The sequence below is a fragment of the Puma concolor genome, chromosome D4 (assembly GCF_028749965.1).
Source record: "Puma concolor isolate L17-30 chromosome D4, mPumCon1.1.hap2, whole genome shotgun sequence".
Lineage (NCBI taxonomy): Eukaryota > Metazoa > Chordata > Mammalia > Carnivora > Felidae > Puma > Puma concolor.
Window position 1 is genome coordinate 76214871 of NC_141679.1, and position 72089 is coordinate 76286959.

Here is a 72089-nt window from a genome sequence, read left to right on the forward strand (position 1 = left end):
TAAGTTTGAATAATGTTGAATAATTAACCCTAATTTGAAGTTCTAGATACTGAGACTGAGAGAGTTGAAACAACTTGCTTAGCAGGTGCTACTGCTATTAGGCATAGGACTTAAGACTTGGTTGTGCATATTGGATGCTTCCAAAGCCAATGCTCTTTACCTAAAGTGCTGTCCAGTCCTTGTTTTTTGAAATGTACATATTCAATCAAATTTAATTCTCATTGAAACTCTGTTGCCAGCACACCTACCATTTGACAGCATGGGGCTTCAAGTGCAGATCTTTTTACTCTAACACACTTCCCTGTTCCTCTCCAGACCTCCCAACCTGCCTACCTGCCAGCCTGTCCTGTCCGCATTTACCAAGAAAATGTACATTGAGTAATGTTTCCACCTATGACCCAGACATGAAGAGGAGTAAGTCCATTAAAGAGAGGGTTCTTGGGAGGAAGAATATGCAGAGACAGAAGAACACTTAGTGGGTTTTCAAACTAAAATGACTCTGAGAAGCGCTACATCTCAGAAAGTGGTTTCAATCCTGGCTGCACAATATCACCCATGGAGATTTTTTGATACAATGGATAACTTTATTCCGAACAAACCAAATCCCTTCTGTGCATAGGAGGGGAAACATGCATGTAATTTATTTTTTTCCAAACATCTTCAGGTGATTGTAAGGTGCATATTGTATATTTTTAGAGACGGAAGTAGAAAGGTTTGAGACATATTCAATGTTAGGATTAGGTGAAGATTTGGGAAATGATTTCTTGTGAAAGGTGAGGAAGAAAAAGTCAAGAATAATGCCCCCAGATTTTTGTCTTGGTTTTGCCATTTACTCAGATAAGGGAACATGAATAGTAGAGCAGGTTTGGGTAGAAATTTGTTTCATTTTTTGTGGTTGTTTTTTTCAATGTTTTTTTTTTTAAAGTTTGTTTGTTTATTTATTTATTTATTTAGACAGAAGGAGCACAAGGGAGGTGCAGAGAGAGAGAGAGAGAGAGAGAGAGAGGAAGAGACAGAGACTCCCAAGCAGGTCTGCACTGCTAGTGCAGAGCCTGATGCAGGGCTCGATCCCACAAACTGTGAGATCATGACCTGAGCCCAAATCAAAAGTCAAATACTTAACCAACTGGGCCACCCAGGCATCCCTAGAAATTGGTTCAATTTTGAGCATTTCATAACACTGAAGCCCAGGTGAAAAGAGATCTGGCCTGAGTCTATGGAGTTAAAAATCCTTTGCAAGTGGTGGTGATTGAAGGTGTGTGTTTTCTGCTGGTGGTGGTGATGACTGGCTGGTTGTTTTTAAGAATTAACTTTTGTTGGGGCGCCTGGGTGGCTCAGTCATTTGAGCGTCCAACTTTAGCTCCGGTCATGATCTCACGGTTTGTGAGTTTGAGCCCCACGTCAGGCTCTGTGCTGACAGCTCAGAGCCTGGAGCCTGCTTTGGATTCGGTGTCTCCTCCTCTCTCTGCCTCTCCCATGCTCATGCTCTGTCTCTCTCTGTCTCTCAAAAATAAATAAACATTAAAAAATAAATTTAAAAAATTAATTAACTTTTGTTTCTTTGGTTGTCTTCATTATTAGTTCTTTTGATATTTGTTTGGCTATTACTGTTGAAAAATTATTCTACAAAAGAGAGAGGAAATAGGCTGTATAAAATGTACCTGCTTATAACTTGTTGCTTTTTTGTTTGGTTTGGTTTTTTGTTTTTATTTGTTTATTTATTTTTGGTTGCTTTTGTTTTCTTTGGAGAGAGGAACACAATTCAAACTTACAGGTTTAATTACGTTTTGAAACTATCATGTGTATGACATGGAATGATAAATGGAGAAAAACGAATTTTTTGGAGGTGGTAGGAAAAAATGTCTGAGTGATGAAATATCATTCAGTCTGGTCATAGTAAAGGTAAGGATAAATTTCAAAAAGTAACATTTGTTCTTTCTACAAATGTTTCAAAGTAGAAAGGCTTGTTTGCTTTGCTGGTGTTTTTGGTTTGGTTTGGGTTGGGTTTTTTGTTTGTTTGTTTTTGTTTTTTTTTTGTTTTTGCCATGAAACCAATGTTGGCTTTCTACACTATGGCTACCATTAGACATTTTCCAAAAGAATACCATAACCTGGATTCTATGCCTGTGGCATTAGGTTTAGCAGATAACCATATCTTCTGGGATTTTCCAAAGTTCTCTGGAAAATGCAAGTACAATATTTGAGTATTTGTGATGATGTGAGCAATTAAAGAATTGACAAAAATTTAGCAAAGTGAAAGTAAAACATCCTGAATATTTTGAAGAGATCTTAATCACATCAGATACTCTCATTTTACGTATGCGGAAATTGAGTTTAATGAGGGGAAGTATGAGTAATGAGTGCAAAGCTGGGATCAAAGCAGGATTCGTCAGTATCCAGTGTTCTCCATTACAAAGTTCTTGAATTGGGAAGAGTGGGTCCAAAGCTCTGGCAGAAATGTGGGTAAAAAATAGTATAGAAATGTGATGTGGTTGGCATCACCTGGACTAGATGCTAGGCTAGGGAGCACAGTAAGTCACTGCTATTCTAGCTAAAGTGGACAGGATGCCACTGACATTGCCAGGTGCTTTTCCTCGCATCATACAATTGTAGAGAAGTTACATTAGTGTTTGATGATGTTGAATGTGAATTTGGAAATGGAAAAATTAGATGAAACCAGTAAGTGGGGCTTAGTCACCTACTGAGTGGAACAAAGAAAGTCAAAGGTGGAAGAAAAAAAGTCAGGGGGTGGTCCTGGCTGTTCATTTCACACTGAAACACTGGAGTTTTAAACTCTTGAATTTCCTGAGGGAGGAAATAGAGCTAAAAGGAGAATATAGCCCTTCAGATGGAAAGAAAACATATGATTCCAGCACATTTGTTTAGTCTTTCTGCAACTCAGATAAAGCAAAAAGCTCATTAATTTAGAATTGGTGATCATTTGTACAGGGCCTATTCTGAAGTTTACCTTTGCTTTATCTGGCTAAAAGGATTTGGAAAGCAAATTAACAGTGTAAACAGGATGGCAGGCAGCAATATTTAAGCTCTTTAAAGAGCAAACTTTCTCCCAATATCTTTAAAACACAATTTATACTTACAGAGATGACATCTAGTTACAGATTATTCTTGTCTGTCTGTTATTGCAAGTCCCTGATGATTTCTACCTAGGACACTTTCTTGTCTTTCTGTTATGGCAAGTCCCTGACGATTTCTACCTAGGACACTTAGTTTTGCTTGACCCAATGTATGTGTTTCGGAGACAAGTCTACTTGCACTCATTTCACAATTATCAAACTTTTAAAATATTGATAATAACTTGGACAGGCCTTGGGTACTGTAATTAGTTCCACTTAATAACCTATAACTTTCCTCCTAGCAAGAAAGAAACACAGGACTTAGCAGCATATGGTGTAGAATGAAGAGCAGATACAGAAATAGAGATCTTGGTTTCAGGTCCACATTCTTGTGTTTATTACTTATGTTACCTTCACCTGTTTTAGATTAGATCAGGATCAATCTCCTCTCCAGGACCATCTCTTTTTTTTTTTTTTTTTTTAAACATTTATTTATTTTTGAGACAGAGAGAGACAGAGCATGAACGGGGGAGGGGCAGAGAGAGAGGGAGACACAGAATCGGAAGCAGGCTCCAGGCTCCGAGCCATCAGCCCAGAGCCTGACGCGGGGCTCGAACTCGCTGACCGTGAGATCGTGACCTGGGCTGAAGTCGGACGCCCAACCGACTGAGACACCCACGCGCCCCTCCAGGACCATCTCAAATGGGGATAAAGATAACTCTGCTGTAGGACTCATAGGGCTGATACAAAAATGCATTTTGCTGAAAGATATGAAGGTACATTAAACACTATCAGACAGTATCAGAATGTAAATAATTCTATTATTACTTTTAGCATTATTAAAGACTGAAAACTGAAGCCAAAAAAGACCATCTTTTATAAGCCAACTCATTATTTTTTTCCAGAAATGCCACTGTTTGGTACTTTCTTGCTAACATAGACTCCTAACAAGAATCACACATTTCTTGGAGTACTTGGCAGCATTAAGCTATTACTAATCATTGCAACCTCCTCTGGAAATTCCTTGAATGAAGGACTCTAGTTGCTTTTGCCTTCCTCTTGCTCCACTACCTAATTTCTTCTTCTATGTAAAATCAGGCCCTCTTTAATTACTTTATATGTTCTTTGACATACTTCTACACAAGCACCCTCAGATGCCTTGTAAATTTCCCCGTATACTTCTGTACCCACACCAAGACCATGGACTCCTTGATTTCTGCCCTGTACCTTATTCATCTCTGTTTCCAAAGGGTTTGACACATAGTAGGCATTCAACACAGGCCTGATAAACAGATACTTGAATAAATGAGGAAGATAAGGACATAGAGAAGAGAAATGGGAAATAAAGTTTTGTATTGGGCACATGATCATCATACTAATAGCTCCTCAAGCCCCATCTGAAGAAAAATGCCCTTCTCACAGTCCCTGCCACATAGGAAGCCACCATTTTTACCATGTGAGCTCCTGAACACAATCTATTGGATTTAGGGTGGTTACAGACCCAAGGAACAACATGTCCATAGGCTAGCTAGATAGCAAGTTTATGCCATGGGATCTCATTGTCACTGGCTACAGAAGAAAGGACAAAGAGTGGCCACTCAATCCAAATCTGGCTGAATCAGACACAATTAGTTACTACAAACATCTAATTCTACCTTTTCTTTGATAGCACAATCTGATGTTTGTACAGGTTATCAGTCATTTAGGAAAGCTGACTCTCTTGCTCAAAAGTAAAACCTAAGCCAATCATAGTAACCGCATTATCTTTGCCAGCATTTGGTTTAAGCATGGCATGTGTCATAATTCTAGTTAATACAACGTCAGGTCAATATGGGAGAGTCCCCTGATGAACTTCCAGAAAGGAGGTTTTGATTCTTAAGAAGAAAACTTAGTAAGTTTCTTCTTATACAGGGTGTTTCTATGTTTGGTTGAGCTGCTTAGACTGGCTACAACAATGATCATGAGGGGGGGAGCTGGCCTTACAATTGGACTTACATGCAATGTGCTGAAGACAGCAAAGCAGACCGATGTGAAGAACCCATATCCCAGATCCTTCAGTCATCAAAGACATACTGAATTCAATCACCCGGGAGAGGTCTAACTTCAGTACTTCATAGTATTAGATGACAGACTTTCTTTATTGTTTAAGCCAACTGAATCAGTTTTTTTCTGTTATTTGTAACCACACACAGTAACAAATACAGAAACTAATCCATACACAGACTAATTACCCAGGTTGTTGCCTAGTGCAAAAGGATAAACTAGCCTTTTAGATTCTTTTTTTCCCCCCACAAATTACAACTTGGAACTATTGAAAAAAGAAAATTTTAGGTTAGGAGCCAAATTCTTTTTTTTTTTTTTTTCAATCTGTGAGAGGGCGAGAGAGAGAGAGAGCATGAACATGCATGTGGCAACAGGGGAAGGGTGGGGAGGGGAAAAAGAGAGAGAGAGAGAGAGAGAGAGAGAGAGAGAGAGAAGAGAGAGCGAGTCTTAACCAGGCTCCATGTTCAGCATGGAGCCCAACTGGAGGCTAGATCCCATGACTCTGGGATCATGACCTAAGCTGAAATCAAGAGTCGGACACTCAACTGACTGAGCCACCCAGGCATCCCAAGAGCTAAATTCTTAAGGTTAGTAATTAGAGAATGAGTTCGGAGTTGCCTTAATGAGTCACTGAAAAACTCAAGTCATGAGGAAGTAATAACTGCAAAAAAGCAAAGCTGGCCAGCTGGTGGAAAGAAGAAAACAGATCAAAAGGTCAGGGAAACATCAAAAGACTGACTATGAGCTTCCTGAGGGAAGGAAAGAGAGAGAGGAAGCACTGGGTCCTATAAAATACCTTGACTTTTTATGACTTCTCTTTTCCATTTCATGTATACACATACTCCTTTCTTTGAGTTAAAATGAGTCTCGTTGGGCTCTTTATAACTAAAGCAAAACAAAACACCTGAATAGAAACACATTTATGGAACAAACAGAAATAAAATTACCTAGTGACTGAATCTGAATTTATTTATAAGAATAAAACAAAACCAAACAAAACAAAGCAAAACCCCACACCTATCTGATGTCCCTCTTCTCCCTACAGCATCACTAACCAGTATTCACCCAGTATCTGCTTCATATCCCTGGATATAGAATGAACACCCTCCTTTCCATGACAAATTCTCCCATTATGGAATGGTATCGATTAATGAAATGCTCCCTCTGAGACAGAAATTAAATTGATTTCCTGAATCCCCAGAGTCATCTCCAAACATACAGATTAGTAGTTATCAACTAGGACCTCTGCCCCTAGGTGACAATTGGCAAAGTCCAAACACATTTTTGACTGTTACAAGTGAGGGGTTACTACTGGCATCTAGTGGATAGAGGCCAGAGATGCTCAAAACAAAAACAAAAATCAACCAACTTAAAATGTCAACAGTGCCAAAGCAGAGAAGCCTTGAGCTAAAAGAAGTCTTAATAAGGACCATATATGGAAGAGGAGACTTTAAAAATGCTGTAGTTTTGTAGTGTTTCCATTGAGTCCTTCATATTTCCCACTAGTATCAAGGCCCAGGTATTACTTAAACGGTCTTGTATATAATACCTGGTGACAGGCCCTGGAATAGTTGAAAAGGAATAGCCCTTATTTGGAGATGAATGAACAGTCAAGCAAACAATGCTGAGGAAGAGGTACCTCAGATACTTAGAGATGCTTAACTAATGACTTTCCATGCTTTGGAGCTAAGGTATCTGCAATGCCTAGGAAGCTCTCTGAATATGAATACATGTTCTGGTCTGTGAGTAGATGCTTCATGACCCTACTGTGGAAATGCCTGAGTCATATTCTTGGCTTTGTTACTGCAGTAGACATCTGTTGTTTTTGTCTCTCTAGCATCCCTTTCCTCTTCTTTTGGGAACAGCACTCAAGTTTCTTTGGGAAAATACTTCTCCCTATGGGGGTATTTCCTATAAGGTCTCCACGGAACTATCATTCAGGGGCTCTTACACTTTCTTACCATGTGTTTGCAAGTGTCTGAAGCTAGGCCAATCAGTCTTCAGCTCCTTCAGATTTAAATCTTGAGTGAAGTAATATGAGAATAGGAAACATTTCAAGCTGATTCATATTGCATTGGGATGGTGTCCTAAAGAGAATGCCTATAACTCCTACCTAGGTCCCCAATTGTTTCTTTTTTCTGATCCAGCTGTTCAATTGACATCTCAGTTCTATAAGTTGCCCCATATACTCCCTCATTCCCCCCACCTCAGGACTAGTTTTAGTTCCTCATATTCAAAAATCCTCATTTGCAACCACAGAATTAGGTACCTCATAGGGAATCAATACATTTAACTTCTCCTTCTATGATTTCTCTTAATTGGCTATTATGGTCATGGAAAGAATAGTTTTCCTCTCTGAGCCTGTCTCCTCATCCATAAAAAAGAAGTGATGGACTATGCCATTTTACAGACTCTTCATCCAGCTCTAAACTACTAAATTGCTAGTAAATATTGGACCTTCTTTGACAAGAAAGGCAAACTGAACTTCCAAGATAACCAGGAGGTGGTGCTCCAGTACCATAATGATACAACCACTAATAGCATCCAAGCAGTACTGCCCCTGTAGGGGATATGGGCTTCCAAGAATCCTGCAGGGCCATTTCCACATTGTCTTGTTGATTGGGCACATTTTCTTTCTCTATTGCTAAACACAACTCTGTGTGTGGCTAATGTGGGAAGTCTTTGCTGGGTCTCTGTTGAGATGGGTAAGCCTTCTTCCTCAAATATTTCCCTACTGGACACTAGAAATATTATTTTTCCATATTTGGTAAGTCACAGTGATGTTGGGTTGAGGTGGGTGGTAGCATTATGCATGTGGCAGATACATCAGAGTGAGACAAGCAGCTCCAAATGCCGTGAGGAGATAAAACAAATACAGACCTTGCATTCTGGTACCACCTCTGCCAAATGTTTGCTGTGTAACATTGGGAAAGTGACCGTGTATTTTCCTTCAGTTACCTCTTCTGTAAACAATTACATTGGATGAGATCAGTGGTTCCCAAATTTATATTTTGTCAGAGAAAAACAGTGGAAAAAAATCTTTCCTTAAATAAAGTCATACATGAAATCCTCATATATAAATACTTCTCAAAACTCTACATGACAAGTGGCAGAAACAGAATTCAAACAAGCCTAGAAGTAAAACAGAAAGGTAAAAAGAAAAAACGTATGTCAGATATGGCTAGCTCAGGGATCAAAATCTGTCCTCTAGAGATCCATCTCTGCACCTCCCCTGTACCTGTATCTATGTGACTTCAGTCTCAGACCCTCAAAGTGTGACTGCAAGACGGATCCACAAGAAAGAGGAAGGGAGAACATTTTCCCCCATCTACCCCACTCCCTATCTGTTACACTCTGAGAAAGTCAACGAGGTGGCTTATGTCCATTGTTAAAGAGTCAAGGCTAAGTATTTGCCAGTTTTATCAGAATAACATGGAGTAGAAAAGAGAATGTTCCATATGGAAGAAAAGCAGAAGAAAAGAGAGAAGGAAAGATACCCAGTACTAAAGAATAAATAAAACTGGAATCACTCTAATTGGAACAGAAGAAAGACCCATCCTTCTCACAGATAGTCCCTCGGGGACCTCTACATAATAGCTAAGGTGTGAGGAATAGAAACTAAAAGTCATGGAACTAGAGATCTATAAAATTTCGTATAGCACTAGGCAGTTAGACCCCTAAATTGAGAATAAGGTGACACAGTTCTTTCCTCACTCTCTGCCATATTACACCTGCAGTTTTCCCATTTTCTATGAGCTAACTATTTATTTAGAAAACAAACTGATGATTTGTCATCTTTGCTTGAATATTTTCTCATTCTCCAAAATGATTTATAACTTCATTTGTACCATGCACTTTCTTTATACATGGTAGGAAACCCAGAGGTAATTCTATTATTAAAATGATGCAACTAAGGGGCGCCTGTTGGCTCAGTCGGTTGAGCGTCCGACTTCAGCCAGGTCACGATCTCGCGGTCCGTGAGTTCGAGCCCCGCGTCAGGCTCTGGGCTGATGGCTCAGAGCCTGGAGCCTGTTTCCGATTCTGTGTCTCCCTCTCTCTCTGACCCTCCCCCGTTCATGCTCTGTCTCTCTCTGTCCCAAAAATAAATAAATGTTGAAAAAAAAATTAAAAAAAAATGATGCAACTAAGGAGCAGATAGTTATATAAGCCAAATATTAAAGGGTTGGTTAAAAAAAAAAAAAAAAAAGAAAGATTACATCTATGAGAGCCCAGTGAAATCACTTTGTCCAACTCAATCCTTTTCCATTTGAGGTGACTGAGATCCAGAAAGAGGAACCTGTCTTCTTAATGCCATGCAATGACTTAGTCCTAAAACAAGGACTAGAAGCCCAGATGGCTGCTTCCAAACACAATTATTCCTTCTAATTGATGCTTCAGTGGGTATTGCATATAGTGATACCTTTTTCCTAACACAATTCGATCATGTCACTTCTGGCCTTAATTACTTTCAGAATCCCATCTTTATGAAATGGTACAAATACTTTACCAGGAAAATCAAGACCTTTTTTGACGCAAGTCCTGGCTGACTTGTTTAGACTCAGCCCTACCACTCCTTGCTTTTCCCTTTATGGCCCAGTACAACTGGCGTTCTCTGGCATCTCTTACACTCGTATTTCTGGCTTCTAGTCCTTGCTCAGACAACTCTTCCATCTAGAATACTGTGCCTTTCCCTATCTTATTCTCTAAGGCTGAGTTTATCTGCTACTCCCTTTGAAGCATCCTGTGATACATCCTCGTTCTGTAAACCAGTTGTGATATCATTCTTTGTTTCTCTCACAGCACCCCATGCTTATTCCTATGGTTACTCTTACTAAATTGAATAGCACTGTCATTTTACAGACTTAGGACTATGCATGTCATTTAAATAACAACATTATATTGATTTAGGCTTTATGAGAGAGAAGGCTGGGGACAAAAATGCTTTTCCAGGACCTCTGAAAAAAATACTAGAACAGGTATCATCAATGGTTCTCTTTTGTGAAAGCTGGAACAACAAAAAATTCCAGAATCCTCCTCTACACCATGATGCAGCCACTACCAATGAAATGAAATTAATAAATACGTGTAAACTTTACTTACTGTCCCCATCTATATCTAAAACAAAAAGTGAAGTATATTTCTTCTAAAGCATCATATCCATTTGATCCTGAAGTCATGAAGGTCTTTAGGCTACATCCTAGCTCAATGAATACTAGGATTTGATAGAGACGTCTTCCAAAGCACAGGAGGGGATAATAGTGACATACAGTAGGTCCATTTGCTGACTCTACCTTAATTCACTCGTTCTCAGACTTTTAATTACAGCTCCACAGTTGAGGGATAACTTTCATATGCCTGACGCACTCTAATCAGATCCTACTGATGGCGCACTATTGACCATCTTTTCATAGGTAAAGCAGGTTGCAATTTACAAGCAGTCTCTACCTCTAATTATAATAGCACCAATGTCTCTCCCTCTAAAGAAAGTGAAGTCAGCTACAACTGGATCATAGCCACAGTCTAACCTTCCACATATCTGGCTCTCTCTCCGAGTATCCTAGTGATTTGAGTTCTCTCCTGCACAAAGTATATATGGTACTAAAGGATAAAAACAAAACAAAACAAACAAAAAACATATTTTCCATTTTAGCTTCCAAATTTCCTTATATTAGATAAGCTCAAACTATTTCACATTTCTGTCCTTGAACTAACACCTTACAAACATAATCTGAGTTCATCTTTACTGCAACCCTGTAAAGTAAATATGATTATTCTCCCTTGCAGGATAATGATGTTGGGATCAGAGAAAATAACTGATGTACTCAAAATCATTTCATATATCCCTGAGTTGGAGTTTGAATGAAAATCATTCTAAATACAAAATGTATTCATTTACATTCTGCTCCATAAATATTTTACAAATGACCAAGTGGATAAATTAATGGATGCCCAGGCTGTAAAACCTCTTTGAAATATCTTTCACCTCTGGTACAATTTATGTATTTGACAGCCCAGAAATTTATATATTGTTCTACCTTTGAGATCATGTCAGAGAGATGGCAGAGTATAATCCCACTTGGAATTTTATCTACATCTTCCATAAGCCTGTTTGGCTTTATTTGAAAAGCTTTATTTGAAAGGTGTCATAACAAATACACATAGCATATCAAAAAATAAGCAAAAATAAATAAAAGATATATCAACAGACAACAAGAATATGAAAAAATGCTGGTGTGCCTAGGTGGCTCAGTTGGCTGAGTATCTGACTCTTGATTTTGGCTCAGGTCATGATCTCATGGTTTGTGGGACTGAGCCTCACATACATCGGACCCACGCTGAGTGTGGAGTCTGCTTAAGATTCTCTCTCTCTCTCTCTCTCTCTCTCTCTCTCTCTCCCCCTGCCCCTCTCCCCTGCTCACTAGGATAGTTATAATGGGGGTGGGAGGCAGGAACAAGTGCTGGAAAATAATGGAGAAATTGGAACCCTAGCACATATCTTGTGGAAATGCAAAAGGTTCAGCCACTACAGTTCGGCAGTTTCTCAAAAAATTAAACATAACATTATTATATAATCTTGCAGTTCCACTCCTAGGTGTACACTCAAAAGAACTAAAGAGAAGTACTCAAATAAGTACATGTACACATGTTTATAGCATTACTAATCATAATACCTAAAGGTCCAAATATCTGTCCAAACATCCATCAATAGATGAATGGATGAACAGAAAGTGGTATATCCATGAAACAGAACATTATTTATGTATAAAAAATGAATACTGATACATGCTACAATGTAGGTCTTGAAAACACTATTCTAAATTTAAAAAGTTAGACAAAAAACGTCACATAAGTATGATTCAATTTATATGAAATATTCAGATTAGATAAATCCATAAACAGAATAAAGATAGATGGTTGCCAGTGCTAGGGGAAAGAGACTTTACTTAGAAATGATGGAAATGTTTTGAAATGTGACAGAACTGATGATTGCACAATATTCCAAATATACTAAATGCTATCAAATTGCTCACTTTAAGATGATTAACCTTATGTGACTTTCAGTTAAATTATTTTCTTGAAAAATAACTTATTTGTATATATTAACAATAAACAACTAAAAGTGTAAAATTTTCAGGTACCACTTACAATAACATCAAAATTATTAAATACTTAGGGATACAGTTAACAAAATATGCCCAAGGGCTGAAATCTACAAAATAATGCTGAGACAAACTAAAGATCTAAGTAATTAGATATACCATATCCACAATGAGAAGACACAATTCATTAAAAGAACAGTTTTTTATCAGATTTGTAACCATCCCAGTCAAAATCTCAGCTAATTTTTTGTAGAAAAAATAGATAGGCTAATCATAAAATATGTATGTCAATGTGGGTGCCTGGGTGGCTCAGTCAGTTAAGAGTCCCACTCTTAATTTCAGCTCAGGTCAGGATCTCAAGATTAATGAGATTGAGCCCCATGTTGTGCTCTGCACTGACAGCATGAAACCTGCTTGGGATTCTCTGTCTCCTCTCACTCTCTGCAGCCCCTCTCAAAATGAATAAACATGTAAAAAATGTATATGGAAATGCAAATGACCTGGAAGGGCAAAATGTTACTAGAAAAATAAAAAACATAGTTGGAGGACTAAACCTACTTATTTTCAAGACTTACTATAGAGACATAAAATAATGTGGTATTGGCATAAGTAAAGAAATATATAGGTCAGTGGAACACAATTGAAAGTCCAGAAATAGACACACACATATGTGGTCAATATATTTTTGGAAAAGATATCAAGGTATTCAATAGGTGAATGACTGTCTTCTCTCTCTTTTTTTTTTTTATTTATTTTTATTTTTTTAAATGTTTATTTATTTTTGAGAGAGCGAGAGCTGGGGACGTTTTAGAGATAGGGTGGGGGGGACTCAAGATCTGAACCGGGCTCTGTGCTGACAGCAGTGAGCCCAATGCAGAGCTCAAAATCACAAACCATGAGATTATTACCTGAGCTGAAGTTGATGCTCAACTGACTGAGCCACCCAGGTGCCCCTCTTTTTTATTTTTTAAATTTTTAAAAAAATGTTTATTTATTTTGAGAGAGAGAGAGAGAGAGAGAAAGAAAGAATACAAGGGGGTGGGGGGCAGAGAGAAAGAGAGGGAGAGAGAAGCCCAAGTAGGCTCCACCCTTAGCACAGAGCCCTGATGTAGGGCTCAATCTCACCACCATGAGATCATGACCTGAGCCGAAATCAAGGATAGGACGCTTAATAGATTGAGCCACCCAGTCAACCCATGACTGTCTTTTCACCAGTGTTGGAGAAACTGAAGATCCACAATAAAAAGAAAAAAAGAATTTTGACCATAAATCACACCATACAAAAATTAACCTGAAATGCATCACAAAGCTAACCATAAAAGCCCGAGCTATGAGACTTCTAGCAGAAAACACAGAAGAATCTCCTTGGCATTTGTTTAGACAAATACTTCTTAGAACATATAATCATGAACCAAGAGTGAGATAACATAAATCAAATTTTATCAAAAATAAAAATTTTATTCTTTGAAAACTATTATTAAGAAATAAAGAAGGGGGGCACCTGGGTGGCTCAGTCAGTTGAGCGCCCGACTTCAGCTCAGGTCCTATCTCACAGTTCTTGAGTTTGAGCCCCACATAGGGCTCTGTGCTGACAGCTCAGAGACTGAAGCCTGTTTCAGATTGTGTGTCTCCCTCTCTCTCTCTGTTCCCTCCCCTGATCATGCTCTCTCTCTCTCTCTCTCAAAAATAAATAAAACATAAAAAAAAGGAATAAAGTACATCAGAGAGTAAGCAAGGAAAAATTGGCAAAATATACATCTTAAAGGATTCATATTTGTTAAAGTTTTTTTTCTCACAACTCAATAACAAAACAAACAGTTTGTTCTGTTTGAAAAATGAAATGGCCATAAGCACATGCATGGACGTTCAAATTCAAACCAGGAGACACCATATATACCTACCAAATGGATTTGTGAGTTTAATAGACATGCCATGTACTGGTGAGCATTTGGAGTAACTGGTGTGCCCAGTTGTTACTTGTAATGCAAAATGCTGAATCACTTGAAAAAGTAGTTTGGCAGATTCTTATAACATTAAATATATACTTACTCTACAACCAGCAACCCCATTCCTAAGTATTTATCTAAGAAAAATGGAAGCCTATACTCACATAAACACCTGTACTGGAATGTTATAGCAGGTTTTTTCTTAATAGTCAAACCACAGAAAAAAACTCAAATGTCCATCAACTGGTAAAAGGATAAGGAAACTGTGGTATACCCACACCGATGGTATACTAATCAGCCGTAAATAGAAGCAAACTATTGATATGTATGTTACATTGATAAATTTCAAAAGGATTATTATAAGGGAAAGTAGGTAGGCACAAATTCTTAAATACCACCTAACTCTACTTGTAGGAAATTACAGAAAAGGCAAAACTATAGTAACAGACAGCAAATCCACAGCTATCACAAATCTTTGCTGGGCTGAGGGGTTTGATGACAAAGGGATAATTAAAATATTCTGTATCTTGATTTTAGTGATGGTTCCCTGACTGCATACATTTATCAAAACTCAACAAACTTGGGGCGCCTGGGTGGCGCAGTCGGTTAAGCGTCCGACTTCAGCCAGGTCACGATCTCGCGGTCCGTGAGTTCGAGCCCCGCGTCGGGCTCTGGGCTGATGGCTCAGAGCCTGGAGCCTGTTTCCGATTCTGTGTCTCCCTCTCTCTCTGCCCCTCACCCGTTCATGCTCTGTCTCTCTCTGTCCCAAAAAATAAAAATAAATGTTGAAAAAAAAAAAAAAAAAAAAAACTCAACAAACTGCATACATAAAATCAGTGATAGTTACTGTATGTAAATTTTACCTCAATGGAATAAATTTTTTAAAGAGATTAGGACAGTCAGACTAACATAAGCAAATTTGTGGGCCCTCTATATACCAAATTATAATCTGCTCCACATGTCTATACATCTCTGCAAACTGGAGCTCTCTACTTGGGGTTGTGAATCTGGGTGCTGTGGACAATACTCTTAAGTACGCAGAATTATGGACTATCTGGGTGGCTCAGTCAGTTCAGCTTCTGACTTCAGCTCAGGTCATGATCTCAGGGTTCGTGAACTCGAGCCCTGCTTTGGGTAAAACACAAGCTCTGCTTCTCTCTCTCTTTCTGCCCCTTGCTCACTTGTACCCTCTCTCTCTCTCAAAAAAAAAAAAAAAGTTTAAGTTCTCAGAACTATGGACTGACAGAGGTTTCAAGAATTTTAATAATTTCTGATATCCTAATAATGGGTCTTTTTTTTAATCTTTTTTTTAATTTTTTTTTTCTTTTTCAACGTTTTTATTTATTTTTGGGACAGAGAGAGACAGAGCATGAACGGGGGAGGGGCAGAGAGAGAGGGAGACACAGAATCGGAAACAGGCTCCAGGCTCCGAGCCATCAGCCCAGAGCCTGACGCGAGGCTTGAACTCACGGACTGCGAGATCATGACCTGGTTGAAGTCGGACGCTTAACCGACTGCGCCACCCAGCCGCCCCAATAATGGGTCTTTTAAATTTTTTTTTTTCAACGTTTATTTATTTTTGGGACAGAGAGAGACAGAGCATGAATGGGGGAGGGGCAGAGAGAGAGAGGGAGACACAGAATCGGAAACAGGCTCCAGGCTCTGAGCCATCAGCCCAGAGCCTGACGCGGGGCTCGAACTCACGGACCGCGAGATCGTGACCTGGCTGAAGTCGGACGCTTAACCGACTGCGCCACCCAGCCGCCCCTAATGGGTCTTTTAAGAACACTTTTGATTTTACCTTGACCCCATTCTAACATTTCACTGGCAGAACCCAGGATTTGATATTTTCCCTGGGACTGTTTCTTACTTTTCTAATCCTAGGCCAGAGAGGGTTTTATGTACCAAGCCCACAATACCTAGATTGGAAATATTTTCTCTAAATTCTGCTTGGAAACTGAACAGGTTTTTCTTAATTTATTCCTCCATTCCCTTAATTTAGCATAGCAAATAAAAGAAGCCAATGAATACTGTCAATATTCTTCTTGAAAACTTCCTTGGCAAGGTTCACAAGATCATTAGGTCCTTTTTGCCTTAAATTTTCTACTTTCCTATAGGTGATAATGTTTCCACTCATAACACAAGGGATACTTTTCCCAGTCTCCAATAAGAATTTCCACATTTCTCAAACATCTTCCATTTAGTAGTATCTTTCTTCATCACCCTATTCTAGCCTCTACCTACAGTCTGGTTCCAAAGCTAATGCCATGTATTTTATATTTTTGTTATGGTAGCACTATTTTGTCTTTTGTCAGTTATCTAGTGCTATTTAACGTACCTCCCAACACAGTGACTTAAAACCACAATGGCTTTTTGTTTTTTTAATTTCTTAAATTTTTTGATTAGTTAGTGGCTCTTCTGCTCCACATTGTGTTGATTGGCATCAACAAGGAAGCTCCGTTCAGTCTGTAGCTTGGCTGGGGTTACAACAGCCCAGAGACCTCACTCACTCTTCTTTCTGGAGAGTTAAGGACAATTTACTATGTCATTTACCAATACATTCTGATTATGACAAATCTGAAGAACACATTTAAATATTTTCTCATTTGTGAAAAGCCTTTTGGAACAGACTATAATATTCTCATACTTTACTTTTGTTAAGAACAGTTTTTATGGGGCGCTTGGGTGGCTCAGTCAGTTTAGCACCTGATTTCAGCTCAGGTCATGATCTCACGGTCCGTGAGTTTGAGCCCCGCATCAGGCTCTGTGCTGTCAGTCCAGAGCCTGATGCTTGCTTCAGATTCTGTGTCTCCCTCTCTCTCTGCCCCTCCCCCACTCACACTCTGTCTCTATCAAAAAATGAATGTTAAAAAAAATGTTTAAAAAGAACACTTTTTATAACCAATATCATATATTTAAAAGAAACTTAAGTAATATCTACTTGTCTCATTAAAATACAAAAGATTTTGGGGCACCTGGGTGGCTCAGTTGGTTAAACTAAGCTTCTGACTTCAGCTGAGGTCATGATCTCACTGTTCATGAGTTCAAGCCCTGCACTGGGCTCTGTGCTGACAGCTCAGAGCCTGGAGCCTGCTTCAGATTCGGTGTCTCCCTCTTTCCCCCTGCCCCTTCCCTGCTTGTTCTCTCTCAAAAATAAATAAATAAATAAATAAATAAATAAATAAATAAATAAATAAATAAACAAACAAACATTTTTTAAAAATACAAAAGATTTGAATATGACACTTTTTGAAATAAATGATTTCCTAAAAAACTACTGACCTATTATTTACAATTATTGATTCTGTGTTATTTCTTCTTCAACTCTAGACATATCCCTCAAAATAATTTAAAATACAATGGAGTATTACTCAGTAATCAAAAAGAATGAAATCTTGCCATTTGCAACTATGTGGATGGAACTGTAGGGTATTATGCTAAATGAAATTAGTCAGTCAGAGAAAGACAAAAATCATATGACTTCACTCATATGAGGACCTTAAGAAACAAAACAGATGAACATAAGGGAAGGGAAACAAAAATAATATGAAAACAGGGAGGGGGACAAAACAGAAGAGACTCATAATTATGGAGAATAAACTGAGGGTTGCTGGAGGGGTTGTGGAGAGGGGATGGGATAAATGGGTAAGGGGCACTAAGGAATCTACTCCTGAAATCATTGTTGCACCATATGCTAATTGGGATGTAATTTTTAAAAAATAAAAAATTAAAAAAAAAAAGAAGAGAAAACAAACATTTTAGAATTAAAAGAGGTGTTCCAGAGAGAATCCCCAAGTGAGAGAGCCTGCAGGTTTATATCTGCTAGCCACATAAAAAAGACTGTCAGCATCATTAGCTATCAGGGAAATGAGAATCAAAATATATTCTGACACAACGTTTCAGACCTGCTAATTTTCTGGGGTTTTTTTTTTTTTTTAAACAAATCAAAGCTAGGAAAATGGTACCTTATCCTCCAACATTCTGCCTTAGTGAAAAGCAGTACAAACATGGCCCAGGGGCCTCACTCACTCTTATCCTCAGTTCTCATCCATGTGGTGGGTCTCTCCCTGGTCTCCTCCCTCCCTTAACTTCCTTCCCTCCCTCCATTTCCCTCCCTCCATCTTTCTCCCTGTCTCCATCTCCTCCCCTCCTTCCATGTCTCTTGAGTGTTCTCTTGTAATTCAGTAGTCTAGCTCCAGCTTATGTACGTGGTGGCTGCATTCCAAAAGAGCAAAAAAGGAAGCAATCAAAACTCTTAAGGGCTGGGCCCAGACTACAACAGCATCACTTCTGCCACATTTTATTGGCCACAGCAACCCACAAGTTCAGGTCAGAATGAAGAACAGCAGAAACAGAATCCACAACCCGATTTTATAGAGCATTATCAGGGCACAGAAATGGGAGGGGCTGTGGTACCCATCTTTGCTGATAATCTAGTGTACTATACTATCCTTGAACTTTTCAGGTATGATAGGTTAAAAGATCCACTCTCAATCCATTTCCTGTTTCAATTAGGTTTCTGTAACTAGAGACTAAAAGAGTCCTGACTAATACACATAAAAGAAATGAATATATGGAACAGTTGACTAAGAGTAGAAAGGTTAAAAAAAAAAAAAAAAAAAAAAGAAAGCAAGAAAAAGAAAAAGGGGGGAAAAAAAAAAAACTCCTGGAAAAGTTGAATGCGAGTTAATTATCTGGAACTTCCAGTTACAAGGTCTAGCGTACTCTCTACGAGATCATAGATTAAATCCCAAAGAAATGTTTGAAAGCACTTCATCCAGTCTTTCCCAAAGAATTCTGCAGGACCTTGTTTCTACAGGATGCCTTTCAAAGATTCCATGGAAAAATGAGTTCCACTGCTAAAGGATTCATTAGGGCTTTTGATAGCTATTATGCATCATGAATCATAACGTGTCATATGTGTCATAACTTCTACCCAAACTCACTTTAGCACAGATTCTAAACTTCAGCATCTTGAAAAGTGCTGTTCCATGGGCGATGCTCTGCGGTATTCCAATACAGCTGAGCTCCTCACATTGAAAGTAGGGAATCTGAGACTCAGAGAGTCTCTTGCTTGAGGTAAGTAGGAGCACAGCTTGGGGGCTGTCTCAGTTTCTAGTTCAAAGTTCTATTATTCTTCACATGGTTTAGGTGTAGACAAGGTTAAATTCATTAAACAAGGTGGCCATTACACTGGTTGGGGGGGGGGGGGCTACATCAGCTAACCAAAATTTAAGCCTGTACAAGTCCCAGGGTTATCTTATAAAATGCTAAAGACAACCAATCACAGACAGCCAACTAGGCTCTAAGCTATAGCCAATCAATAACTGTCTTGCTTTGCCTCTGCCTTTTCTCTACCACAGTCTCTCTCCAGCTCCTGTTGGTGTAGCAGCGCTCCTAACCACTTGTGGTTCGGCGCTGCCCTTTTCAAAATGGTTTTGCTCAAGCTCTTAAAAAAATGTTACTGTGTCTCAGTTTATCTTTTAACAGTTCTGGTGACAGAAGAGAGGAGGAGAGGACACCGAGCCGGGCGCCCCAGGAACAAGGCCCGACAAGGCGCAGGTACCTGCTGAGCTCCTTGCGCCGCTGCTCCGCTGTGTCTGGAGGAGGCGGGGAGGTCTCTCTGGCAGCCTGGGTCGCAGCTCCCCAGCTTTCCGGGAGGAGCCTTCAGACTTGACCGCGGCACTGCTTCGTCCACACCGGGGTCCAGAAACCCGCAAGAGTCAGACTGGGTCGGACCGGGAAACCTGAGCCGTTCAGGGTTAGACTGGGTCCAACCGGGAAACCTGACCCGCCCAGAGTTACCCTCGGTCCGGAAACTGCCCCGAGTTGGACTGGGTCCGACCGGGAAACCCGCCGGGCCCGGGAACAGCGGTTCCGACTGGGAAACCTGACCCGCCCAGAGTTACACTGGGTCCGGAAACCGCCCCGAGTTGGACTGGGTCCGACCGGGAAACCCGCCGGGTCCGGGAACAGAGTGGTTCCGACTGGGAAACCTGACCCGGCCAGAGTTACACTGGGTCCGGAAACTGCCCGGAGTTGGACTGGGTCCGACCGGGAAACCTGACCCGCCCAGAGTTACCCTCGGTCCGGAAACCGCCCCGAGTTGGACTGGGTCCGACAGGGAAACCTGACCCGCCCAGAGTTACCCTCGGTCCGGAAACCGCCCCGAGTTGGACTGGGTCCGACCGGGAAACCCGCCGGGTCCGGGAACAGAGCGGTTCCGACTGGGAAACCTGACCCGGCCAGAGTTACACTGGGTCCAGAAACTGCCCGGAGTTGGACGGGGTCCCCTATAAGAAACCTCCCCGGGTCCAGGAACAGAGTGGTTCCGATGTGGAAACCAGACCCAGTTGGGGCTGAAATGTGCCCGGGTCGGAGTGGTTCCTCCTTAGGAAACAGACTGAATCCGACCTAAGCTGGGCTGGGTCCAGTGTGAAGCCCAGGTGAATAACATTTTGCTTTAAGGCTGAACAGGGTTAACTTGACCAAAGATAATCTTGAATTATGGAGACCACTACGGAGAACTTTTAACCATTTTAGATAAGCATATCCATTTAGGAGGTGCCCTGGAGATAAAGGTGTCTTGGCCAGGCACTCGCTGTAAAGGGTAGAGGGAAAACTACTTTTCCTCTTCCAGAGTGTCTGGTGCCCCAGAGCAGATCTCCTGGGACATCAACTGGCTCTGGAGCCTGCACGTGGGATCCTTGGAGAACTGGCAGAAGCCAGCAAAGGGTAAGAAATCTTACTGAAGTCTGGCTTTCCAAATTCATGTTGACAGGAACAAACATTGGTTATTGATCCTTTGTCGCCCAGGGACAGCTATTGCCTTCTTCTTTGTCTCATTTTGTGTCCTGAGAACTTGGCTTGGCAACCATCAGGTTGGTGTCCCCCAAAATAACGGCCTAACAGAAGTGTGGCTTGTACCTCACTTGTGGCTAGATACAGCTGGACAGAAATGTGGGCACACTCCATCTGTAGCTAGGGTCCTAGCAATTATTGCTAACTCTCAGGGCAGTTGTTTGAGTCTTTCTTTGAGTATTTTAAATTACAGGAGAAACATTATAAAATAAGAAATGATTCATGGATACGTGTGACTAATACAGGTATTCCAAAAGTTGTTTAAAGTTTATATAAATTTGTCAATCTCTCCTTGTTCAATTATTATCTTAAATTATTGTATGCCATGGAAATAATTACATTTCCTTATCAAATGAACTTTCATCAGATCTTTAACTGTGGCTATTTTTTTGAAAGTCTTTTTGTTATATACCGACAGTCATTATTTTACAATGATGCTTTTGCAAAGACGCCTCATCTTCAGAGAGATTCATGGGAAGGACTCCGCTGAGTACTTTAGACCGTAGGTTTCTGATAACTTTAAGATCATGAAACTGAACTGGGTAAGAACTTCCAGAACTAGTGGAAAACCTGGATTCAAACAGAATGTGAATTTAAAATACAGGATTGAGGGGCGCTTGGGTGACTCAGTGGGTTTTGTTCAACTCTTGATTTCAGCTCAGGTCATGATCTTACCGTTTGTGGGATTGAGTGCCACTTGAGGCTATGCACTGACAGCATCAGGCCTGCTTGGGATTCTGTCTCTTCCTCTCTCTGCCCCTACCCTACCTGCATGTGCTCTCTCTCTCTCTCTCTCTCTCTCTCTCTCAAAAAAAAAAAAAAAAAAAAAAATGGGATTGAATGAACTGATAAGGACGACTATAATTTTTTTCACAACTTCTCTCCTTCTGCCCTTCTTCCCCACTTATGTTCTCTCTCTCTCTCTCTCTCTCTCAAATAAATAATAATAATAAAAGAATCTATTCCCTCAGTAATAGGACACAAATGGAAACATTGGTTGTAATACCAAGGCTTTGACTAGAATGTCATGTTTGAGAATATGTGTAAAATAAAATATGATCAGACAGTCTCAAGCAACTAAGTTTGCCTTTATGGTGCTAATAAAACCCTCTTGGGAAAACTGGCCTGGTATGTTGCTTACAGGGTTTCTGGAACTTACCAGATGAGTAAGGAAGGTCACTTCCTGGAAGGCACGGGAACCTCAGGATATTTGGGGACTTCGAGAAGAGAGGAATTCACCCAAATCTGTAAGTATTTCATGCAGAGTCTGCTGGTGAGTTCTTGGTCTGCTTTCTTAGCCTGGAGAGGCTTTTAAAAGTCCAATCTAAAATTCCTTATGAAGAGTTCCAGCAAAGCGGATTTAGAAAGAGCCTGTATGATCAGTCACTATTCTTGCTGTACTTCTGGAAGTAATAAAGCCAAGTTTAAAGAGATTAGATTTATTTTGGAAACAAAGTAGTTTCAACTGTGATTATCTTTGATAGAAATGGGCGTGATTATTGAGGGGAAAAATATGTTTCACTAGAAAATTATAATACAACCTTGTGGATATGAGATTCTAGTCCTGTTCATTGTCTTTGAGGTTCTGTTATAGATATGTAAACCAAACTAGACCCTGACTTCTTCTAAAATATCTTCACAAATATCTGATTATGAGTCTCCAACCTCAAGTTTCCAATTGTCCCCCTACCTTTCTGATTTGCAATCACTAAGAACAAAGGCTGCCTTTGAACCTCCTTGGAAGATTTGGCGGTCAGACGTCAGGGACTTGAACCTTGGGTCCACATCCTCCAATGTAAAAGGGCTTCTCCAGACTCTTAGAGCTTCACGCCAGCTGGAAATCTAAAATTAAAATTGGCTAGGGTGGTTCCTCTCCAGAAGTAGAAAGTGTCTTGTGTTGGACAGCTCTCCCAGGATCATGGATCAAGATCTCATCTTTAATAGGAAACCTTTATTCCTTTTTCTGTTTTACTACTTCCTTTACTCTGTTAATGCATAGACACTGCTCCTTAACTCTGGCAACTATTTCTGTATCTGCTGCTAAGGCCACAGCTGCACAACAAAGTCCCTAGATTTTCTTGCTGTGATGGTTTTAGATAATAGAATTGTTTTATATTAGTTATTGGCTGAACAAGGAAGAGACTGGCCATAGCAAATACTTCCTGCTGTACCTGGATCCACACCTCTGGTATTATATCAAATATAAGAAATTAACAAACAAGCTACCTGGCTAAAACAGACTGATGCCCTTTCAGGTGCATTCTTTGATTTATTCTGATACCAACTGGTTTAGTCCATGGGGGCCCTAGTGACCCCCAGGGGACGCCAGTATTTTGGTATTATCCCAGTAATAGTTATCTCTAGAGTATCCTTAATGTGCTGTGTTCTCTCAAAGGTCTTAAATTCATGGTCACAGCCATAAGATGGTCTCACTGCACTTGGAGAAACAGAAATAAGATGAACGATGAGGTGAACAGCAAAGACAATTCTTCTAGGGATCTAACATTATAACCTGTGAAGAGCACAATGAGACAACAGCAACTGAACTTTGATGGTAGCTGAGAGTGATGCTAACAGTAAGTTTTTGGTTAATCTCTCACATAGGAGAGGATAACCAGAAGGAGGAATTGTTCAATTAATTAAACAAGGAGGTCATTAGATTGATGTGGCTCTAAAGCTATGGTGGCCTATGCAATCAAACCAAAATCTAAGCCTGCAAATGCCACAGGGGTAAGAAATCAAAACACTAAAGACAGACAGTCAAAAGCAGCCAACATATCTTTTAACAACACATACCACAGAAGCTAATTTTTCCAGCTACTTTAAGTTCCTGAGTCCTGTCTTTATTCACCCTTTCCGCACCCAATCCATCCTGTAGGATTCCACAGCTGGGGAACAACAGAAGGGTAGGCTCACGTGGAGCCGACATATACCAGGCATCAGTGGGTATTCTGTCAGAGCCTCAGTAACAGGTTTCCCCATGGTTGGAAACATCATCATGTGATGATTAAGAAACATGTGAAATTAGTACTTTTCTTTTTCTGCAGTCTTACAAAACAGATTTCTTTCTGGAGCTCATTCTCATACGTCATAGATCATTGCCTTCCATATACTTTTTGGAAAAACCTCCATTGTACTAAACCAACCTCCAAAACGTCCATCCTTCTCCATGAAAACACACACTTTTGAGCACCTACGTGTGTTTTCCAGACAACCTAAGTGCTTTGGTGCATTCTCTTTGACCAACTTGGAGTTCTGGTCTCGTATGAAAATATTCCACTCTTTCATGTTTTCCAGACGGTGTCTAATTGGAATGGAAACTAGCACAGAACTGGGTGTTTGGTGAAGGAAATGACATGTGGCCCTCTTAGAACTAAGAGGTGATGTCACTCACTAAGGTGAATATTCTGTTGCCTGATGCCTTTATGACTAGGGATTAGTGAGGTGTGGTAGAGAGAGCACTGGACTGGAGTCAGGAGGACCAGATTCCAGTCCTGTTGTAGCTGCCACCTCTCTGTGTGACCCTGTGTGTATGATTGACCCCCAACTTTGTTGGGTACCTCATCCTTACCACATGTCCTTCCCACCTGAGTCCTGTTTTCACTGTGCTAGAACTATCAACTTAGGAAGTCTTAGTGTAGGGGTTAAGGGATATACAGTTGGGATGGGAATTGCAAAGAGTCCGCTCTCTACACAAATACTACATGATCAGTAAAAGGAAAGTTCTGTAGAAAAAAAAAAAAAAAAAAGACAGGTAGAATCACCTAATTCTGCTTGGTGGGTCCATTCATTCAAGAAAAGATTTGTGCACAAGAGTGAAAGGAGCTGATTTGTATTTTAAGAGCTCTGTCTTGCATCTGCATAGACTACTGATTATAGAGGACATGAAAAGAAATGATAGGGACACAGGAGGGGTCAGGGGCAGTTTGGCTAGTCAAACAGTCCATGTAAGAAACGATAGTTGATTGGGTTGTGGTGATAGCATTAGAATTGCAGGCAATTTAGAATAGATATTGAATGGGGAATTTTTAATACTTGGATTGCTTGTGACTAATGGAAAAAAAAAAGATAGGATAAAGAATGATTCGGGGATTTGGGTTTTAACAGTTGAGTTGGTTTTGTTTCCATTTACTGAGATGGCAGAGATTGGGAGTAGAATATTTTGGAAGTAGAATAGGAGTCAGCATTACAGACATGTATGTTTTGCAACTTCCCAGTGCAGATACCAAACAGAATGTTGACTATATAAATTTGGCTCCCAGAGAGGTTTGTGTTAGGGATAAAATTGGGGAGCGATAAGCATTTAGATTATACTTGATAAGCTTCAAAGAGAAGCACCACGTGAACTGACTCTTGAAGGATAAGTTGGGTGGCACCAGTGATTGAGAATGTGGGCAAGGGGAGTACACACAAAGAGGACTAAGTGAGAAAAGGCAGAAGGCTGAATGGGTCAGGCCAAAGTCCACTGGGCTCTTAGGGCCTGAGCTCAGACCACTGCACAGCACTTCCTGAGACAGCAATACTACCTTCCCTCTAGAAACACCCACTAGCCATCTTAGATCCCTGGACACTTGGGTTCAAAGCCAATGAAGGATTACAGCTAAGAGTAGTTTGCTTAAGCATAATAATAGAGCCTACAGGCTATTTCTTTTTCTTTTTTCCTCAAAATAGAGAAATTTCCTTTTTATTTTTTTTCTGAATAATATTGAATTCATTAGTGTTTGTCTTCTCCCAAGTCTGGCAACCTCATTGAGCGCAATTCAGTTCAGACTTCAGTGTCACTACCCAAGAGACTAGGATAGATTAGAAGCAATTTAGAGATTCCTTCTTGTACTTAATTTGTCTTTGGCCAGGGATTTTGAGTTTATTTCTGAACTTTTTCCTTTTAAATCGGTTCCAAAAATAAGGCATGATATCCTTCTTTTAGATTCTGCCCAGCAGAAAGTGTTTTTATAACACAAGCTTCAAGGAACACTTTAAGCCCATGTTACCTTAGGTTTTAGCATCTCAGGATGTTCTCACAATTCCCTCTTCTCTTTCTGGGCAGTGTAGGGGAGAATCCAATTCAGTCCCGTGTGGTTGTAGCACTTAGGTCTCTGGTTACTTGCTGGGGACCTCTCTGAGAACCCCTACCTTTTAGAAACAGCAACAGAGTATAAAATCTTGCCCACATTGCATCTGTCTCTTCCCTAGTCTTCTGCCTTCCTCTTTTACCCTTAAAGAGTCTCCTGATTAGATTGGACCCACATGGATAATCTAGGATAATCTCCCCATATCAGGGTCTTTAACTTTAATCACACTGGTAAAGTCTCTTCTATCATGTTATCTTGTAGCCTATTCACAGGTAATTAGAAATTGTCTGGGAATTAGGGCCAGAGCATCTTTGGGGGATATTATTCTGCCTACCACATTGGAGAAAACTAAAGCCCAAAAGATCAACATGCCTTGTCCATGATGAATAAATAACAGTTTAAATTTAAGATAAATCCAGATTTAAGATTTCTAACTTCAAATTTTTCCCACTACAGAAAAAACAAAAAAACAAAAAACAACTGCATGCAGCTCGAGTATGAATTCAGGTCTTTTAAGAGTAGAATGATGTATTGGGACTGATACAATCTCTACATATTAGGGACACATAGACTCAGAAGCTTGTTCCTTCATGCACTAGCCAGTTGACATCGAGCAATTCAGTTTATCTCCCTGAGCCACAATTTTCTCAGCTATAAAATGAAAAGGATAGGACCCGTGTTGCAGAGGTTCAGTGAATATTTAATAAGATATGTCTTGAGCACTTAGCATAGGGATTATACTTAAAAATTCACTAGAAGGGCCAGTTTGAGTTGCTCTATTGCATAGACAAGAAAACAGGCTCAGAGAGGAGGAACAATTGGCACGAGGTCATACAGTGGGTTAGTGGCAAACCCCAGGCCAGATTACACAATGGCATGAGAATTTGGAGGGAGAGCAATTACAAGAACAAAATTCCACACCTGCTTTCTACAGCATTCCACAACCAGCCCGGGGGCTAAGCCTCTTGATTCCCTTCCACCGGGGCATCCCACAGGAATTGGAGGCTAAAAGGCAGGCATGCTGGCTTCATCTGACATGACACCTTTGGTCTTCCTCTGGCATTTTCAGTATGAACCCCTGCCCTACAGCCCAATCGATGTCAGCTCACTTTGCACTAAATGCTTCCTGCACGCTGAGCCATTCCGTATTCGCTTAGTAAAAATAGAGCCATCCAGCATCAATTCACATGAAATAATTTTCCACTTCATGTCAACTGAAAATCGCCAATTTCCTGCTACAAGTGACACTTAGTACAGGGAGGCACTTGGAATCATTACAAGTTATCATCGCCTAGGCTACTTGCCTTTGCATGACCAAATTCTCTATCTAGAGAGAATGTGGATCAAAGCTCTATATTCATGTAATCAAATATAAAGTTTAAAATGTAGCCCATCTTCCTATTAAGCTGAAATCTTACCACCACCTGAAGATGAAAACTAAATTGTCATTGAGTTTGTGACTCCCACGGGGTGGGTCAGAGCAGAATCGTTCATTAAGTTCATGAGCATATATAGACCTCCTATGTTCCAAACACTCTTACAAATGCAAACATAAAGTCTCTTCTCTTAAAACAATCTTATAGTCCAGTAGGGACAGTTAAATGTGTGTGCAGTCAACTACAATAAAAGGCGCATTTAATTATATGCAGCTGTTAAAAAAAGTATGTCTTAAACTAGTGATGTTAAAATATTTCCTACCATGAAAATCTTTATTTAAGTGAACTTTCACAAAGTCCAGTAAATAAAACTGAGGACAGAGGATTTTATGTGGCTGAAGTGGGAACAAGACACCTGGAGACCTGACACATTGTAGTTTCTCACAGAGCTCTTCATAATATGTTTAAAGGCAAATTCTTTACAATATTCATCACTGGCGTATTGAAAGTACAAGTAGAAAGTAACTTTTTTCTCTTCATCATCACCCCTTTCATTTACTGTAGAGACTGATTTTTCCCCCATACTCTTGGTTTGTATCTCAGGGGAATCATACTTTCTCTGGTCCTTCTCAGACATTAATACATAGTCTTCTTTCCCAGCTCAGTGTAGAACCCAAAGCCAATCTCTACCAATTAAAAAATGTTCCCTTTCCCCAGCTTTGGTCCACACAGCTGGAAAACCTAGAAGTAAAGCTCTTGTTATCAGCTCCTTCACCATTTCCCTGCCGTGTTCTTCTCCTTGCCCACCAGGACTGCCACATTTGGTTATGTAGGTTACATTCTGCATAAGGTACCCAGCCAATGGAGCAAGGAATCTAGTCAATCTGCTTGGGAAGCTATGTACTCTGGTGTGGGGCTGCTTCCACTTGAGGAAGGGAAGATTTTTGTAAATCATCACCTAATTGCTTTATCAGCTAGTTTTGTGCTGCCTCCAAAAGGAGGGTGTGCCTTTTATAGAATGTTCACAAGGTGATATCGGGATAGAGGCAACACTGTTGACCAGTACAATTTAAAGCTGATGTTGGACTGATTATGGCATGTGTTCGAAATCTGGCTCTTTCCTTTGTGGGGTACTTTGGGGGTTATTAAGCATTCTGTCCTGCCATCAACAGGATCCTCCCATTTAATGATTTCTGATTCCAGTGCCCCTCCAGCCGAATATTTCTTACCATACCTCAGCCCTGAAATCTATCCCTGAAGCCCACACAGATTGTCTCTGTTGGGTTTCTTCACCTGGCAGGCAGTTTTTGAGCAGGCAAGACACCTGGGGGCTTACTGCCTTGTCTGCCCCAGAGGACACATGTACCTTTCCCCCATCATGGAAGAAAGGAGGACTCCAACAGCCATGCCCACTTCTAGCTGCCAAAGACTCCTTCAGTAAGTGTCTCCCTGTTAGGCCTTTTCAGGCATTAGTCAAGTTCCTGTCTCCATATTCACCAAAGTCCAGAATGTATATATGGTTCTCCTTTATCTGAAGCGTCCTTTATCTGAATCAACTGTAGCATTTCCTCTACATGGATACAATGGATCCATGGATCCATTGTCTACATGGATAAGCCATGTGGCAAAACCAATTCCATAGCTCTTACCCTACCCTACACTAATACCTCGTAGCTGATAATTTGTTGAGACTCAAAGGCTTCAAGAAAGGTCCTGATACATAGTGTTTAATGACATAGGTGAATTCTCAAGTGATAATAAGTGGAGAGCCAGTTAAACACATAAAGTTGAATGTATGCATACATGTGTGTATAGTGTGTGTGTGTGTGTGTATTTTAGTACCAAATAACATGGAGTAGGAGATGTTCAAGATACTCTCATTTAAAATACGATTTGTATAGCACCTGTGAAGTTTACTTACAGGCTTTGCCTGACACCTCAGAGACATAGGATATAAATTCTAGATGCCATTTGTATTAGTTTCCTACTGCTGCTATAACAAATTACCACTGACATAGTGGCATAAAACAGCACAGATTTATTATCTTACTATTCAGAGTTCAGAAATTTGATAAAAGGGTCTTATAGGGCTAAAATAAAGGTATCAATATAGCTGTGATTCCTTCTGGAGGCTCTAGGAAAAAATCTGTCTCCTTACCTTTTATAGTTTCTAAAGGCTGCCTATATTCTGTGGCTCATGGCCCCATATCACTCCAATCTCTGTTCTGTTACTAAATTTTTCTCTGACCTTGACACTCTTGTCTCCTCTTATAAGAACTCATGTGATTTCGTGGTAGTTACACAGATAATCCAGGGTAAACTTTACACCTCAAGTCCCTTATTAATCACATCTGAAGAGTCCCTTTTGCCATGTTAGGTAATATATTCATAGGTACTGGGGATTAGTGCACGGGCATCTTTGATAGTAGCCTATTATTCCCCCTACCACAGCATTCTTAACAGAAGACCATAAATAGAGAAAATGAAAACTAGAAACTAATATGAGCACTTTAAAGTGTGAGCTTGGGGGATGCCTGGGTGGCTCAGTCGTTTAAATGACTTGGGTCATGATCTTATGGTTCATGAGTTCAAGCCCTGCATCAGGCTCTGTGCTGACAGTACTGTGGAGCCTACTTGGGATTCTCTCTCTCTCTCTCTCTCTCTCTCTTCTCTGTGCCTCCCCCACTCACACTCTTTCTCTCTCTCTGTCTCAAAATAAATAAACAAACTTGGGGCACCTGGGTGTCTCAGTTGGTTAAGTGCGTACTTTGGCTCAGGTCATGGTCTCACAGTTCGTGGGTTCAAGACACCCGTCAGGCTCTGTGCTGACAGCTTGGAGGCTCGCTTCGGATTCTGTGTCTCCCTCTCTCTCTGCTCCTCCCCCACTCGTGTTCTGTCTCTGTCTCTCAAAAATAAATAAATGTTAAACAAAAAAGTTTATAAAGTGTGAGTTTGGGTAAATTACTTGAGCCCTCTCTGCCCTCAGTTTCTTCATCTACAATATAAATAATAGTACCTGCCTCATACAGTTATTGTTAGTATTAATTGAGTTAATATTTTTAAAATACTGAGAACAATGCTAGCTCATGGCAAGTGCAACATGAGTGTTTTTAAGAAGACTCCAGGGAAGACACTACATTGCAAAGTAGACTTGGGGTCCAGCTGTTTCTTATTTGACTGACACTGTGTTACATAGTCTAGGATTAATAGCAGCAGAGGCTTATTAACTTAATGGATGTTAACAAATCTCTGGAGTGAGTCTGATACAATAGTATATGCATTTAGTATTTTTTTTTAAATATTTATTTTTGAAGGCGAGAGAGAGACAGAGTGTGAGCAGGGGAGGGGCAGAGAGAGAGGGAGACCCAGAATCCAAAGCAGGCTCCAGGCTCTGAGCTGTCGGCACAGAGCCCGTCGCAGGGCTCGAACTCACAAACCATGAGATCATGACCTGAGCCAAGAAGTCGGATGCTTAACCAACTGAGCCACCCAGATGCCCCAAAGAGATTAGATCCTTTTTGGGTTCCTGGACTTAATTTCTAATGAGTGGAGGGGAAGGTTCACTGGCACATCCAAGCAGTGTTCCAATACCAGCTGGGTGTCCTATAATTTTGTTCAGTTCTGACACTGTCTATCCAGACTTAGCATCAGATTCCACAAGTTGAGTGCTCAAGTCCACAAAACTGCCCCCTCCCCCAACCCCTTTAGACACCAGTCACAAGCCCAGGTTCTGACTGACTATTTAGATTGGAGCTTCCCATGACCCCCTTCTCCGATTCAATCAGTTTGCTAGAGGGGTCTCACAGAACTCAGAGAAACATTTTACTTACTAGATCACTGGCTTATTATAAAAGGGTATAACTCTTCGGAAACAGCCAGAAGGAAGAAATGAGCAAGGCCAAGTGGAAAGAGGGCACAGAGCCTCCATACCCTCTCAGAGCACCACTCTCCCCAAGTCTCCATGCGTCCACCAACCTGGGAGCTCTCTTAACCCAGTTGTTCTGAGTTTTTATGGAGGCTCATTACTTAAGTGTGATTGATTAAGTAATTGGCCCTTGGTGATTAAAGGCAGAGGTCAGAGGGGTTGAGGCTAAAAGTTTCAACCCCCTTAATCACTTAGTTCTCCTAGCAACCAGCTCCTACCCTTAGATGTGGTTCAAAAGTCACTTAACTGACATAACAAAAGACCCCTTTATTGCTCTGATCACTTAAGAAATTCCTCGGGTTTTAGGAGCTATGTGCCAGAATATATATTTGTTATGAATATATATTTGTTATAAATCACAATATCATCAGTCACTGGAGAAGAACAGAAGAAAAGAAGTACCTACAGTATTCAAGCCTCATATACAAAACCAAGACAGTAATTCTTAAGGAAACTTCATTGACCATTGGAAACAGTCTAAACACCCAGACATAGCATTTAAGACTTTGTAGAAACTGGCTCAAATCACCCTGCACACCTGTAATTCTTCCCATCTCCTTGTTCCTGTGAATCAGTCCAGCAAAGCACTATTCAGCAGCTGTGGTATGAAATTCTGCACTATGTGCTGGGTCTACAACTATGACAGCAAACCAGCTCTGTTCTTGAGTAGTTTTAATCATCTAAAGGAAGGGGCAGGGTTCTGTACAACAAAAGATAGAGTGATATTCTAGTTGGAGTTTTTATTATAATCAAAGGCTATGAGAAAATAAAGAACATGATTGATCCTCTTTGGGGTAGGGCCAGTGTCAGATATGTGCCTGAACTTAATAGGACCCTGTGCTCAGTTTAGTGATCTCTACAGCTATGGTCTTGCAATACTTAATTATTTCTAAATAAGGGACGCTGCATTTTCATTTTGCACTGGGCCCCACCAATTATGGAGCCAGTACTGAACAGGGGTTTGGGGGTTGGAGTCAATCAGAACTGGAGGCTCCAACTGTGTAGTTAGTGAAAACTAATGAAACAGCTAGATCAACAGGGTTTATTCTGCTTCTCCTATGCTTTGGATACCATGGCAAGTGCTATATATGTACATGTACATATACATGTATATATGTATATAAATCTACTTCACATATCAGTATATCTGCATATAAACTTAAAATGTCACCAGTCAATGGCCACCTTGCTCCTTCTCCACCCTCCATCTATCTTTCCATTTATTTCTCCATAGCTATAATAGGAATAAAAGAAAGGTTTTCTGGGTGTTTAACTTTATTTCTCTTCCCACTTTCTTCCTCCTTCCTCCCTTCCTTGATCTTTCTTTCTTTCTTTCTTTCTTTCTTTCTTTCTTTCTTTCTTTCTTTCTTTCTTTCTTTCTTTCTTTCTTCTTGTTTATTTTACTGAGGGTCAATGAAATTTAATTCCTTCAGTCCAACTTCAGTGGACATCACTTGGACTGCTTATTTCAGGGGTAGGTTTTTATACCTGGAAATTCTGATCAATAGATGTGGGTTGGGTCAGTAAGAGTCTGCATTGAGAACACACACACACACACGCACACCCGTAGTTGATTCTGGTACCTACTCTGAGGAATGTTGCTCAAATATAATTCCCTTACCTAATGGCTCTATGAAACTGAAACCCAGAAAGAGAAAATGACCTCCCCAAAAGTCAAATGTTGATTTAATAGGAATTCTGAAGAGGAAAGGTCCCTAACTGATCATCTGATTTCTACTCCAGAGCCCTTAAAAACTAAACTTCTTGGAATCATCAAAATATAAGAGTCTTCAAAAGTGCTTGGGTGTTACCTAGGGAAATGCAGTGTTTGTGGTGTATGGTACCTTTTTGCCTTCATATCTTGATACCGGAGACGGGGGTTGCGGGGGGGGGGGGGGGCTCTCGCACCTGACCTCAGCCACCAGCCATTGAGTGCCAGGTTCTTAATTCTGCCCCAGAAAGAATTCAAGAAGGTGTCAAAGTATAGCAGAAGAAACTTTACTGCAAAACAAAAGTACACTCTCAAGGAGGGAATGCAGGGGCACTCAGAAAGAGGATTTCAGTTGTGCAGAGTAGATGTGGGGCTTTGATCTTCATGGGCAGTTATAATCAAGGAGTGGAATATTCATTCACATAGAGTTCTGGGAATAAGCGGTGACTTCCCAGAAAGAGAAAACTGCATACAATTGCACAGGCTCTATGCTAGTTACTATGCCCTACTTTGTGCAGGCACAGTCTGATTTCTTTCACCCTTACTCCATATATAGTCAATATCTACTAGGAGTCCCCTAGCGCCCCCAGTAGAGGGGTCGTTTCTTCTCAGTCGTTTTCAGGCTAACTGGGGCTTTATGCTTTTGCGAGCTGTGGGTTTGAGCAACAGGATGCCTGTGTCCATGTTACAGGGTTTACTCAATTGTCACAAACACCGTGTCAGGTATCATGTTTATTTCCCTGTTCTTTGTCCTTCTTCCTCCTGCAGTTATCCAACATTTCCCTCTTCTACTTGCCTCATTCTGACAAAGGAAATCAGACTGAAATTAACATGTGGGGAGCATCCTAGAAGAAGAAAGAAATAGAGAATGAATATTGCAGCCCTGCCCTGGTGTGGATGAAAAGGATTGACTTCCCACTGTCCACACTACTTGCCTTGGGCAGTGTTCTACCTACCAACTAAGACGGTCTTTTTTAAATACAAATATTTTATGTCATCATGAACCCTGGCACAGCAGCCTCCATTAAGAGCTTGGCGTGGTGAGAACAACATGGACACAGGGATCAGATGGGCTAGAATTCAAATAATGCCTTCACCACCTTCAAGCTGTGTAACCTGGGTCAAATCATACAGCTCTCTGTGCCTTGGTTTCAAGATTTATAGAAAGGGCAGAATGGTAAATGAACACAGGGTTTGTGGTTGAGAGACTATATAATAACATGCTAAGAGCACATGCTCTGAAGTTGGACAAAAGAGTCCAAATATTGGCTCCTCTTCTTAATAGCTGTGACTTTGAGCAGGTTACTTAAATCTCCAGGATAAACAAGAAGTATGAGTATGATCATACATATCTCGTGGGTCACTGTGCAGAGTAAATGAAATAATGCATCTAATGCTCTTGACTAAGCACTGGGCTCCTACTAAGGGCTCAATGAATGCTAGTTACATGAAGCATCGGTAGATGCTTGATAAACCAGTGGGAAATAAAATGAGAAGGAAAAAAGAGAAGTTTGGGCAAAGTGTAGTCCCACAAAGCGATGTGTCTCCTCTATGACAGTCTTCTCTGAACCTAGTGAATTTCCATTGTTGGGGAGAAGCAGGGAAGGCAGACCAGATTAGGATAATTGTTTTCCTTGGAAGCTGAAAAATCAGTTTGCCTCCGGCACCTCTAATTACTGCAACTTTAGTGCAATCCTCAAATCCCACTGAAATAGGGAATAGAACTTAAAAGGTACAAGAGAAGAGAAGGGAGAGCTGAGGAGGGGAGCCAAAGCGCTTCAGGCTTCCGTGGATCCTGTCTGCCATATCCCCACCCTGTCTCGGTCCCATGCCTCTGCAAGCTTCCTCTCTTTCTGTACCTGTCAGGGAAAATCATCTTTGTCTCTGCAGTTGACTCTGGAACGCTTCTCTTTTGTCTTCTTCTCTCTTCTTTTGGCAAGTGCAGGGGAAGAGGGAAGAGCATGCTGAGGCACTGAGAGAGACACCCCAAAGGACTAAGAGCGTCGGGCTTGATGCTGGACTGAAAATACAAACAATACTGCTCCCACTCAAGGTTCTCACACATCGCATGGCTGTAACTGCCTCGTTACCTCTGTGTTTTCACCAGGCAGTAGGGCAGAGATCTGGGCCCCAGGGTCAAGACCACAAGCAGCTAGATTTGGTATAGCTACAGGCCCATTAATGGCTTTAGAATTAATCTGTTTGAACCTCAGTTTCCACATTAGTAAAATGGGATGAGATCTGTAAAATACTCGGCACCATGCTTGACAAAATGCTTTTCTCTCCTCCTCCTTTCGTCCACCTCCTCTTGTCCTTTTTAATCCTCACCCTTTTTTTTTTCTTCTTTCATTCTCTGTCTCTGCTAGTCAAAGTGAAGAGCCATGTTTTACTCAACTCTGCCTCTCCTAGGACCTTGAAAATAGCAGATGCTACATAGATATTTAAATAATGAAGAAAGAGGGGCGCCTGCCTGGGTGGCTCAGTCAGTTGAGTGTCTGACTCTTGATTTAGGCTCAGGTCGTGGGATCAAGCTCCATGTCAGGCTCCTGTTGAGCAGGGAGCCTGCTTAAGATTCCGTGTCTCGGGGAGCCTGGGTGGCTCAGTCGGTTGAGCGTCCGACTTCTGCTCTGGTGATGATCTCGCGGTCCGTGAGTTTGAGCCCTGCATCAGGCTCTGTGCTGACAGCTCAGAGCCTGGAGCCTGCTTCGGATTCTGTGTCTCCCTCTCTCTCTGACCCTCCCCCATTCATGCTCTGTCCCCCTCTGTCTCAAAAATAAATAAACGTTAAAAAAATTAAAAAAAAAAACAAGATTCTGTCTCTCTCTCTCTCTGCCCCTCTCCCCTCCTCATGCTGTCTGTCTCACTCTCTCTCTCTCTTTCTCAAATAAAAATAAATAAGAAAGAAAGAAACCCCTCTACTATCCTTTCTCTGCCTATTAGAAAGCACTATCTTATCTGTGTTCTTACCAATGGGTACAGGCTAGTAAAATGCAAAATTCCTAGTAAATAATTAGGGAATCATAAAAACCTAGGCCACACAGTGGCCTCTGACTTTACAGAAAAGCCAATGGAGGCTCAAAGAAGAGTAGGGATTTAGCCATGGTCCTTGTGGGGACCCCTCATCCATCTGTTTCTTTATTTCACAACACCTCCTTCTATGCAGGTGAGTCTCCTGATTGCCCCATGCATATATCCATTCATTTAGTGAGAAGAAATGTTTAATAGCACTTACAATGTTTCAGGTAGGCATGGCACTAGACACTGAGGACAATTACGGGGAGAAGCAGGCTGGATTTCTACTAGTATTGAGCAAATCTACAGCCTAATGGAGGAGACTGCTGTTAACCAACAGCTGACTCCACTCCCAACAACATGCATGAATAGATATTTTGTTTTAAGAATAACAACATACTTCAAAGGAAAACTCCAGGATGCCATGGTAGGGGGAGTGGAAACTATTGAATGGGGACACTGAGGAAACATCTTTAATGGAGTGACTTTTTAGCAGAAGCCCAAAGATTAAAGAATGTTCTTACAAGTAAGTTCTGGTAGTCTTTAGCACGATTGCTTATGTGGAGCATCATCTCTGTTCTCCTTTCTTCATGGAAGGCTCTCATGTTCCTTAAGTCCAAGGACAAGGACATCTAAGTCCTGCCCTTTGTAAAAAAGATCCAAGTTTCCCTACAAGGATAGATTTTAATCATTTCAATTCATGGTCAGCAAACACTGAATCATCTTGATCAGAGATGGTTGACTCCATTTGCCAAGCCAAATCCATCAGTGTTCTTTGTAGCTGATGAAATAGGACCCTGTTTATCTGGCTAACATTTATTGAAGTCTACTGGGTTTCTATGAGCTGAGGTCTGGTCTGAGAAGTTCCACAAGCAGCCTAGTACCTAATTACACCAGATATACATGCCACCAGGCATTATAAATTGGAACAATAAACTTGGCTGAAAATAAGAAATCTTAGTCAAGAGATTAGAAATGACAGAGTGGAGAGAACAGAAGGGTGGGTTTGAAGATGGAACACATACATTTAGACTCTACTTATGTTTCTTAATGACTAAGAACAACAACAAGAAGACTGTAATCTGTAGGCTTTATGGAGCTCTTAATATATTTTTGGCATTGTGCCTTGAGCTTCATGGTCATTGCCATGTTTTTTTCTTCTAGAAATCCTATTAAAAGTGGAAATTATGATGAGTTTTACCCCAGAGGGGTAAAACTGAGGCTTGGGAAAGTCAAATAACTTTCCCAAGGTAACACATTTAATGACTAATGAGTGCAGAGGTCAAGGTGGGTGGTTTAATTCCAAAACCCCACACTACATACTCAGCTCAAGTGCAGGGCAATCTTAGTAAGTCACTTAGCTACAGTTTGCATCAAGTGTTCTAAACTAAAATAATAAGGGGAGTGGGCACAGTCAACAACTTCTAAAGTTTCTCTGTTTCAAAGGGCCTCTTCCTCTTCTTTTATTGCCTTGGAGGATCAAGAGAGGCTTCCTGGAAGAGATGTCTGAAGACCTGGAATTTAGAGAAATTCTGTCCCCTGGGTTCCTTCACTTCATTCAAACCCCCATCCTGCAATTCTTTGATTATTTATAGAAGATATTCCCAAAGGAGGGCAGCTCCATGCTCTGCCTTGCAGATTACAAAGAGATAAATAACACATTCCTCATTCTCTTACTCGCTGGGGAAATTGGGGGCTGTGTTTACATCGCTTCCTTGGTATTTATCCTCCTGCTGGCTGTTCCATCCCCTCTATTTCATGTTGTTATTTTACTTCCATTAGGGGAGCAGAAAAAACATGAGAAGCCATTCTGATCCACCCCAATCCTCAGAGGGCATTGCTCGGTCAAAGTCAGCATCCTCTGCCTTGTAATTTTCCCTACAAACATCTCATTCAAGAGGCATTTTCCTCCCTCTGAGTACTAATGTCCTGATGATGATAAAAATAAATAAATATCACACACATACACACACATCAAAACAAAACAGAAGGGAAAAAAAGAACAGAAAATCAATTGCACGCTTGGTTCATTTCATGTTTATATCCTTCTAGATTTCCTCCCTGGGCTCCTGAGAATTGCCTAGTTAGCAGTTAGGAAGGGCTGGCTGGGTCACTGCAGTTTTAATGTGGCATGTCTGTCTTCCGTGGCTTTTCTTCTTTGGAAAGGGGCTGGACTTTATTAAGAAACCTTCTGAACATATGAGCTCTGTTATTTACCCACCAGGTCCATGGAGACATTGATGTAGTCCATCTTGTATGGGGAACTGACAGGATTATTTGTTATTTTTCAGTATTTTTCCGGAAATGGAGGCTTTGCTTCAAGAAAATCCTGTGGTTGGCCAAAACAGTTTTGATCACTGGAGTCCTTATTTGGTGAAGTTTTCTTTACTCTGGCTCTTCAGTGAAGGACAACATACACTGAGCATGTAGCTATGTGTCAACTGTTATGCAGGCATTTTCCATGTGTTAGTCCATTTAGTTAAAAAAGAAAAAAAAAAGTAATGAAGAGATCAGCAGTGTCCTAACTCCACAGATGGAGAAACTGAGACTCAGAGTATGAGTACAATTCTGATTGGGAGATTGTAAGAAACCTTTGCTCATGAGTATAGATTGATTTCCCTGGGATAAGTTTTAAAGGGCAGTGTGGTACAGCTCACATCACAGGATTTTAGAATGCCAGATTTGAATCCCTTACAAAATGCAAGCCCTTAAGAAAAAAATATGAACCTCTCTGAGTCTTACTTTCCTCCCCTCTGTGGTATGAAAGAGAATGTATGAAATTTGAATATAGAGATCACAGACAGAAATTCTGGCTCCACCATTTACTCATGCTATGTCTTAGGTTAGCTTTCCCAAAAGCAATGTCTGGAATGAGGATTCATGCACATGTTATTTATTAAGGAAGTGCTCCAAGGAGAGACCGATAAGGGAGAAGCAAGAGAAGGATGGGATGAAATCAAGCAAGGGTGTGATTTCAAGTGAAGTCCCCAGCTCAGCATGGTCCCATAGGGAGATCTGGAGCATGTTACTTCTAAGGGTTACTGACTCAAGGCAAGGGAACTGGGTTTTCACACTGCTACACCCGTCTCTCGTTGGTAAGAGCCACTCGGGAAGGATATGAACTTCCAGGTACCTCTGGCTCTCTGCTTGTGCTAGGCAGTGGCCAGAGGTAAGGTAGACACAGGAAGATCTGGGTGGGGTACTCTATGATTCTGGGTATGACATTTTGCTTTTCTGTTTTATTTCCTGGTCTTTAAATTGGTCAGCTAGGTTTTACGATTTCAATTTGTCTAATTGTTCCGTGTGTGATTGAAAAAAAAAAAATGTAAGTTTCCTTCATTAGAATTTAAGATTCTTGGGCCAGAGATCTTCACTTTATACAGTAACATAGTTCATACTCCTACAAGACTGGTTAACTGTACATGGATCCAATGCATATCTAACAAAGAAATGAATAATGAACAAATTGGTATTCACCAATTGCCAGATGAGGGTCATGTTCATAACTATCACATTAATCTGCTAATTATATCATTGAAATAATCTGTATTCCCACAGTGTGCTTGCCGCATATATCATAATGCTGTAATCATTGGAAAGGCACCAATGGGTCCAGAGACTGCAAAGTTACTTTAATGAAAAATGATGCAGAAACACATGGAGATGTTTACTTAAAGACGGAGATAACACAGTACACCCTAAGTTCCAGGGTGGACCTTTCCCATCCCCAAGATCCCCACAGGAACAGATTCCTGTGAATGATACCACTGTGTAGAAGGAGAATTAGACAGGTGTAAGTCCCCTTTTCCATTTTTAGGGAGTCCTCTTGGAGACTTGGCTGAGCAATGGCCTCCCTCCTAGGTACAAGAAACTGGAATTGGTAACAACCTAGACTCCCCAGATATGGACAGAGCATCATGTGGGTTTGTGGATTTCATCGTATGACTAGCATTGTCCATTATTAAGCCTCAGGCTGAGAAAGTAACATAAAAAAGTATGTTTCTAAGTCAAAGAGTACAGTTATAAAAAACACATACAGTATGATACCACGTATATGAAATGTTTCAAGTAGGCAAATCTGCAGAGACAAAAAGTACATTAGTGGGGGCAGGGGGGAGGAATGGGGACTGTTTACTAATGGATATGAAATTTCTTTCCACGTGATAAACATGTTCTAAAATTAGATTATAGTGATGCTTGCACAACTCGGTAAATGTACTAGAAATCTTTGATATGTAATTTATGGTATATAAAATATATCTCAATAATGCTATTTAAAATCACCAGTGGGGGCTCCTGGGTGCCTCAGTTGGTTAAGCATCTGACTCTTGGTTTTGGCTCAGGTCATGATCTCACATTTCATGAGTCCAAGCCCCACATCGGGATTCTCTCTCTTTCTCCCTCTCTGCCCCTCCCCCCCTCATGCTGTCTCTGTCTCTCTGAAAATAAATAAACCTAAATTTTTTTTAAATAAGCAAACAAACAAACAAATAAAATCACCAGTGAAGGGGTGCCTAGGTAGGTCAGTCGGTTAAGCATCTGACTTTGCCTCAGGTTGTGATTTTGTAATCTGTGAGTTTGAGCCCCACATTGGGCTCTGTGCTGACAGCTCGGAGCCTGGAACCTGCTTCAGATTCTGTGCCTCCCTCTCTCTCTCTCTGCCCCTCTCCCTCTCTCTCTTTCTCTCTGTCTCAAAAATAAACATTTAAAAAAATTTAAAATCACCAATGAAGTATCCAGAATGTATAATACAGGCAAATGAAAATCTCTGAAGGAGTATGCCTTCATCTCAAGTCCCACTGGATTCCCCCAGGTAGAAGCTCACTGAAGATGGGCTCATAATTTTAATTACAAAGCACATGATAACAATAATTCAACATGTGCAACAGTCAGCCGGTGTAGCAGACAAAAGGGTTAAGTCCCCAAGATCTTTTTCCAGTCAACCTCTCTGAACTTGTTTTGACCTGTGTATCGATGGGGACAATAACAGTCCCTACCCTATCGGATTTACTGTAAGAATTGAATGAATATTAACATGTCAATCATTGAAAATAAGTGCCTGACACAGAAACATGATGTATAAGTGTAACAGGATTCTCACACAAGAGAGTCGTGACACCGAGGTTTTTCTTTCCAGGGAGCAACTTTATTCCTGCCAGCACAGCTCAGTTGGGTTCGTACCCAAAGGACTGAGCCCTGAACATCTCGTGGCATAGTTTTTTAAATACATTTTCTATTTCTTTGTCTCCCATATATGGTAACACAGACAAATACGTAGTCAGATTAAGTAGTCTCAGTTTACAAGGTCTTAAGGGATGTTGTCACGTAGGTTCATAGCCAGGTTACCTTGAAGTTATTATTTTTTTTCTTTTCTCTCTTTTTTTCTCTCCTTAGGGAGGGGGCCATACCATATATGCATGATGTGTAGGTATTAAATATTGGTAATAGATAATAAATAGACGGGGCGCCTGGGTGGCGCAGTCGGTTAAGCGTCCAACTTCAGCCAGGTCACGATCTCGCGGTCCGGGAGTTCGAGCCCCGCGTCGGGCTCTGGGCTGATGGCTCAGAGCCTGGAGCCTGCTTCGGATTCTGTGTCTCCCTCTCTCTCTGCCCCTCGCCCGTTCATGCTCTGTCTCTCTCTGTCCCAAAAATAAATAAACGTTGAAAAAAAAATTAAAAAAAAAAAGATAATAAATAGATGATAAGTATTAAGTATAATTAATTATAAACAACAAAAATGGAAAAAAGGAAAGCAGCTGGACTAAAAAATGGAAAGTGACACGTAGACACATAATAATAATTCACTAATGACATAAACATAGTTGGAACACATGTCGGGGGATATATGACTTCATAGGAAAACAATTATATGCACCTTCAATTTATTTATTTTTTTTTTTAATTTTTTTTTCAACGTTTATTTATTTTTGTGACAGAGAGAGACAGAGCATGAACGGGGGAGGGGCAGAGAGAGAGGGAGACACAGAATCGGAAACAGGCTCCAGGCTCTGAGCCATCAGCCCAGAGCCCGACGCGGGGCTCGAACTCCCGGACCGCGAGATCGTGACCTGGCTGAAGTCGGACGCTTAACCGACTGCGCCACCCAGGCGCCCCTGCACCTTCAATTTAAAAATGTATGCTATTTTAGGGGTGCCTGGGTGGCTCAGTTGGTTGAGCATCCAATTCTTGATTTTGGCTCAGTTCATGATCTCACTGTTCATGAGTTCAAGCCCCGTGTCAGGCTCTGCGCTGACAGTGTAGAGCCTGCTTGGGGATTCTCTCTCTCCCTCTCTCTCTCTGCCCCTCCCCCATGCATGTTCTCTCTCTCTCTCTCTCTCTCTCTCTCTCTCAAAATAAATAAGTAAATAAGGAAAAAATGAAAGAAAGAGAAAGAAAGCAAGCTGTTTTATTTTATCATATTGACAAAAATTAAAATAGTTTTTGTATCGTACCCAGAGGTTGGTAACGAAGGATAGGAGTGGGCTTCATCCCCCATGCACAGTTGGAGAGAATGTAAATTGGAACAAACTCTTCTAACGAACATTTGGACAAGTTTATCAAAAAGCATTCCATATCATTATAAAATCTCTAATTATATATATTTTTTCAACAAAGAGCCAAGGACAAGAGAGATAAGCTTTCTTTAATAGAAAATGATGCCGAACATGTAATGGCATTTATATGAAGAGGCAGTAACAGCATAATTTGGACCGGGTTCTAACTTCCCAGGCTCCACAGACACAGGCTGCCATGAATGATGCTGTTTCTCAGGAGGGCAGATCCAAACTTAGTCCACCTTTAACAGAGGCATAGAATTTTGAGAGTTCTGGCATGATACAGATGTCTGAATTTCAATTTCCATCCCTGAGCAGGCCCAAATCCTCCTCTCCAGATCCCATGAGGGCATTTAATCCCAACTGTACATTACCGAGACCCCAACATCAGCCCCCACATTCCACCTCACCCTGTGGCCCACCCTCCTAGGGCAGCTGCAGCATAGACGTATCTGACCACCATCCGGAGCTCAATTCCTTCTTTGTTTTTTTTTTTAGTGCTTACACATAACTCTTACTTTTTTGTGAATTCAGCTATGTGTTTAAAAGGAACGCTCATATCTAGGGTTTCTAAGTGTTGTGTTGTTGTGGAGCCTTTCACTTCTCTAACCCATCCTATGTCCAGAGACAAAAATTTGCTTTATCCCATGATCCTGTGGTTCTAAGAGAAAAACCTAGAATCACACATGCAAAAAATTCTCTGAGAATAAGCATGAAAGAACAAAGGGACCCTACATTTGGCCAAGCACTGGAACATTGCAGGTTTTCATCACTTTCTGTGGCTGTCTATATAGTCCTCCACTGTGCTGTCTTGGCATGTGCACATACCTGGGACTAATTACACTGTCTGATAGATATTGTCAGTTTACAAGGCCATCTGCCCTGGAGCACTGATGCCTCTCAAGAAGCCAGCAAGCTGTCTTCTATAAAACTATCCCAGTTCTCTGGGCACCTGGGTGGCTCAGTCAGTTAAGTGTCTCAGGCTCAGATCAAGATCTCATGGTTCGTGAGCTTGAGCCCCGCATCGGGCTCTGTGCTGACAGCTCAGAGCCTGGAGCCTGCTTCGGATTCTGTGTGTGTGTGTGTGTGTGTGTGTGTGTGTGTGTGTGTGTGTGTCTGCCCCTCCCCCCCATCTCTTTCAAAAATAAATAAACATTAAAAAAAGAAAGAAAAGTATCCCAGTTCTTAGAACTGTTTCTCCCACCACAGTATATGCTCTGTGCACGCTTATTGAAACAATCCATGGCTTTCTTCTTAGAAATATACCCAATGGGATGGTGGGAAGAGAAGGTCTTAGATGAAATGCTTTCAATCAATTGGCATAAATGATGCATGTTTCATTTCACAAGTATTAACTGACCACCTAACATAACTAACCACTTTCTGTGTCCTGAAAGGTAAGTATATTTGGTTTAATAGAATAGCCGTTTTTTGTTGTGATGTCATTTAAATTCCATTTCAATGGGAAGAATTTCCCTGTGTGTGTGTGTGTGTGTGTGTGTGTGTGTGTGTGTGTGTTGCAGGGGAGGGAGAAGGGGAGGGAGGGAGGGAGGGAGGGAAGGAGAAGATTTCTCCCTTGTAAATAGTTAACATGTTTTATATATGATCTGAAGACAAATGCTTCAGTTTAGTAGCAGACACATCTGTTGGACAAGCCTGCCTGGGGTAGATATTTTCTAGCTATGTGACCTTCAGCAAGTTACTTCCTTTTACCAAGTATCAATTTTCTCCTACATGCCTTCCACGGTTGTTACCAGAATTGAGAATTGTAAATAACGTCTATAAAATACCTGGCCCATAGTAGGTGCTCAATAAATCATAGTTGCTGCTGTTACATCATAACATGGGAATCCTTTTCAAATGTGAGAGTTAACTCCCTTACTGAATCTGTTTTCCAAGGGCCTAGATACTTGTTTTCTTTGAGATAGGGCACAATGTGACTTCCTGTTACTGGTTCTAATCCTATGAACCTCATACCGCAATGGGTAATTATGCCAGTTAGGACAAGACAAGATTGAGCTTGCACATTTTCTTTAGACATCAAGTAAGCATGAAGCAAACCTCCTTTATTGGCATTTCCGAAATAGAGCCAGCAGCAGAGTGCCATCATGTTGATGCCTTGAGATTCTCTAAAATGCAAACTTACATGATATGACAAAAAGTCGACCACATTGGTTGCTATGAAAACCTCAGGATGTTCAGACAAGCCCTTAGGGCATCGAGGGGCTAGGGTATCTCGCTGCCCACTGTCTCTGAATGGGTAGCATCTCAGAGAGACTGTTTACCACATTACCACATTACTCTGATCGGGTGCCAAGAATGTGCTGGAAAAGCCAACAGGAAGCGAGAACTAGCCAATTTGTAAAATTTTCTCATGCCTTTTATTTCCCAATGTATGTTTTCATTGATCTCTTAAGAGTTCTTGAGGCTGGAATGGAGAACAACAGCCTCAGGCAATGCATGCATGGTCTGACCTTTGCAGAGGTCTTTCCTTCTGCCTTCCCTGGTTGCATTGGGTCAGATTCCCATGAATGAGCAGCAGAGCCACAGAAGAGTCTCTACTATAGCTACTTATCGAGAGGAAGCCATGGAAGTGGGTGGTAGGGAGAATATCGGACTTGGAGTTCCACCACCTATGACTCTAGAGGTCTTGGGCAAATCATTTTATATTCCCAGGCCTATCATTTCTCATCTATAAAATGGAGTTAATGTCTAACTTATGGGATTGAAGTTAGGATCCCCTGAGAAGACATTTGTGTCTATAAATGTTAAATGCCTGTACATTTGGGAAGCTTTTGATTTTTGCCATCTCCATCGCTAGAGGGAAATGAAATACTTTCTATTCCTCTTTGAAGCTACTATAATTTCTAACATTGTCTTATGCACAATATGGGCAACAGACTAGGAAAAAAAAACCCCGACTGTAACAAGGTCTTTTATTGCACAGAGAGAGAAGTGTGGAGAGGGAAGAGAGAAGTTATTGTAAGGAGTTGGCTTATATGAACATGGGGCCCTTAGGTCTGAATTCCATAGAGCAAGCTGGCAGCCTAGAAATTCAGGTAACAGTTGGTATTTCTGTTACAGTCTGAGTTCAAATTTTGAAGAACAGTGAGCTAGAAACTCCAGCAGGATTTCTCTACTGCAGTCTTGAGGATAATTCCTTCTTTGGAATATCTCATCTCAGTCTTTGCTCTTAAGGCCTTCCATTGATTGGATGAGACCCACCCACATTATAGAGAATAATTTACTGAAAGTCTAGTGATTTAAATGTTAACTACATGTAAAAACTGCTTTCATAGGTATTCATATCCAGACTGGTGTTTACCAAACAAATGGGTACCATAGGCTAGCCAAGTTGACATATAAAATTAACCATAACAGTATCAAAGACTATAGAGGATTTTCAGATGGAAAGGACTTGGTAGTAGTTTGGAAACAGAAGAGTTAGGGAGCACCTGACCTCTGGTCTCCAACATCTAAAGGGTAATTATTGAACTGGACTTGCCTTTTAGAGGTCATCAAAGGCCCAACAGTGGTCAAGAAGTACTACTCCAGAGAGGCCACATCTCTGGAGTGGAAACGTGGAAAATAAGGAAGAGTGTTCTATCAGATACCTGTGTTGGATTCTAGATGTTTTGTTTCAATGGAAGCCTTTAAAATAAAGCTGAGCTGTTTGTTGTATTCCACAATTTCTGCAGTGGGATGGGATGCTGTATCAGATGGGACAGCTCTAGGTAGTATCCTCCTAAAGATTGGGATTCTATGATGTCAAATAGATATTATGAATCATTTAGAGAAGTTTTCAAATTGCAATTTATTACTATGTGAGGCACTTCCTGTTATGAGGCCACAGATTTCCTTCTTTCAAGAGGCAGATGTAAACATTTCATTTAGTTCACGTGTGACTTTTTCCTGTTGGCATTTTTTTTTCACCCCAGAGGTGCTGATCTATCTGACATAGAGTCATTTTAGGCTAATTGTTTTCTCAATATTATGCCAGAGCAAGGTTGAAGAAAGTAAAAGATGACATTATAGTCTTGAATTAGCTTTCTCTTTCTTTGGTGTATTGATCATTCACTATACAAGCTTGAAAAGTGCAATTAGAAGTGTTTTAGTCATCCTTCAAAGTAATGCACTCAGTTATATGGGAGATAAATAAATGTGATTATCTACCCATATATTTCAGGTTTCTCTAAATTTCATGGCGTGGTTTCTATTTTGCCTTTGATTCATTCTCTGACCTTAACCCAGTTAGCTTCTCCATTTCTCAGTCTCCCAATCCATAAAATGGCTATGTTGGGTTTACCTGATCATTCGGATTTTTGGGTTCTCTCTAGCTTTTGCCTTTGGTGCCACTGATTCCTAATTATCTTCAGAAGTCTTTTAGATCTCTACTGGAGCTTAATATATGGCACTATTAATAAATTCCTCTATTATCTGGGATATATCAGTATTTTCTGCTTGCAAGTCAGATGTGTTAGAATACAGAGCTTCTCAGATAAATATTGGCCCAGTGCTCAATCCTGGCATAACAAAGAAATCCTGCAATTTTTCTGTTATAAAAAGAAAATACCTTTATCAGAACCTGCCATATTTTCCCCTCAATTAAAAGGTATTTAGAGGTGCAGTTGTGTCCCTGGGATGTGATCTGATTGGAAAAATGATTCCTAAGTACTCCCATGTGATGACTCTAAATATATTCACTCTCTTATCCATGGTGTTTATCTTCTTCTGCTATGTATGTCCCTTTGTGAGGTTCGTGTATTCTTATTAGTTTCCAGGTTTTAAATTCTTACTTCCAGGGTCGAATTACAAAGAAGGTAACAATTGAAAACATCTGCTCTGCTTTCGGACACTAGGCAGGCACCTCCACCATGTGCCTTTCTGCTGCTGGATAATTAGTTACAACTAGAGGCAGAATTGTTTTTTCTTTTGACTGGGATTCTCTTCTTGGAGGTGAATAAATGAAATACACTGGCTGGAGCTTTCTTTTCTTGCCCACTTAGTGGATTTGTCTGTCACTCACTCTGATTCAGAACACCTATCCGATGCAAGACAGGAGTGGCAGAAATCTTGACTAGTTGAACACTCTAAAGCCTCTGTTTGTTTTCCTAGACCTTGGGCTGTCTTTGAGACAGTGTAATAATGGATTTTGTCTCTATCTCCGTGGGGGGTATCAAAGAAAGAGAAGAAAAGAGCTGTTCCCATCCTGACTTCTCCAGGTGAATGAAGGGTGTAGATGCAAAACAAAACAAAACAAGTCTATGTGGCAGTTATTGAAAGCTGAGAGTACAACCATAGACTATGAAGAGCTGGAAAGAGTGGAAACTTCTAGCCCAGATATGGTCATTCATCAATAGGCCAACTGTGGCCCAGAGGAATAAATTGGTATATTATTAACAAGACATATCATTTACTAAGCACTTAGCCATGTTAGATACCAAGGAAAGCACTTCCCAAAAACAAACTCAATTATCATGAGTTTCAGGGTTTGGTACTGTTTTTGTTTCTTTAATTTCTTTCTTTTTTTTTTTTTCAAGGAAACAAGCTGTGAGGCCAGGGATATATAGTTAAAAACCAAAGTCTCAGAATCCAGACTCAGTTCCAATTTGATGCCAAAATCTGTGCCCCTACCTACCACACTATAGACAGACTGGAGACAAGCATGGCTGGGTTGAATAGCAGTTCTACAACTAACTTGCCCTGATCTTTGGGCAAAATATCCCCTCCTGTCTCTGAGGATCAATTTTCTCACTTGCAAAGTATAGATAATAAGAATTGCCTCATGGGGTGGTTTTCTGGAATTGTATTAGTAACATTGAAATGCTGATTTTAGTACATGATGGGTCCTCATAAAATGACTGGCAATTTCTCTTCCTGGAGATAATTCAGATGTGACAGGTACTTGGCACATATTTTAGAGCACATTACTAACCTCTGTGTTTGGAGGAGGTGGGGCGGATAAGATGGTATTTCTGATGCCTTCCAACCCAGAGCTTCCACAATGTTGAGGGTCCTTTGCTTAGGATAAAAGGAGCATATGCCTGCCTGCTCCCTAGCTCAGGAATCTCCTTCCAGCTTCAGAGTTGCAGCAACAGATGATCCCTTGGTATACTAATTAAATCAGGATAAATTTTTTGTTTCACTCTTAAAATAAGAGATGGGGATGGGTTTATGGGGCTGGACTTAGAGCCAGGAGGAAAAAAAGATCAAAACTGGTTGAGACTATAAGATAAAGGGTTAGTTAAAACATCCAGTGGTAGAACAAATAAAAGATTTGTTTTTAATTTTTTTTAATGTTTATTTATTATTTTCGAGAGACAGAGCGTGAGTTGGGTAGGGGCAGAGAGAGAGGGAGAGACAGAATCTGAAGCAGGCTCCAGGCTCTGAGCTGTCAGCACAGAGCCCGATGTGGGACTCGAACCCACGAACTGTGAGATCATGACCCAAGTCGAAGTCAGACACTCAACCGACTGAGCCACCCAGGTAGGTGCCCCACAACTAAAAATATTTTTAACAAACCTCAAACTAGTGTTACCTTTGGAAATCACTTGCTTTGCTTCCCTTTAAATACATTCCTGTCTTTCCCCCAGACTGGTAAGTACCAAACTTGAGAGGGACTTGTGTAATGGGGCTTGGGGCCAAATAAAAAGAATTGCGTTAACAAGATGTAGAACAAAGAAACACCCATAGACCCTGAAGCCAGGAGACAAGATAATATTGAGAACAAAACCTTTCTAGGAACTCCCCAAAATCTTGGTGTTTGCATTGGGTTGGAGTTATCAATCCAGGGGCTGAAATAAACATAATCAAAATTTCAAGATTCAGAGAGGCCCCACCTGACATCTCAGCTATAATTCTGTACGAGTTTGTGGATAGAATGACTACTAAGTGAATTCATCTCTTCTGTCCTCACCCTGTAATATCTATATGAAAAGTAGAAAAGTCTAGGCTGTTATCTAGATGATAGCTGCCATGTAACCATATCTACATACCTTGGGTTGAAGTGGAATCGAACCACTCCCAACGTGCCTAGCACTGTGTCATTTAATGACTAGTGCTTGAGAGCATCTAGTGGTGAAAGTGATTTAAGACGACAGCAGAACTTATTGTTCTATTCCCCCAAATCTTTCCCACGTCCATCCTGACCACTATAAAAGTGTGTCTGGCATATTGCATTCCACTGTGGTTGAAAAATGCATCCGGGGTCTGTAGTATATTCCCCTTCCTCATGTTTCCATTACGCAGGGAACATTTTCAAAAGATGAGATCTGCTCGATTTTCGAATAGTTTCCAGAGGGATGTGGCAGAGTGCCACCTCATTTGATTCACTTAAAATTAGACTTGAGTGAGGAATCCCAGTGTCCCGCTGGGAACAGTTCTGTACCGGTGGGAGTATAGGAGGGGAGACATGCCCATTTGCTGCTGAAATATAAGAAGGGTTCTCGATCATTGCCTCACATCTCCCTAAATCTGATGATTGTCATTTCAAGCACTGATCCTTTCCGTGTGAGCACAATATAATATTATTTCAAGTCCCTCCTTCCCTCTTTCACCCCTCACCTAGCATTACCATTCTGGATTCATTGGTATTAATTCTAGCAGAATTGGATAGCACTTATCAGGAAAAGAGATGTCATTGCAAATTCATGCTTTATTCACCAGATGTCAACTCAAAGTTATATTTGTTAAAGACTTACAACACATACATATTGCAGGTGGGATGTAATTAGGGGTATGTTAGTCAGCTTGGGCTCCCATAACAAGATACTCAGTAGATTGGGTGACCCAAATAACATAAATTGATTTTATCACATTTCTGGATGCTGGAAGTCCAAGATCAGGGTGCCAGCATGGTCAGGTTCTCATACTAAGACTTCTTTTTCTGGCTTGCAGACAGCCACCTTCTCACTGTGTCCTCACATGACAGGGAGAGGAAGACGACAGAGAGAGAAGGCTCCCTTTGTCTTCTTGTAAGACCACAGCCCTATTAGATTAGAGCTCCTCCTTTATGACCTCATTCAAACCTAATTATCTCCTAAAAGATCCTATCTCCAGATATAGTGACATTGGAGGTTAGGGCTTCAACACATATATTTAGGCAGATTGGAGGGAGATACAATTGAGGCCACAGCACTGAGATTTCAAAAAAAAAATTTTTTTTTTTTTTATTTCTCAATCCTCAGAGATAGGTCCCCAAAGAGAAATCAAGTCTGGCTTAGATTTCCCAAGGATTTCCATATCTATATACTAGGAGAGAATTTGTACTAATTTTTCTGAAAAGGGTAAATTTAGTGACCTGATTTGTTCTTTTCATGTGCCTATTTATGGGTCGGAAAGAATTCAATCTTTGGAGAGAGCAGATTGAGTTCTAATCTTGGTAATTCTACTGAATTGCTTTATGACCTCAGCTTTTTTCCATCCGTAAAATGAGGTCTTCTCCCTGCATTCCTTCCCACTCTGATATTCTAGGGAGCCGAGATGTATGGATCAGCATTTGTGTTCTTTTTTGCGTAGACACTTGCTAACGAAATCCAAAGCATACTCAAATAACATTGAGTCGACATTTTCATTGGCCTCATGGCCAAGATAACAGAATAGAGATAGCTTAAGCGGAATATTAGAATGAGACTTTCCAGAGGACAGGTAGAAGACAAATACTAAACCACAGTCTAGAAGTGAAATTGGGGGCAGTCAGGTGAAAAGATTTGTGGGTCAAAAGTGGTCGTTCTTGGAGTGCTTATCCTGCCTACTGGTTTATATCAGGGTGGTTAGGACAGAGGAGACATCACAGTGAGCTATAGAATCTGGTAGTTTGGTGAAGGATTGAATAAGAATCAAAAACTAATAGGTGTTTTGTGGGAGACATGTATGAGCACTTGACATTTATTATTATAATCAACTTAATTTTAACCACAGATCATGTTTGTACTTACATTCCAGAAGAAGAAAATGACTCTTAGAAAGGTTAAAGCAAGTTGTCCACAATCACATGGCTGCGAAGAGCAGAGGTCAGATTCCAAACAAGGCAACTGACCTTGGGTCTCCTAATGAATACTCCATTTTGCGTTAGCAGGAACATGGAGAGGTAGTAACGTAGTCCATGTGTTCTCCACCCAACAGCATTCCAAGAGGGCAGAGATTAGTGCAACCTTTTACCCCCAGCATTTATGCAGCATACAAAATACTTTCGTGTAGAAAATACAGGATAATAGCAAACTCCAAATGGGGATCCTCAAACCCAAACAGAATTAGGTGCATCTTGGAGGAAGAAACAAAGTCTAAAATGAGACCTAAGGAATAAGAATGCATTATACGGGAGAGAATGCAGTAGGAAAAGACGAATAGGGCAAAAATCCCAGGCCCCAAGTAAAGGGTTTATACCAAAAGGTGCCTGTCTTACACTCTTAGTTACTCCAGGATCCCAAAGGACCATATTTACTCAAGAGTACTTTCTGAAAACCCTAATGATTATCTGTGCCATAGCATGCACATCACATTCTAATTACCTGGCATACTGATGGTGAATTCCTCGAGAACATGACCCTTTCCTTATTTATCTTTGTATTCCTAGTATCAAGCATATAGTAAATGTTGAATCCCCAGTGCTGTTGGCTCATTAAATACATTTAGGATTCCTGACCTTCCCACTGACTCGCTTCTTGTCTTGGATTTACCACTTAATCTTGTACAATCAGTGTTTCCTTGTCCCTCCGTAGGTGCCAGAGAGCTCTGCTGGGCATCAGAAGGGTGAATAAGGCACAATGCACTGCTTACCAGGAGGCTCACCACCTGGTGAGGATGGTACACAAATATGCAAGTAACTGAACCTCAATGTCTCCATATGTAAAATGGAGTTACCTCACAGGATAGTGGGAGTGCCCAGTAAAAGAATGCTTCTCAAAAATGGTTTATAACTTATAAAGTATCATTTATATGCAAGTTAATCATTATAATTTTGTAGAAGTTGGCTCTGTATTCCAACTTTTCTGGATTCTTGATCATTGAACAACATATAGAAACTTCTCTGTCTATGCTGTCAGAAGGGTTATAGGCTTAAATTTGAGTAACTTTGTTTTGTCGCTATTGTCTTCCCTTCTTAAGACCCTATGTTTATGTAGCTTCAATAATTGTCTACTCCTGTTCTCTATATCTATATTTTCAGGCTATTCAGTACTTGGAGACATTAAAAATAGGGGCTTTGGGGCACCTGGGTAGCTCAGTTAGTTAAGCATCCAACTCTTGATTTCAGCTCAGATCATGATCTCGTGGTTCGTGGAATCAAACCTTACGTTGGGCTCTGTGCTGAAAGCATGGAGCCTGCTTGAGATTCTCTCTGTCCCTCTCTCTCTGCCCTTCCCCTGCACTTACACATGTGTGCTCTCTCTCTGTCTCTCAAAATAAATAAATAAACTTAAAAAAATAGGAGCTTTCTTCTGTTTGTTCTGTTAATATCTCTAGTGCATAATCCTTTATGTGACAAAGAAGGTGGCATAAATTAACACACATATATCTGCACATCTGTCAAAAAAGAAGTACAGAAAAATAAACCAGAAACTAATGGGATTAACTGCCTAAAGGGTGGGTAGGAAAGAATGTGAGGATGGGAATGGGCTGGAGGAAATAAAAGCAAGTGAGTCTACCTGTTTGTAAAGTTCTGACTTCTAGAGCAATGATAGTGGATGGCATACCAAATACACGCATACTTCACAATCAGGATTTGGGATTGAGGTCAATCTCAAGTGGAATACAAACAGTAACATTAAAGATAAATATCATCAAACCGTGGGAGTTGAGGAGGATAATGACTAACCTATGTAATTTTGCAAAACAGCATTTGTTACAAGTTTTTTTTAAACGTTTATTCATTTTTGAGAGACAGAGGGAAACAGAACGCAACTGGGGGAGGGACAGAGAGAGAGGGAGACACAGAATCCGAAGCAGGTTTCAGGCTCTGAGCTGTCAGCACGGAGCCCGACATGGGGCTCAAACTCACAAAGCACGAGATCATGACCTGAGCTAAAGTCGAACGCTCAACCAACTGAGCCAGCCAGATGCCCCATAAAACAGCATTTTGACTATAAATTGTAAAGCTAATGACAAAAAGAGAGTACAATACAGTACAAGTTAGTGAAGTTTTCCACAGATTTAATAGTATACACACATGTACATATGTATGTATATATACAGGTAAATAGATGTAGAAATAGATAAATGTGTGTATATATATGCATACTTATAAGTTCTAGCTCTGTCTGCTGAGAAGCCCTGGAAGTAATGATACCAAAGTCACAATGAGAATACCTAGAGCCCCAAAACAGTTTCTAACTACCATTCTTTAATAAAATGAACACAGACTCCTTGGGAAAATGAATGATTCCAGGATTAGGACAGGGAAAATATAAGATGAGCCTGGGACAATTAATGATTCCAGAAAATAAGAGAATGCTTCAAAAATTATAACAGTACGTAAAAAGGATATAGGAGCCAAGTGGAAGGAGCTTCCTATGGCTAATTTCATCATAAACAATAAAATTAAAAAATGATACTAATGGATTGTAACCCACAAAATAAAATATTTCATTGTTCTATACTGATTTAAACACTTTATTTATTTATTTATTTATTTATTTATTTATTTATTGAGAAAGTGATTGAGTAGGGGAGGGGCAGATGGAGAACTAGAAAGAGAATCCCAAGCAGGCTCAGGGCTGACGTGGGGTTTGATCTCACAACTGTGAGATCATGACCTGAGACAAAATCAAGAATGGCTTAACCGACTGAGCCACCCAGACATCCCAATGTAAACAAATAATTTCATAAATTGCTGAATGGAGGAGAAGGAAAGCTCTTTCTTTAGTAGAATTCCAATTAATAAATAAATGAAGAAGCATAGATGCCCATCATCACTTGGCAAACACCACAACAATAATTTTTGCAGGTACGATTAATCAATAGGAACCAAAATCTAAGGGAGGAGATATGATGAGAAACAAGATGTTTGTATAGTCTTAAAGTACCTTCCCACAAGATACTAAATACATGGGAGAAAACTGACTTCACATTGATAAACCAGCAGAAATGACTAACCAATTATCAAATTCAACATGGCTAGCAATGGAACACATGGACACCATTCACTTCCTAATATGATACCATAAGATGGACACAGCATCACTTTTATGACATTTTGGCAAAAAGGTGTCATCTGAACTTAAGTATGAAGGAATAGGAGATGATCGGCATGCTACCAAATAATTGACCTGTATTCTTCCAAAGTCATGAATGGAAAAAACAAAAAACAAAACAACCTTGAGGACATGACCCTGACTGGGGGAGACTAAGGAGACATGACAGCCAAAAGTAACACATAATCCAGTATTGGATCCTGTGCCTGAGCAAGGACATCTGTGGGACAATTGGAAAACGTCATAAACGGTCTGTAGGTCAGTTACTTGAATTGCAGGCATGTTAATTTCATAGTTTTAATAATTGCTCCAAGGTTATGTAAGATGTTAGCTTCTGGAAAAGGCTGCTAAGAGATATACAGGAACATTTTGTACCATTTTTTTCAACTTTTTTTGTGAGTCTAATAAAAAAAAGAATAGAGGCTTCATTCATGCAACTAGATCCCTAAACTTAGAAAAAGACTGGTCATAAGATCTTTTGCCAGAATCCTGAGAGAGTACTTTGCTGTCCCTATAATTCAATGTGATTATCTGTCTTATTTCCTAAAAATCACAGAACCAGCAAATTCACATTTAGAATCTTGGGGTGATAAAAACAGCTAAACCCCAACACACTGTGCCAGGCACTATGCTGGCCACTTTATTTATGTCCTATGTTACTCATAATTTTGCATCATCCTTCTCGTGTCCTCTTCCTCATGCCGTCATTTTAATTCTGTTTTATAGAAAGAGGTCCCGTCCAAACCAGTTCATTCCTCCTTCAGAACACAGAGAGCAAACAGCTTAATTGGGAATTGCTGTTTTTCTTCTCCCTAAGATGCTAAAAATCATTTTCCATTTCTTCAGGCAGTCGAGAGTCATTGCCCTCCAGGAAATGAAGAATGCTCCCCTGGACTTTATTTTTCTACATGCTATATAAAATTAATTACAGTTTTGTTTCAACTCAGGGTTGAGGTAGGGATAACAGAGGAGGAGGGATGCATTAGGGCAAGGAAGTAAATAACATACAAACCTATAAGATGTTTTGAAAGGTTGCCAGAAACCGGGTGAATAATTGATGATGCTCTGAAGCATCCAGATCTTTCCCATGAAATAGTTGTTATGACAAAATGAATTGCAAGCTATCTTCCTCCTTTTGTCCCTTACCCACACACATATGCAGGAGTCCATTTATTGACTTCACACAGCTGGGAGACTTACCCTATTATCATTCATCCACTTAAAGTGTCCCAAAAGTCAGGCCGGTTCACCTCCTCACTCTTTCCCAAGCTGCTTTCCTTGGCCTTACTCTTGCCCACAGTTATTTGCATGTAATCTTAGGCACTTGGTCTCCCTGCCCAGGTCTGCCTGAACTACTGCCTCCTACACAGAGCTTTTCCTGCTCTGATTTTATTTAACTCTGCTCAACAGAACAAGTCTGCTCTGTCCTCATTATCTACCTGTGAACAATAGCCCTCATGTCTTAATCTGTAGTTGCAAGGCCTTCTGAAGTTTGTTTTCTGACTTGGCTCTCACCAGACACTACAGCAAGCCTGAGTGTCTTTTCATGAAATTCATATCGATTCACTGAACATGCCTGACAGTGCTCACTGCCCTTTGTCCAAAGAACCTCTTCCACCTGGAACAAAATGTCCTTTGCCCTCATCTGTCTCAGCCTCAAGTCCTACCTCTCATACTCATGGAAGTGCTACCTCTTTCTTGCAGCCATCCCCAAATTTGTAGGTGAAAATTCATCATTCTTTTTTCTTCACATTGTACTTTTTCAGTTATTCTCCTAGTAACCTGTCTCAGATTATTTTTGTGAGCAGCTGTCTCTGTTCCTTGCCTGGAAGACTGTCAAAGGTAGGGTGTGTATATTTTACTATTCTTAGGAATGTAGAGGTAAAGTTGAAAAAGAATGTAAGAAAAAGAATGTATGAAAAAGAATCATATATATATATGCATATATATATGTATATGCATATATATATATATATGATGAATAGTTCAGTAATATGGAAAATCTACTTCTATGGAACATAGCATGCCACCACAATTCTGGAAAATTGTGCTGCTTTGTATATGTTTTCATAGTGTTATCTTACAACATCTTTTCTGCATCATTAATTCTCAAAATCCACTTAGCATAGGGGGTTGGCTCTCCCCATTTTTCTGATGGGTAAACAGGGTTTTGGACAGAGATCAAGCCTAGCCAGGGGCAGAGTGAGGGCTTGCCACTGTTCAGAGTTAGATGACAGCTGGAAAGCCAGAAGAGACAGCCGTAGAGAAGGAGGAGTGGGGAGTACAATAGACTTGGAGATCTACAGACTAATTTCTAGTCCCAGCCCTCTCATCTAGGAGCTCAGTGGTCTTGGGTAAGTGATTTGATTTTCTAGACTTTCCTGTTTATAGATCTACAGATAGAATTTCTAGGACTGCCTGCCCTCAAAAGTGCCTCCGTGAGAAGACACATGATCTGGTGTTCTGTGTCCATATTGGAAATTCCATTCAACTAGGCTTGGAGGTCCCAGAAGTCTCTGAACTGTTATAGATTCAATCCTCTGCATTGCTCTTTACCCCTCAAGAGGTTATTCTGTCGTGTTTGTGGTCAAACATATCTTTCTTCATGTCAGTCATGAAGAATGAGTATTGCTGGGGTCTCAGTAGACCCTCTGGAGCACTGGATAAGAACACAACATATGGGGCCAGACTGCCTGGGTTTGTACCTCAGCCCTACCCCCAGACTAGCTGGGTGGCTTTAGGAAAGTTGTTTACCTTCCCCATGCCTCACTCTTCCCATCTGCAAAATGGTAATAATAGTATTTATCTCATAGGACTGCTTGAAGATCTGGGAGACAAATTGCTGAGAATAGTGCCTCTCATAAATGGTAGCTATTTTTACTTCTGTGCCAACCACTTAGGCTCCTGGGAGGATCAAATGAGAACAGTTTGTAAACTTTAAAGTACTAATGGAAAATAAAGACTTAGTAGAACTAATATGCTTTTTTCTCTAAAACTGGGGGGAAAAATGTGCCCTCTTGTTCCAAAATCCTTCTGGGATCATAAGCTAAAAAACCCAAAGAACTATTCATACCATTTATGGGACATAATATTCTTCTCTCTAAGACATTTTCAAAGTTAAATTCATAGTAATCTTTCTCAAAATGCCTTTGGTTGGAATGGATTTGCAGACTTGGGCTTTTGAATACTTTTTTTTTTCTTCAGAAGTTAAGGAAAAATAAGATAAAAGCAGAGAGAGGGGCAAACCATGAGACACTCTTAAGTACAGGGAACAAACTGAGGGTTTCTTGGGGAAGATGGGCTAAATGGGTGACTTTGCTCTGGTTTAAAAGGAGGGCACTTATGGGGATGAGCAGTGGGTGTTATATGTAAGTGATGAATCACTAAATTCTACTCTTGAAACTATTATTACACTATATGCTAACTAACCTGGATTTAAATAAAATTTAAAATAATAAAATAAAGTCATTTCCATCAGGGAACAGTTCAGCAAGTTGCGAGAACAAAATGGCCAGACCTCTCTGTTCTTGAAGATTGGATTTAGGTAGAGGGGTTGTATTGATGTAACTTTCGCTATTTCCAGTATAATAGATTGTAACTTGTGCGCGGTACAATTGGCATTACTGGAAATAAGTCTCACATTTCCCTCTTTAAAAACATATGATAGAAATTTAAAGTTTCTATTCAATATTACTGTCTTCCTGTTTGTTCAAAACGGAAGTTTTTATTATTGTAGTTGTACTGTTGTCTTAATAAACGTAGACTGCTCTGTTCAGCTACATTTTGTGTTAACTAAGTCTGGCAAATTTGCCTAAAGATCTAACAATAAATTCTATGGTCATTTCTATGGAACTATGCAATCTGTGGCTCAAACAACTGACTTAAAAATGAATTTTTAGAACATCACCCATTTACAAGTAGAGGTTATGCGGTAAATAGGGTTCTGAGACTGATAAAAAAAAAAACTTATGAGAATAAAAAATGAATGAATGAATGAATGAATATCCCCTTCTTCCAAAGTTAGGAAAACAATTAGAATAAACAAATACCAGGAAGTTACAAGTTACAAAAAAAAATTTTTAATCTGTGAAAAATTTTAACTTAAAGTATATATATCATATACTCTCCACAGTCCCTATAAATTAGATATTCAAATAATAAATAAGCCATAGACTGAAGGATCAGCAAGGTCAAGCATCATTTTATTTTGGAAGCACATTGGTGCCAGATGAAATGGGTGGGTGACCCATGCTGTTCCTGCCATTTGCAAAGTACTAAATAAGAGCAGATTCATAGTAGACTTAAAAATATCACACACTTGGGGTGCCTGAGTGGCTCATTTGGTTAATTGTCTGACTTCAGGTCAGGTCATGATCTCACATTTCGTGAGTTCGAGCCCCGCCGTCGGGCTCTGTGCTGACAGCTCAGAGCCTGAAGCCTGCTTCAGATTCTGTGTCTCCCTCTCTCTCTCATCCTCCCCTGCTCACACTCTGTCTCTCTCTCTCTCAAAATTAAATAGACATTTAAAAAATTTAAAAAAACAAACAAACAAAAAAAACCCCATCACACCAACGTATACACACTGACTGAATACACATGTGCAGTAACAACTTGGGAGCCGGTTTAGGTCAGTTTCCAAATTGGCTTATGGTCATACTCTGGTATATAACCACTCCATTTTTAGTAATACTGTAAGTAGAGAACTGTCCTAGGAATTGTGGAGAATATAAGGTGATAGGGATCTAGGAAAAACGAAATCTTGATTTCCACCTGAAATCCACATTTCTTGACAAGCTCCCTTGCAAGTCCTGATACAAAAAGGTAAACTGATATACGCCATTGGGATATTAAAAATATACTGAAGTAAAAACTGCCGAATCATCCGCTAAAGGTGAAATTATTTCCTCTTAGCGGCACAGGACAGGGATGGGAGGCTTGTGAAGGCAAGCTACTGTGGACAGTGTCTAAAAAGTGGAGGTATCTGTGGGAGTGCCTGGGTGGCTCAGTCAGTAAGCGTCAGACTCTTGATTTCGGCTGAGGTTATGATCTGAAGGTTATGAGATCGAACTCTGCATCAGGCTTTGCACTAGGTGTGAAGCCTGCTTAAGATTCTTTCTCTCCCTGTCCTTTTGACCCTAACCTGCTTGCTCATTCTCTCTCTCTCTCTCTCTCTCTCTCAAAAAAAAAAAAAAAAAAAAAAAAAAAAAATAGAAGTATCTGACCCAAGCTTCAGGGATTTTTTTATTGATGAAAGGAGGCAGCAAGAGGAAAAGAGGAAGCAGGGAGCAAGATGAAGGGGAAAGTAGGTGGCCATTTAAGGAGGAAACAGCAGTGACAAAGGAATGAACAGGGATGTGGCTCTGGTCCTTAGGAAATGGCTGGAACATAGTGTGTTAGGAGGGAAACAAAGCATAAAAAACTGAATGTGACACTCCTTTAATGACTTTGCTCTGGTTTAGTGCTATCTGTCGTCAAATCTGTGCACCATCGGTTTCCCATCATATTCTTTACTTCTGAAAAGGATGTAACTCTGAAGGCATTTCCCACAAATTGCTAGTTGTATGAGATGTTATACTAAAAACATAAATTTCTGTGTTCAAATAAACTTGGAAACATTGGCAGAAGTCAGGTTTAACATATTTCATTCTTACAGGACTTCTCAGAGCCTTTAGTAAGTTCATAATGATTTGTGACTGTCTTAGCAGGAGACAGAGGATGTTGTATTGCCTGAATACATTAGGCCAATTAAGACTATATTCCCAGACTGGCGTTCTGTAGAATAATTAAGAGAGTTCTGGGGTAAGAGATTAGCTTAGATTTATTTGTTCAGCAAATAGGATGTGAAGTATCTGGCATTTGGTCTGGGTAATGGAGGTACAGTGATAAACACATAACCACTGCCCTATTCTCATGCAGCTCATGTCTGGGAGGTGTAGTCTACAAGCAGGGGTATTTTAGCAGCAGGTGTGAAAAACTGGGACAGACCTTGGAGGAAGGAGGAGGTCTTATTTACTTTTACACGCCAATGCCTGACAGATAACCTGATGTGGAATCTGATCATTGATATTCAAAAATGTTGGTGAAAAGATTGTAGAAACCAAGGGAAGCAGGGAGAAAAAGAGTTGGGGTGGGAGAGAAAATGGGATAGAAAGAGACTAGTCTGGGAGTATAACCGGAATGCAGGAAGGTGGTTGACCAATACTGAAAAATTTGAGAGTTTCTAAGCGAACTGGGCTATTCCATCTGGGGAAACTGAGGGTAACAATTAAAGTAAAATATCCTGAATCACAGACACGCTTCAAGTTGGTCTCATTATAGATATGGGCACACTCTAAACCATAGAGTCAGAAAGTTTACAAAGCTAGAAGAGGTCTTAGAGTTGTTCCAGTATGAACTTCTTTCCTTGATCTATCCATACGACCTCATACACTCACTTTTTAATGTTTTTTTGTTTATTTGTTTGCTTCGTTGTTTTTTGTTTGGTTTTTTTTTGTTTTTTTTTTTTTTTTTTTTACAGAATGAGACCTACTTAATCCATTGCACATCCCCGTCTGGAATCTCAGAGCTTAATTTAACATGCAATTGCAGTAGCTCTTACCTATCAGGTACCAGTTATATCCATATCTTCTCCTCTTTGTCAAGGCATCCAGAACAGCTACAATGTCTCAAAGATTAGGTTCCCTGAGGGCTACATGTAATGCCTCAAGGAGCTCTGAACATTAATGGAAGATGCAGTGTTTACTCCCTGGCTCGTTCATTAACTCATGGAGTTACCATCTGTCATGTGCCATAATCTTCACCAGAGCACTAAAGAAGATAAAGATGTAAAGATAAAATATTATATATGTATTCATTATTTTGATAATTTATTTAATATGTATCTACTGATAATAGATTATGTGCATATGCAAATTATTTTGAAAATTGGTTTTGATGAGCACTCAAACAGATGTATTATTTTCACTGCAGATAGCTTTAAATTGTTGTGGTAACTATTGGTTCACAAATCCAATCATGAAAAGGCACAAATCTAAGTGTATAAAATCTAAGTGGGTATAAACAGTAATTGTAGAGTCCTGAAGCCCTTGAAAATGCTAAGAATCACTCATTACTGTGTATCTAGTCTCCCAACCAGATCTCTTCTATCGAATCACATTAGATACAGGATAATTACACAAAGGCATTCCCGCCATTGCAAAGGTAACTCCAACTCGTTCATTCAGCATATGTTTGGAGGGTCCCTACCAAGAGCCAGGTCCTGGGCGAAGCACTAGGACACAGAGGTTGTTTCTCACTTTCCTCCTTGAATGACTCTGTGTGAGAACCCTCTGCCAATTGCTACTGTAAGTATATTTTCTAAGTGCTCAGCATAGGCGACCCGTGTTCCAATTTTCTGATTGTGTAACCACCGTGACCAATCTCTGTGCAGAGCCATCAGGAAATAACTGCTATTCAACTTCACATTTCTTTATTGAGCTTGATGCCTTCACAATGGGAGCATTACACAAGGAAGTAAGAGATAAATTGACAACACTTAACAAAAACACATTCTTTTCAGAACAGAGCAACCTACGTGAGGAGGGAGACACGGCAAGCATCTTACAGAATCCAGTAAAGAAGATTTAGGGTGTGGATCTGACATTCTCTGACACTTCTAGCTCCTCACCACTATTGGCCAAAATGGTCTGTCAACAGCATTCTCTTGGTGGTCACAATGTAGAGAGTCTTATATTTGGCACAGAAGATGGAAAAAGTAGAAACAAGTCCAAGATAGTTCCAGACACAACTCCAGAGGGCACCATTCACATAGACTGCAGGATAAATGACACCTCTAGAGTTGTGCAGTGCACAGTCTTTACAACTGTATAAAATGATACTGGGAAGCATTCCCCACTTCCACGTGTTTGTATATTTACAGCAGGAATTAATAAGGTGAAACTACAAAGCCATGTACAAAGAAAGCATTGGTGAGAAAAAGTATCAAATTGTATAGCTGAGGCTGAGAGGCGGGGATGATAGATTTCGACTTGTCAGGCTCAGATTTGAATCCAATCTGTGGCAAAGTATTAGGAATACATGATGCAGACAGAAGGAAAAATAGACCTGATTAGAAAGTGAGACTGAGATTAGAAATATGGGTTTAAGATTTGTCAAGAAAAGTTGATAGCTGGGAAGCATGAGATGGAGCAATTCCTCTCATTGAAATAGAACATGGAACTAGAATAGAAGTAAGGGATGTATAGGGTTAGATCTTGGCAAACCCACAGCCCCCTCCCCTCTTAGGGAAAAGGATTGGGAGTGAAGGACCTAGAAAAGCAACCAGAAGCATATGCACTCATCCCCTGGAGAACACCATTCAGTGTCATTGAGTGAATCACAGTGGCATATCTCAGACCACAAGGACTCTGTGGATTTGAGGATCTTTGTTTGAAAAAGTCTGGTTTGCCATATAAGGGCACAGATTGCCATTTTCAGATTCCAGCCTTCTGTTTCTCAAGATATGCCTCAAGTGCATTCATCAATTTCATCAAGGATATTTCCTGGTGATGAAGAAAACGTGAATCCCACAAAGTCTTAAGAATTCTTTTTTCTTTTTTAGACATTGATTATTTAGATAATAAAGGAGTTTAAATTACCCACTGTTTTAATATTCAGAGGGAGCTTAGACTCAAAAAATTTCCCCATGAAATACAATAGACAGGCAGAAATTAACAGAAATTCCTTACGTTCAATAGATATTTAATCCAGCCCTGGCTGGGGTAGAATGGGGAATAAGCCTGACACAATCTTTGCCTTGTGAATTCACATTCTTATGGGAGAAACACACAAATCATAAAAACAAAGGCAATACACAAGCACACATATCAAATATGTGATACATACTGCGAACAAGGAATTAAAACAGGGACCAACGGGCTCACCATTTACATACAGTAGTAAGGGGAGGCCATTCTGAGGAGATGCTATTTTAGCTGAGGCCAAAAGAGAGGGAGGGAGAGAGGGAGGGAGGGGGAGAGAGAGAGAATCACAGCCTAATGACGAGGATAAAGAAAGAACATTTCAAGCAAAGTGAATGGTGTATCCAAAGGCTGTGAGGGTGGGGAAGCTGGACAGGGGTAAGGTGCTGACTGAATAGGAGGAAGAGCGGATGGAACTGAAGTGAGACAATGGGTCAGAAGCCAGTTTTTCTTACCTGGTGCGGAGAATGGATGACAGGACCTGGAGATCTTGATGAGATGACTATCATAGCCCTCCAGGAGCTTCTGGACTAAGATACTGGCCACCAGTGAGACAGAGACATAGGGTTGGATTCAGGGATATGTGTGGAGAGAAAATTTACAGGATTTTTTTTTTTTTTTTTGTAGATCAGTATGCAGAGCCAAAGACAGGGCATAATCTGGGGTGTCTCCCCAGGTTCTATGTTTGAGAAATGAGGTGAACGGGGGAGTCATTTGCTGAGATGAAGAAGACATGAGAGAGAGACCTATTTCTGGAGGAAAATCCAGTTTTAGTTTCAATGTGCTACGTTTGAGGTATCTGTGAATGATATGGTCAAAGATAAGAACAGAAAAATTTGAAAGGGAAAAAGGAACTCTTTTCCCCCATAAGAAAATTGTGGGGGGTGCGGGGGGCACCTGTGTGGTTCAATCGGTGAAGCGTCCAACTCTTCATTTTGGTTCAGGTCATGATCCCAGGGTGAGCATGCAGCCTGCTATGGTTCTCTCTCTCCCTCTGCCCCCCTCCCCTTCTCATGCTCTCTCTCTCTCTCAGAGAGAGAAAGGGGGGAAGAAAGGAAGGGAGGACAAGAAAGAAAATTGCTAGGACTCTGAACAAGGTGAACAGAAATGCAATCAGGTCACTTGTTGGCTTAAGCCTGTGTATGGTCCCATTCTACTTCCTGGATAAGAAACTTGATTCTTAGCCTGGTATTTAAGGCTCTCTGCGGCGTGCCATCTGCTACTGCTTCTACTTCTATGTTCCAACACTGCAGACAGTCCCATTGCTTATAAAGTATTCATTTCTGAAAACACACAAGACTCCCTCCCCCCCCCTCAGGTACATGTCATCTAAACAGTGATATTATGAGAAAGAAGGTGAAAAAGAAAGGAAATGTTGCTTTATTCTGATCCATTAATCATTGACTTATGGCCCAAGGCTGTTTGCTGAATTAGGGATAATTTTTTGGATTTTTTGCTTTTCAGCTCACAAGCTCACTGCACTAACTAGTTGTGAAGTGTGAAGGACTGGCTACTAGATAAGCAAATTGCTAGAATGCTAACACCTTTTCAAAGAAGTAGGACTGGTCTTAGTGTTAGTAAGGGAAATACACAGACTGTGTGTCACCAGGAAAATGGCCTCCAAAACCCACTGGCTGATTTCCCTACATTATTCAGAGCAAGTGCTTGGTATTTTAAGAAGAATCAATGACGATGGAAGCACAATCTTTCTCGGTCACAGCATCCAGAAGAGACACATGTAGTACGATAGAAGAGAAGATTGGGAATGATCAGACTCAGAAAGTCAGAACATATCAACTGCTGTTGGAAATAAGCTGACAGAGACAGAATCCCTATCAGAGAATAATATGGAAGAGCTTCATGGAGGGGGGCCTGTTTGAATTGGACCTTAAAGAATGGATATGATTTAGAAAATATGGACAGAAAAGATCATTTCAGGAGGACAGTAGAATGAAGTAGAAGATTAAGGTGTGCTTGCCAAACTGGAAATAGTTCCATGTGCATGGAAAGTATAATCCAAAGTGGGGGTAAGTATAGAAAAATAGGTTGACTCCAGACATTGAAGGTTGTTGGTTGCTTCTCTAGTATCCAATCCACCAATTTCCACATTTCTAAACCTTAAATATCTGATAGGATTAGCTCCACTTCCAGCTTGTGTGTGGGGTGGGGGGGGGGGGGGTAGGTACTGATTAGATTAAACCTATCAGTGTTTCCTATTCCCTTATTCAAGATGATTGGTTCAGAGATTATAGTTGGCAGGAGTAAATAAAGATACTCTTCTACTGGTTTTATGCAAGAAAACCTCTTCATTTCCAAGGTGCATCATAGGATCATGCTGTCTTTTTTTACCACTGGATGTGGATAAGGAAACCTGAAGCTCTGGGAGCTACTGACAGTTATCTTGGGACCAAAGAGAAAGTGAGTTTTAAAAATAATAATAGTATGGGGCGCCTGGGTGGCTCAGTCGGTTGAGCGGCCGACTTCGGCTCAGGTCATGATCTCCCGGTCCGTGAGTTCGAGCCCCGCGTCGGGCTCTGTGCTGACAGCTCAGAGCCTGGAGCCTGTTTCAGATTCTGTGTCTCGCTCTCGCTGACCCTCCCCCGTTCATGCTCTGTCTCTCTCTCTCTCTCTCAAAAATAAATAAACGTTAAAAAAAAAATTAAAAATAATAATAGTAAAGCTGACACTGAGAAAACAAAACTGGAAAATGAAGTGGGGGGGGACAAAAAAATGGGTTTTAACATTTTCTTTAGAGCCAATGGGTTAAGTCTTCTATGAGAGCAGTGCTGTTTCTGGACATTTATATTGCATGAACCAATAAATCCCCTTTATGGTTTAAACCAGTTTGACTTGAGTTTGCTATTGCTTGCCATTCAAAGCATCTTGATACAGGATCCTTGGAAAGCACGTTAAGTTTTTTGTTGGCATTAGGGATCTACTGATATACATGATCCCCAAGAGTGCCATAATCTGGAAAATAACCCTTATGGTAGTGGACAATGCAAAACACCATTAAATCAAAGTAGTCCAAAACAGAGACCATGAAAGTCAGCCAGCTCTTTAGGTTGAGTTAGTCTTATTCTGCGCTCGTTGTTTGCCTGGTCATTTGACTTGTGTCTCTGTCTCCCAGAGGAGGAAAGGAAGTAATTCTATTTAAGTCTTTCCTTGAGAAGAGCCACCTCCCTTGGGCTTGGAGCCTGATACCATTTTTCTCTCTTCCACTGACGCCATAGATATATTCATTTCTCTTTGGGTATTTAATGTAAACCAGATAAGCCACAAACTTATAATAACTTTAGTCAATTTTGATTCTAAGGCAAGTTGAATCACTGGGGCCAGTGCTTCAAGTATAAGATACTGTGATTTCACCGATGGTGAAACTGGGGAATTGCTTCCCTAAACTTTCTTTCCAGTGTTTAGATTATGGCATGCAGTCCAGGGGTATATTATAAGTGATCCTCTTGAACCTTGTCAGAAAGTCCTCATAAATCACATTCAAGAAAATATATTTAACTTCCATATACATGTATATGAAACTTAAGAACTTAGACAAGTGGAATGAATTCTGAACTGTCAGTTTAAAGCAGTAACTTTCCTTTTCAATTTGGGATTGAAATTTGGGGTGAGAAAGCTCTAATGGAAATAGCATGTTCTTAGAGAAACCAGAGGGTCTGCCTGACTTCTGAAATACTTTATATGGAATTATACTTAATTTTGGAATTTAAAAAGCTTAGGTTATGGTCCCAGGTATTTGTGGGATTTCAATAGCTTCCAGATGCTAAGCCTTGGTCTTTTAATCTACAAAATGGGTTTAATGTTCCCATTTGGCTATGAGTATAAAAGGGAAAATATTCTTGAATAAATATAATAACATTTATAATTGACTATCCTCTTCGTATATGTTGGGCACTTTATTATAGACATCAGCAGCCATTTATTCATTTAGCTCTTAATATGTACCAGGCACTAAGAAATTATGTATATTAACATACCAACATACTTAGTAGTCACACCATTCAAATATGACAGGTGCTAGTATTTTCACCACTTTGTAGGTGAAAACATTGAGGCACAGAAACACAGAGGATTTGCCCAAGGTCACACAGTTATAACATATGGCAAAGTAGAGGGTCAAAGGGAGACAATGTGCTCTTCCTATGTCTTATACTTTTTCTCTTCCTAGCAAGCACTGAGAGCTGGGTATTGTGAATGCCATTTTTCACACGAAAACATTACAACTTGCTGAGTATATATAACCTTCTCAAGGTCATTCAGCTAATTAATAAAAGAACTTAGGTTTAAAACTTAACTCCAGTATTATTTTTATCTTTCAGCTCACATAGTATTTTCCTCGTGCACCCACTCTCTCCATTTCAAAGCTTCCCATTCCACACTTTCTTCGCATTACGTTGTCAGCCTTCTCTTTCTGAGCGAGAATTGAGTGACATGCAAGAGAGGTCAAATATTAGATAAATCACAGGTCACTGGATATAGCATAAGCCCCTGTTACTTTTAAGGAAGTTCTTAGAAGAATTTCATGTAAACACATGTTATTTTTGACTCATTTTTAAGTTTATGATGCTTTTGAATTTTTTTTTTTTACCATATCCATGACCAAAGTAATGTCTACAGATCATAAACACATTATCATGTTCCCTTATGTAGGGAATGCTTATTGATTCCAAACCCAAATTTTAATCAGAATAAAGATTTTTGAGTTTGCACTCTTTATTATTGGTAAGGTATGCAGTCATATGTAGAATAACTGTTCTATTTTATAATCAAGTTTGGTAGAGTCTCCTGAAGTCCTTTTTCTCTAACACAGAAGGTATATAATGTTAGGATTCTGGTTTCTGACTCAATAGCTGTTACCTTGACCAACTTTCACAATCCTATTCCCATAAGTTGTTAAACAGGAAAAATGTTAAGCTATAAGACATCATGATTTGACTATACTAGCTCAAAAGAATTTGCTAGTAATATGAGACCACCAAAAATGTAAAATATAAATTGACCCATATTAAAATGAGGACAAGCTATAGAAAGTGGACACAGAATCATCAGAATTGGAAAGAATGCCATTGTGAATTTCCTCTGCATTAAGTACTCACATGAATATTGTGTTTTGTAGCTTATGACGATCTTTCAAATCTCTCCTCTCATATAATGCACACAACCACCCTGTGGAGCAAGTATTCTTTTTTAAATATCCCCCAAATTAGGATCAGAAACATGATAACATGAGTTCCACAAGGGGCTACAGTTAGTAAGTAGTGGGGCCGGATGTGATTCCAATTCTGACTCCAGAATCTAAGTGGAGAAAGGGTTAAAATCCCATGGGCTTGAATTCTGTCTGCGCTGGTCCTGGAAGCTAGTGGGCCCCCACTGAATGGTTTTGGTTTTTCTTTGTTTTTGTCCCTTTTCTTTCCTTTTAAAGTTTTCTTGGCTGCATTCATGGGAAATGACTCCAATTAAAACTTTGTGAGGCCAAGGCTGGTTAATGTATCACTGACCACAGATTCTCCAGGATGTGGCCAAACTTTATTTCTTCAATTGTTTGCCATCTACCCTCATCCTGTCCGGTGCCCCTCAGGACCTTCTATTGCCAGGGCTAAGGACTGGTATCCTTGATTGGCCTTGGCCACATACCTAGACATTGCACACCTAGTCCATGTCCCCAGATGAGGTCACTTTTGCACCCCATTTTTACATGAAGACTTAAAAAATATGAAGTCCTTTCACCTTCTCCAAAGACTCTGTGTTCTCTCCTGCCTAGATGTGAGGCTTATCTGCAGGCTCTTCCTCTTTTCCTGCCTCAGTAAAATCTTGAGTCCATTGCAGGGCAAACACTGACTCAGGCTTTGCTCTAGCATTTTCACTTTGTTTGGTGTCTTGTGCCCTGAAATTTTGGTTCTCTAAGACCCTGAGCTGTGTCTAACATATTGTACCAGTTATATTCTTTGACTCACTTAGATTATAAGTAACAAACAAAACCAAAAACTGTTCTCTTACTATCCACTGTGCATTGTGATAGGGTGTGTTTGAGAGAGGGGTTTCATGTCTGGTTCCACTCTTTAAGTAGTTCAGTTACGTATATATGCCTGTCTAAACCATAACCATCTATCTAGAAAGAAGTGGAGCCCATGACTGTTTGATGCTGAAGCCAGAATTCTTTCTAACTCCTCATGGTGGTACTTAAGCTGGGATTTGAAATATGGTGAGTCAAAGTCTTCTAGTTTCTTCCCAGTATTCATTCTGCTAAATTTCTCTTTAGCCAAGACAAAAATTCTAGAGCAATACTCAGGATTTCTATTTTTGGTTCCAATGTCTATCAACTGGGCTAATATTTATTGCCCCATTCCCAGTAACACTGAGCCACATTCTTCAGCTGAACACATTACTACTCACCCATAAGATTAAATTTCCCATTTTCTTTCCTCGTGTGCAGTTAGGTGCTGTCATGCAACAAAGTCCTGGTTAAAGATATCTAAGCTGAAGTATTGTGTAGAAGGTAGTTATGGGAAATCTTCTTAAAAGAGATGCTATGTATCCTTCCTCTTTCTTCTTCCTGATTCTTGGAGCAAGGTTCTTATGGGTGCCACTGTAGCAGCCAGTTTGGTCCATGAAGAAGAGGTTCACAGTGAAAGGATGGTGGAATAGAGAGGTAAAAAGATCCTATGTCACAGACATAAATAAAACCACTATACCAAATTCAGTCATCCTCCCCACAATGTGCTTTAAAAGGAGAGCTAATCTTTTATCTTAAAGTATTGTTGTTTATTTCCCTCATATACAGCTGAAACCAATCCCAACTAATATGGATGGATATATCTTTTAGAAGGATGAATAGAGAGAGTTATTGATACTGATAGGGTAAAAGAAATTGGCACGAATAGAGGAGATCTAATGTGGCTATTGTAGATCATGTGTAGCTAACAAATTTGTTCAGAAATACAGATCCTTCCAGTGTTACCCTTTCTTTTGTTGTTGCTGTTGTTTCAAATTTCTATTTAAATTCTAGTTAGGGGTACCTGGGTGGCTCAGTTGGTTAAGCGTCCAACTTCAGCTCAGGTCATGATCTCATGGTCCTTAGGTTTAAGCCCTGCATCAGGTTCTGTGCTGACAGCTCAGAGCCTGGAGCCTGCTTCAGATTCTGTGTTTCCCTCTCTCTCTGTCCTTCCACCCCCTTGCCCTCTCTCTCTCTCTCAAAAATGAATAAACATTTAAAAAAATAAATTCTAGTTGTTAACATAGAGTGTAATAATGATTTCAGGAGTAGAATTTAGTGATTCATCACTTACACATAACACGCAGTGCTCATCATAACAAGTGCCCTCCTTAATACCAATAACCCATTTAGCCCATCCCCCAACCACCTCCCTACATTAACCCTCAGTTTGTTCTCTGTAGTTAAGAAGGTCTCATGCTTTGTTTCCCTCTCTCTGTCTTTTTTTTTTCCTTCCCATTTGTTACCCTCTATCTGCATTCAGATAACTTACATATAATATTCTCCTAGTCCTTCCAATTTTATCTGTAAAAACAAAGTCTGTGGTAAAATCCCTGCAGGGGGATTTTTACATACATAGGTGTATGTATTTATTTCTCAAAGCCTTATTTCTACATCAGTGAAATGGATTATGAGTTATCAATAAATTATGGTATGCAAAGTATTTATCATAGTGCCTGGAACAGAGAAGGCACAAAGTAGTAGAAATTCCTAGAGGGTCAGACACTCTCTTCGATTCCAAGAACTTCATTTCTGGCTAGCCTTAAAGGAGCTGGCTAACTGTATCCTGCTGAGAAAATCTGTCCCCCATACTCTCACTCTACTCCCTTTCCTCTTTGGACATGTAGAGACATAAGTTCCAGTGATTTCACTAAGATTCCATTAACATTAAATGGAGTGCACATGACCCAGGAGAATTGAGACTCTGTCAGTGGAAAAACTCTAAGTGGAAAGGTTCCTGTCCATGGAGCTGTTGCTTTAGAGACCTTGTCAGTAAGAGCTTTTGTCTTAGGGGTTTGTAAATATTTATATTTTCAAACTACTATGAGAGGAACAACAGCCATTCCACATGAATGGATTACGTTAAATGTACCCAAAGTCTGTAATTCAAGCTGTCAAACGCGAGGAAATACCAGACTTAAGGCTGCCATTCCAATCTGCTCAGAATAAATAAGGACTTTGGGCAGAGCTCTTTAACACAATGGCTCACAGACATATGGAAGACGTTACTAGGGAAGATGACTGAAGAGAAGGAAAAACACAATAAATGAATTCAAGAAATACCTAGTCTTTCTTCCAGAGAGGGAAGGCATTGGGGCTTGAGGGAGAAGATTGTTGGCCTAGAAGCAGGGAAATGGGATTAACATTAAACCAAGAATGAGGGGTGGCACGTGGAGGCTTTTCCTGTTCCTAAGACATCTGTCTGTTTTTCATTTATTGTTTTGGGGGTCTGGTGATATGACACCAATATAGGAATCAAAAT